At 40.2% G+C, this 59,431-nt stretch overlaps 1 protein-coding gene and 1 pseudogene across 2 annotated transcripts; one reads left to right on the top strand and one right to left on the bottom strand.

The window, feature by feature from the left end:
• Window positions 1-20,677: 20,677 nt before the first annotated feature.
• On the bottom strand, window positions 20,678-36,093 carry LOC308099682 (E3 ubiquitin-protein ligase TRIM35-like; annotated as a pseudogene). Its single transcript has 3 exons — window positions 34,687-36,093; window positions 21,202-22,102; window positions 20,678-21,056 (listed from the first exon to the last, which is right to left on the bottom strand). The product of its transcript is annotated as an E3 ubiquitin-protein ligase TRIM35-like (transcript).
• A 4,913-nt stretch (window positions 36,094-41,006) lies between these two features.
• LOC308099683 (extracellular calcium-sensing receptor-like) lies at window positions 41,007-48,017 on the top strand (the record flags this gene model as incomplete). Its single annotated transcript, XM_080448417.1, has 6 exons — window positions 41,007-41,153; window positions 42,051-42,320; window positions 43,216-43,428; window positions 44,868-45,095; window positions 45,191-45,314; window positions 47,104-48,017. The coding sequence occupies 6 exons, from the start codon at window positions 41,007-41,009 to the stop codon at window positions 48,015-48,017; spliced, it is 1,896 nt and encodes a 631-aa protein (XP_080304543.1).
• Between the last annotated feature and the right edge of the window lie 11,414 nt (window positions 48,018-59,431).

Raw genomic sequence — 59,431 nt, forward strand, 5'->3', positions numbered from 1 at the left:
GAGAGAGAGAGAGGAGAGGAGGAGAGAGAGAGAGAGGAGAGAGAGAGAGAGAGAGAGAGAGACATGGAAACGGAATAGATTGAAGAGAGAGAGAGACATGGAAACGGAATAGATTGAAGGGAGAGAGGGAGGAGAGCGAGAGAGACATGGAAACGGAATAGATTGAAGAGAGAGAGAGAGACTTGGAAACATAATAGATTGAAGAGAGATGGAAGCGGAATTGACATCTCAACCTATTGCCCATTAACAGATCGAACCCTGAACCTTCGGATTGACAAAGCTGCAACACTACCTATAGTGCTATAGCTTTGTACAGGCTGAGGTTGTCTGTTGAAGATAAAAGTGAACCAGTGAAAGCAGCCGATCTACAAGCTCAGAAACACGTTGCTATCTGAAAAGTTTTGAGATTGTAGATCGGCTATTTCAGAATGAACTATGTCATACATTGAAAAGACATACTCTCAAATATGCATTTCAGGTTATCTTTAACAATTGCACTTGCATTAATTGACACAATCATGTTGTGTGCAATGCAACTTAAATGAAGTCTGCATCAAGTGGGGCTTGAACTGGCAACCTTGAGGTTCTAAGGCACACACTTAAGCGAGAAGCCATTGACCAACAGACCTGACCTGGTGAATGAGAGAGAGAGAGAGAGAGAGAGAGAGAGAGAGAGACGGAGAGAGAGAGAGAGAGAGAGAAGAGAGAGAGAGAGAGAGAGAGAGAGAGGAGAGGAGAGAGAGAGAGAGAGAGAGAGAGAGACGAGAGAGAGAGAGAGAGAGAGAGAGAGAGAGAGAGATGACATTTTACATCCTGCCAAGTGAAAAGCAACATGTGGTTTCACAGTGTCTGAATTAAATATTAGATTGTAATGTCTTAAAAAATTGCACATGCATTATTTGATGCAGTCATGTTTTGTGCGCTGCAATTGAAAAGTGGAATGACCCACCTACAGACAGAGCAGATAGACAGACAGAGTGAGAGAAACAGACAGCTCAACCTATTGCCATTGACAGGAATCAAACTCTCAACCTTCGGACTCACAGAATGAGACACTACAAGTAGTGCTATAGCTTCATCCAGGCTGCAGTTGTCTGTTGAAGATCATACACTTTTGCCTTCTGTCATGAACCAAGCCCCTGTTTCACTAACACTAAGATCACTCGTTCACAAACCATTTACCAATAGAGAAATTGTATGTCTCCTCGAAACCGAAACCAGTGAAAGCAGCCGATCTACAAGCTCACAAAACGTTGCTATCTGAAAAGTTGTGAGATTGTAGATCGGATATTTTCACAATGAAGTACGTCATACATTGAAAAAACATACTCTCAAATAAGCATTTCATGTTATCTTTACCGTTTGCATATGTATTCATTGATACAGTCATGTTTTTTGCAATTCAACTTAAATGAGTCTGCATCAAGTGAGGCTTGAACCGGCAACCTTGCGGTCGTGAGGCACTCGCTTAAGGGAGAAGGCATTGGACCAACAGACAAGAACCTGTGAAAAAGGAGATCACACAGATGATACAGTTTCACGCAAATAGCTGAAAAATCCTGGGTTTAAGTGTTTTTCAAACTGCTCAAAATTGCAGACAATCTAAGGGCGGAGCTTACTGGTTAACGTGATACATGTGTTCCTCATGAGTCAAGGCACATGTGTAAGCAGGTTTAATGGCTGTCGGCCAAACGAGGCATGACTTTTGCCTGTTTAAAGTTTGCACTTTCAAAAAATAGCTATAGCGCCCCCCTTTGACCAATTGGAGTAAGATTGGTTTCAGTAATATTTGGAATGACCCTCAACATTAACGCAAAGTTTCAAAGAAATGTGAGTCTGCATGTATGTGTTAGGGGCAGATGAATAATTGTCATAAAACTGCAATATTCATTGGCTCATTAAAGCTTCATTTTTTCACTTATGGAAAATCTTTTGCATCAGTTTGTCGGCATAGGTCCAAAGTTCATGTGTAAAACGTTTCGTGCAGATTACTCAAAAATCCCAGGAGGAGATAGGTTTTAACTGTTTTTCATATAATTCAAAATGGTGGGAGATCTAAAGGTCAGAGGTCAAAAGTCAGAGGGTTAAAGTTGTTCATCATGAGTAGACGCATGTGTGTATTGAAGTTTTATGGCTGTAGGTCAAACAGGGCATGAGTTGTACCTGTTCAAAGTTGGCATTTTCAATTGAGTGCTATAGCGCCACCTTTTGACGAAAGATTGTGAGAATTATTTCTTGATAGTTTTTCATGACCATCTACCATATGGCCAAGTTTCGTAAAAAGCGTATGCCAAAAGTGGGAGAAGAAAAAAGAGGGGAACATTAAAACAGGTCCAGAGCTGAGAGCTCTGGCCCCGTAATAAAAGGAAATACAATTTGGGAAAAGCAGTTAGGAATCCTTACAAATTGTACTGACAAATAGCCTATCTGCCCAGTTAATTTCAAAACTGGGCAGATATTCACTGTGTGAATTTCACATGACTATACTGGGGTAAATAATGCATAAAAATGCATAAATAATGCATTTTAGGAATGAGGCCCTTGAAATTTTACAGAGCAAGTTTCACTTGTAGTTTAGTAATATTTGACCAGGAGTATCCATACTTTGACTCAAGTACTGGGGTTGAGTACTTTGTCCGCTGATGAGAGAGAGAACGTGCATGACTTGCCCTCTGTGCAATAAATATGTTTGTACATCTACCTGACTGTGTCTCTGAGTGTCAGAGGAACTGAGTGTTTTTACAACTGTCCAAGAGCAAAGTTCTTTCATTACACAGGTAGATAAATATATTGCACCTCATCTCAGACAGTTGGGATATTTGAACTCCACTCATAGAAACATTGTTAAAACAATCACAGAGAACAGTGTTGCATTGGTCTGCACATGAAATCATTACAATGGACAACAACAGGCTCTGTGCAGAGTTTTAGTTGTTGACCTGTGTTTCCTAGCAGATTTATACTGGAAACAGACATGACACCTTCATGTGTTTCCAGTTTAGATCTGCTGCTGCACTAATCAAACCAATCTATGGGAAACTGAACCGGAACTGGACAAGGGTATGCTGCTTTCGAGAAACCCGGGGCTGCAGTTATGCACAAGAGAGTGTTTTATGAAGGGATTATGATTGATTGTGTGAGTGTAAAGAAAACAATGCACAGTATGTTCAGGACAGAGAACATACAAAATAAGCAGGCGGAATAAAGTTTCTGGTTTGGGGCTGTTTGTAGGTTGACAATAAGAAAATCACAACCTCATGCTGGCCTCCTCCGATATGCAAGGATATCAAAGCATGAGAAATACACCTTGTGTATCACTTTGTTTTCAAAGGGGCGTCATCCACCTCCACAGAGACTTTGGTTCAACTGGTGTCTTGACTGTACATTCCTCATAATGGAGAGAAACCAGCAGAGGATGGTATTCTTGCCACTACACAACAGCATTTGTATTGAGCAAAACAAAAATATGAAAATATGTCGCCCTATTTTGGCTAATTTCTTCAACATCTGCACTACACACTGTATTTAGACTCATATAAGATATTTAACTTCTTATCACTTTATTACTAATGCTAAACCAAACCAACGTCTTATCATACTACTGTACACATACATGTGATCTGTCTCATCATGCAAATGTGTTGTTGGTTGAACTGTGAATTGTGAACACTTGATCCAATGCTGCAAAGCCAAGCCCGATGCAAACTGGAAAGAGCAGTGAAATGCCAATAAAATCCTAGACATCAGCCAACATTTTGTGGAAGACCTGTACACATCATCTGTGACAGTCACCTCACTGCTATCAGGCTTTATAATGAACAGATGAGGAGACAGTGGTTTAATACTTGCATTTTCTGCACATTGTGTTTGAACATTTTATGATATGTGTATGTATTGGTTGTTTAAAATGCATGCAGAATGGCTGGTCAACTGAATTTCACTCTAAAAAAAAGTAATTATATTGTATTTTTGTTTTTTAAGATTTCTTGGGGGCTTTATGCCTTTATTTAGAGAGGGATAGGGAAAGTAGGCTGACAAGAAATGGGGAGAGAGATGGGGGGAGACATGCAGCATGCATGGGAGTCGAACCCGCGACACGCTGTCAGGCTGGCATTGCAGCCTAGGGTGCCTGGACGGTCACACTACGGCCCAGGCCTGAATTTCACTCTTGAGGGATAATACAGATGAAGCTGATTTACAGAACATTCATCATGCATGTGTTAAGAGTTGATGACATCAAGAAGACCTCATCCTGAATAACATAATGTAAAATGATTAGAGTAGGTCCAGTAGGATGAAGAACATTTGCATCAGAATCTGTTTATTCGTCAACTATGTTCACATACAAGGAACTGGACTTGGTGTATTACTCTCAGACATGATAAGAGAACGGTAACAAAAAGGTAATAAGAAATAATACCTTGCTACCCTAGGTTACCAAATAAGGGCCTATTTTTCCCACACTTTTCAGAAAACGGAAAAAAACGGAATCAAAATATTTCCTAATCATTTCACACAAAAGGTTTATAACAATATATGCCCCCAATATGACTTTTGACATACAACTAGCAACTGTCAATTATGTAACATAAGAGGATTACATTTACATTGTGACTAAAAGCCTAAATTGTGACTTGCTGCAGCTTTGTGAAATTGTTTGTTTGTGTATGCCGGACTTCAGTGTTGATTGTAGTGTCAGTGTTTTGATGCTGTCTTGGACTAGTTTGCTTCATTTTAATCTTCATTTTAATCACACAACCTGTACCTTTAAAATGGTATATATATATATATATATATATATATATATATATATATATATATATATATATATATATATATATATATATATGTGTGTATTACATGTATATATATATATATATATATATATATATATATATATATATATATATATATATATATATATGTGTGTGTATTACATATTACGTGTGTGTGTGTGTGTGTGTGTGTGTGTGTGTGTGTGTGTGTGTGTGTGTGTGTGTGTGTGTGTGTGTGTGTGTGTGTGTGTGTGTGTGTGTGTGTGTGTGTGCTGGTCTATGTTTACACTGACATTATTATCAGAAAAGAAATTAATTGGCCAGTGGACTGGCAAATCGGTGTCTCAGAGCAGATTCGGATGACATCCGAGACGTCCCCTTAGAAGACATAAAACAAAAAAATAAAGCAGCAATGTTTTTGTACCCTCTGGCATACTGAAGATACATACATGTTAAACATATTTGTTTTAAAACATCAAACCAGCTCTTTTGGAAACATTACGAAAATGATCCGTGGCCGTGTCTTTGGGATCATATAGTTGATGTGATGTGGACATCCCATGAGATGACATTTAACCACTTAAAAACAATGTACTTAGTTGAGACGAGTCTCCCAGGGCTCTATAATAGGCCCACAGCTTTTTTCCCTTCTACACTGAATATCTTTGTAGAAAATAGGCTTAAGCTGGCAGATGTGCTATATTCTGAAATATGACCAGATAATGTTGTATGGTATTTTATTTCATTTTGTGTTAACCAGATGATCATGTTTTTACAACGGTATAAGAGTAAAGTTATTTTATTACACAGGTAGATACATATATTACACCTCATATCGGACAGTTAGAACATCTAAAGTCCACTCACATAAAAATGTTTAAACAAGTCAAAGAGCCATAATGTTGCTCTGGTCAAAACAAAAGTGACCATGATTGATTGTGTGAGTGTAAAGGCATACTGACACCAGATATTATTTATAAGCAGGACAAATGTAATGTCTGGTTTTGGGCTATTTGTAGGTTATGTTGACAATAATGAAATTATAAAATTACACTGGCCTCATCCTTTATGCAAGACATCACAATATGAGAACAAACACCTTGTGTATCACCTGTGGAATATGTTTTTCAAAGGGGAGTGTGGGTGATTTAGAGAGAAAACTCTCCCACCACCAGACGCTGGATCAACTGGTGTATCTGTCTTGATCATACGAACCAGCAGTGAATCATGTCCTTGTCACTACACAACATACTTTGTCATTTAACCAGCTTATATACTTACATTACATATATTATATACTATATACTGTTGGACATCAAATAGCAAAAGTAGCCAATCTACAAGTTCAACACAACACGAGCTTGTTGATCTGCTATTTTCACTGAATGCTGGCCTATCATCATATATTCAGAATTGGGATGCTAGGGTTCACGTGGTTAAATATCAAAACAAAACACATGCAAATGTGCATTTTGCAATTTCTTTATAATCTACACTAAACTCTCTTTGTATAATATGTAACTTTTTACCACTTCAGTACTAATGTTAAATCAGACCAGTGCATTTTACAGCGCATACAGTATAAAGCAAAGTCCTCTGATCCGTCTCAGACAAATGTGTCATTGTGTCATATAAAAAGACAACACTGACAGTCTGTCTTATACCTGTATAATAAACCGATAGGAAACAACACATGAAGTCAGATGACTGTCATGAAGTGAGAGAGAGAGAGAGAGAGAGAGAGAGAGAGAGAGAGAGAGAGAGAGAGAGAGAGAGAGAGAGCGCAGATGTCTATTGAACTACAGAATAAAATATTAACTTGACTTATAACATTAACCATGCAATGTTAAGCGAACATTTGTTACTCAAATCTTTGCTTCTGGGATTCTACAAATGTCTTCTAAATCCTTTTTAAATGTATTTGGCCGTGGACCCCCATCTAAAAAAAAATTTGTTCCAGGGACCAGGCGCGCTGGAAGTCATTTATTCCAAGGGGGGCTGGGGCTGGGCGGGGGACTTCACGCACGTGCGCGATTTTTTTAAACATATTTTTGCATTTATTCCACCTTTTACACCTTTTTTTCACCTTGTTCAGCAAATATTTTATTCTCCAAAGTTAAATACATCATTGTTTTAATATATATGTGTGTGTATAGACTTTAAAAATGATATGTATTTTTATTTTATTTTTTTTGCTTCCCAACACCAGGGGGGCTGCAGCCCTCATACCCCCCCCCCCTTCCCGCGCCACTGCCAGGGACCCACAGAAGTTGTAACAGTTAAAAATGTTCGCTTTAAAAAATATGTATTCAAAGATTTGCACAAATCTTCACTATTTAAAAAAAAATAGCAGATCTACAAGCGAACTAAAGCGAACTTGTATATCTGCTATTTTTAAATAGCCAAATAAATCTTAAAATGATACAGATGCGTTCCCACTTCCCGGTCTTAAAGGGTTCTGGACAAATTATATGTAGATAAGGTTTAAAATGGCTGAAGTGCTCCTTTGAATTCCTTATATACTAGATTTGCACAAATTTTCATGATAAAAAAAAATAGCCAAAGAACTACAAGATCATAGCGCGGCATCGGTGATATTGGTGAAAAAGAAGGAAAAGGATATTGTTTTTTTCCTTTGTTTTTGCCTCTGGGGGCACCACCTCCTTTTTTGTGTAGAAACAGGAACTTGTTTTGGCTCCTCCCGCTTCTTAGTCCACTTCCTCCCGGGTGCTTCTGTGTTCATTCCTATTAACAACAACGCTACATGTTTAGGGCAGTGGTGCTTGCATCGCAGAAGAGCTGTGCGGCCTCATCCTTTGTCAATACTGTCACGTGCCGTGGCCAGCACCTCATCAACACAGGTGTGTGCTCCCTCTTCTGTGTTTGCGTAGGGCAGTGGACGGTGCTGACAGATTCTGCTGTTGGCAGAATCTGTCTTGATAGAATCTGCAGCCTTTCTGGGGGAGCACTTTTAATTTTAACATTTTTTTACGTTTTATTATCAGGCACTTGACGAAGGACTGACCTAATTAATGATCTGTTACTCTGATGTTCTAGTTTGAGAAAAATAGTGGTAAAAGAATATGAACTTGAACATGGGTTACTTTTTTTTGTGTTTGTTAGTTTTTTTCTTTTTGTTTTTTGTTTTCCTTTTTACCTGATGTATACTGTGTGTCAATCTTGTGCCTTATTTGTCTTATTTTGTACTTGTCTCTGTTTTGTTTTGTCCCGATGTTGTACTTCGTGTTGTAGTCGACATGACTACCTCACTGTGGTGTCCACATGAAAAAAAAGTTTAAAAAATGTTTTTGAAATATGAACCAGCATTGTTCTTGCATTAATAATAATAAAACAAAGTTTGAAAACTTGTTTGAAATGACCACACCTGCAGGTTTCTGATCTGTCCACAGCCCTCGTCTGAGACACAGAGTGAGTAGACAGAAATGGTGCCATCTTATAATGAGCATTAGTGAGGACTCATATGAACATAGGTTGAAAGTGGGCAAAGTGCTCATTTAAGCCTCTTAACTGTAGAGAGGGTGTCTGCCTCCTAGACCAAAACTTTTAGATGGTTGGTTCCACAGGAGAGAAGCCTGATAGTTGAAGTGAAGGCTCTGCCTTTTGTTCTACTTTTGGAGATTACAGGAACCACAAGTATAGGCCTGCATTCTAGGACTGCAGCGTTCTGGTAATGGGGTACAATGAGCTCTTTTAACCCATTCAATCCGGGAAAGCATCTGTGTCTTAGAGGGGGTACCAGGGGGTCCCCAGCAAAAGCAGTTAATATAGCATCACAATCATTTTAACAACTTTAACCATTATGTTATACTTTGGCTATTCAAAAATAGCAGATCTACAATCTCATAGCGTGTCACTTCACACCAGAACTTCAGACCAATCTCACTTTTGAGCCACACCTACAAGCTCTTTGAACGTCTGATCCTCAACAGAATTGGTACCTTTGTTGACGAACACCTCATCCCTGAACAAGCAGGTTTCCGCCCTGGCAAGTCGACAACTAGCCAAGTACTCAACCTCACCCAGTACATCGAAGACGGATATGAGGAAGGGATGGTAACTGGTGTGGTGTTTGTCGACCTCTCAGCTGCCTATGACACAGTCAACCACAGACGTCTCCTCAGCAAGATCCTGGAGACCACAAGAGACACCCGTCTTACAGAGTTGATTGAAAGCATGCTTGAAAATAGGCACTTTTTCGTTGAGCTAGGAGGAAAGAAAAGCAGGTGGCGAAGACTCAGGAATGGCCTCCCACAGGGAAGTGTGCTTGCACCACTTCTCTTTAATATCTACACCAACGACCAACCAAAAAGTGCAGACACCCGCCGCTTCATCTATGCAGACGATCTTGGCATAGGTGCACAAGCCACTGATTTCAAAGTTGTGGAAGACAAACTCTCCAACGCTCTGGCAGAGCTAACACCTTACTATGAAGAGAACCACCTACGTGCAAATCCATCTAAGACACAGGTGTGTGCCTTCCACCTGAGAAACCGTGAAGCCAAGCACCAACTGAAGGTCAGCTGGTCAGGAACCTCCCTTGAACACTGTGAGCACCCAGTCTACCTAGGGGTAACCCTGGACAGATGCCTCTCTTTTAAGACCCACACTGAGAAGACCAAGTGCAAAGTGAGTGCGAGGAACAACATCATCCGCAAGCTCACTGGCACAACCTGGGGTGCTAACCCACAGACTCTGAAGTCAACCGCACTAGCCCTCTGCTACTCAGCTGCCGAGTATGCCTGCCCAGTATGGGAGCGAGCTGCCCATGCCAAGAAGTTGGATCCCGCCCTCAATGCTAGCTGCCGCCTTATCACAGGCTGCCTGAAATCAACACCTACAGACCGTCTGTACATCCTGGCAGGCATAGCCCCACCAGAGATACGACGAAATGCAGCAAGCAAGAAAGAGCGTCAACAACAGTCTACTGACCAAAGACATCCTCTCTTCGGCCATGTGCCAGCCAAAAGCCGCCTTAAATCCAGGAAAAGTTTCCTGAAGAGCGTCCCACCTCTCGGAACACCGAGCACAAGCAGTGAAAGAGTCACTCGGTGGGAAGAAAGACTTGAAAACCTCCCATCAGCAACAACAATGGAGCTAAAGGCGAGCGAGGCACTGCCCCCTGGAGCAGACACCAACTACGCAGTGTGGAAATGCCTAAACAGAATAAGATCTGGTGTTGGACGTGCAAAAGCCACTCTCGCCAAATGGGGATACCTAAATGACGGGGACGTTGCGTGTGACTGCGGCATTGAACCACAAACCATGCAGCACCTCCTGATATGCCCCCTGCTGGAGCAACCCTGCACAGCATCGGACTTGGCAGAGTTTAATGAGAAGGGACAGCAATGTGTTCAGCTGTGGCTGAACCACATCTAGCCAAGCCTTGTAACTGACTGTCTTGTGGACACGATAAGAAGAAGACTTCACACCGTGCTATGAGCTTGTAGATCTGCTATGTTTGCAAATCTTTGAATATAATATATTTTTTACTCAAATCTTTGCTTCTGGGGGTCCCTGGAACAACATATTTTGAGATAGGGGTCCGCGGCCAAATATATACCATTTTGTTTTTTTTCAGAAAACTTTTAGATTTAGAAGACATTTTTGGAATCGGCCTCAGGTCTTTAATGGGTTAAGACATTATGGTGCATGACCATTAAAGGGACTACAACATGAATTTTTACTTTTCCTTCCTCTTTGTGTGTTTTTGGTCTCCCCTACCTCTCTTCTATCCCCAAAAATACCCCAGTTTGAGCACTCAGGCTTTCACAGCATAATTTGGGTTTTATGTAAATTGGTCTCAAAACAGACCAAACTGATTTACCCCCGCACGTGACGTCACAAGCGATACAATCCCTCCCGTTTTTCAGTTCCGACATAAACCTTTTGAAAAACGTTTGAGGGACATAAACTATATGATATTAAATATTACATTATTTTTTTTTAATTCATGGTGTAGATCCTTTAAGAGCTTTGTAGACAAGGAGAAGGATTTTAAATTGTGTTCAGGATAATAGAGGGAGTCAGGGCAGAGAAGCCGTGTGGGAGAGATGTGATCTCTTTTACTAGTTCCTGTTCAAATATTATTCAAAATATTCCGCCCAAAAAAAAAAAAAAAGTTCTAAAATAGCAGATGTACAAGTTCGCAGCGCGGCACAAAGTTTGTTTATCTGCTATTTTTGAATAGCCAACATGTAAATGGATAAAGTGGTTAAAATGATTGTGATGCTGTATTAACACATCTTGCTGGGGACCTCCTGGAACCCCCTCAAGGACTTTGAGAACTTAGATCAGTGGTTCTCAGAGTGGTGTCCGGGGACCCCCAGGGGTCCTTGAGGGGGTTCCAGGGGGTCTCCGGAAAAATCTGTTAATAAAGCACCAAAATAAGGTTAACCATTTAACCCTTATATATATATACATATGAGACCTTTGCTAGTTTGCTGTACATGTAGATGTACACAATTTGATATTAATATATATAAAGTCCAATTAACTTTGGCTCCATAAAAGGTAGTTGTTGTATAGTAGGTTGTAGGAAACAAGACAAGCTACATCAGATTGATATCCCTGAAATTATAAACACTACAGTACATTTAACCACTTTCATCTTGGAATCCATATTTGCGGCATGTCAATAAGCATTTGTTTGTTTGTTTTTTGCAAAAGAATGTTTGCAAAGCTTTCAAAAGTAACACAAAATAGTAGATCTACAGGCTTGCGATGTGTTGTGAGATCGCAGAAGTGCTATTTTCGATACTCATCACACAACATATACTGTAGTAAAGGGTTAAAGCACTTTTTTTTTTCCTGCCGTGTGGAAAGGCTGGTGTCGTGTGGTTAGGGTTTAAATGGCTAAAGACTGGATAAAACCAACCTGTGAGAAGACCTGTTGTTCAAACATAAACACATGTTCAACTCAATACATTGTAGACCAACAGCAGGCTCAACATTACAAGGTTTTCAGAGTCAAGTTAATATTGCAGAAAGATCAGTGGATCATTCAAATCAACTATAAATGTAGATGCGTACTAATAAACTTTATATTGTGAGTTAACTACTGTATGAGTGTTGCTTCAGTACAGCAGTTAAATGGTGAGTTTGTCAGTGCCAGTGGGGTCAGTAATAAACTAAATATTCTATATTTTTAATCAGTGTGAGAGCTATTCAGTATTTTGTATTATTTTCACATTTATTTGTTGTTTTGTTTTGAAGAATTAGTTTGATTACAGCCGTAGTATTTCAGTTAATTTGTGTTGCAGATGCTTTTTTTAAAGGTGTTGGGCATTTTGGGAACACAGGTGGGTTTATTTAACTAATGAGAGCACAGAATCATTCAGTGTGTTCAACTTGTTTTAATATGTGACAAAAACTATCTATTAGTACAGGTAAAGGTAGGGTCATGCATTTCACACTAAACAGGTCTATTTCTATGGGTGGTCTTCAATGAGCTGGAAACAACCCACATACTCCCCTTACCATTACTCATTCAACATGTTTTCACTAAACGTCCATCAGTTTAGTTTAGTCTTATACATTTTCTGTATAAACTACTGTGACCTTATATAATAGAATGTTATGCTGTGGCGTGTCTTATAACTTTAGCTCACTGTTTAAAGACAGTTTCCTACTGTAATATACCTAAGAGTTTCTCTTCATGCATGGAGAAAGGCTCCATATTGAGGTCCTAACCTTCAAAGGTCAAATATAAAGAAAATAAAAAGAGCCAGGTCAGGACTTCAGGCTTTAACCCTCTAGAACCTGAACTATGAAGGAAAGGTCAGAAAATTCAAAATTTTTGAAAAGGGACACTTTATTGGGTCTTAAAACATTTTAGATTTTTTTTGATTTTTTTTACATTCCTTTGTATCATTTATTTGTTGTATCATATTTGATACAAGGGGTATTACAAGGGGTATTTCAAGTCGGTTTTACTGCCTCCCCCTGGCCAGCCGGGGCGCCTGATGGAGGGGAAAGGAACTGGTTGGAATAACGTGTTCCTTCCACACGCTACGTCCGACCAGGGAAACTCTCCCCTGTCAGGTGATAAGAAGGTCAGTTGGCTCTCATGCATTGAAGGAGGCATGAGCTCGGCCCTGGCCTCCCTAGAGTGGCAGAGGGAGTGTAGTGCCCAGGATTACATAGAGATTGGCACAAGTCGGTTTTAACATTACAAAAAAAAAAAAAACATTTATTTTAGACCTGTAGTATCAAATATGATACAAACACTTTTGACATCATAAAAAACAATGTGGGTTCCCATTTCCAAATAAGTTCCTTGATACCTTTTACCTTGATAAACATGCTGTGGGTTAAGTAAGGGTTAGGGGTAAGGAAGCAGGTTAGAGCTATTGGGTTATGGTTGGTTGGGGTCAGATATAAGGTCAATTGGTTCTGATTAGAGCTAAGTAGGAGTTTGCAAGAAAATGAAAAAAATTGTTTTGTGTCCTAAAGGAATATTTACGTGTCAAATTTCACATACAGTTTATCAAAATGTATTTACGTAGGTGACGTGAATTATGCCTCTGGTGGTGATGATGTACGGATGATAAACACATGTTTCTATGGAGTTGTGTGTTGACTTAGAGCAGAATCCAGTTTCATCCAACCAGCATGAAGTCACTTTGAGGACAACTCACATGCACACTACAAGCTGTTATAGGAATGAAATAAGTCCACTAGGGGGTGTAATTACACAGGATAAAACAAACAGAACAAAGCTTCTATTGCAGCTGCTGATAAGTTGGTTCTTTCCATCAAAACCAGTAGAAAATCCAACCGTTGATACCATTGATACCAGTCTGGATGTAAACACACTGACACACTGCAGGTGTAGATATAGACAGTGCAGACTAATGCTGTCACACATATATAGAGTCTACAACACCTTAGATCTGGACATCCACACTTCCAATTAAAACAATTATATATATATATACACAGTACATATATAATATAATCTCTGCCGTTGTGTTGGTTTATACATGGGATGAATTAAATGAATTTTCAAAGATGAAAACATCAATGTTACTTAATGAGTCTCTCCTGTAACCGTTCATAAATGAACTGATAAACTCAATGACATCAAAACCAGAGCACTCTGAAATCAGCAAATTCTCAAAGTATATTTCTGAACACACACAGGATAAATCAGTCATCTCCCCACACACACACACACACACACACACGCACACGCACACGCACACGCACACGCACACGCACACACACACACACACACACACACACACACACACACACACACACACTCAAGAGAAATCTCTGTCATGACATCATGTCCATCTGCTTTGGTTTGTAACATAATTATTTCCTTCTCTGCAATAAATGTGTTTGAACCATCTAACTGTGTTCCTGCAGCAAAGTCACAGAGTGGGTGGCAAATGACTTTCTACAATCATGTTTTTACAACTGTATAAGAGCTGTATAAGTTATTTCATAAATATGTTACACCTGATCTGAGAAAGTTGGAACATTCCAATCATAGAACAAAGTGTCAAAACAATCACAGAGCCATGGTGTTGCTTCATCATTACAATGGACAACAACATGTTCTGTGCATAACTGTAGTCCTGAGTTCCTCAGCTGATTTAAACTGGAAACACATACTGTATGACACCTTCATACATGTTTCAAACCAAGCTATGGGAAACTGAACAGGAATGCGGGACCACAGTTAGCCTATGCACTGAACTTATTTTATGAAGTGATGATGATTGATTATTTCAGTGTGAAGAAGACAATGAGCAAGTTCAGGGTCTGAGATGGAAAAAGAACATGAGACCAAATATTGTTTATAACCAGGAAAAATGCACTTTCTGGTTTAGGGCTTTTTTAGGTTATGTTGACAAAAGAGATAACAGCCAAGACTACATTCAATATTCTACAGGCCTACATGAGCCATTTCTTCCCCTTGTGGTCTGTAAATGTACTGCAATCAATGTTGAGATCTGTAATGACAGAGTTCTGAACTGTTCTCCCATCCAACAACAGAAACAATCATCGTTCTTTGTGGACATCAAAAATATCCTTACTTGGTATTTTCACTAACTTTTGATTGAGTTACAGTCACTGTGATTGTTGTGTGTTTGGATTTATCAAGGCCCCTAAACTTTATTCCATTCTTTAATAATGTTACAATCAAACACATCTTTGTGCAATACTTTACACAGTCATATAGAGGTCACTCTTCTCAGCACAACCTTACTAGTAAAACGATAGATACGTCCATATTATCACACATATTACTACGTGTCAAGGTAGTCCCTGAGCAAGACTTAACCCATAACTGCCCTCCCTGGTTTTAGCATAGCATATTTACATATAGCCTTGCCTAACATGGAAGCACATCACTGAATGGAAACATACATTCTATACATTTGTCTCCATATGCATAAAACTGCTCAACTTGAATTGTGTTTCCTGGTGAAGACCCAATCAATATCAATAGCATGTTTCTTCTTGACATCAAACCATCTTTATGTCTGGCTGTTCCAAGACTCCTGATGGTTTTAGCGACCTCAGCAGGGGTGGAAAGTAACTAAGTACATTTACTCAAGTACTGCACTTCAGTACAATTATGAGGTATTTTTACTGAAGTATTTCAAATTTTCTATACTTTTACTTCCACTACATTTCAGAGGCAAATATTGTACTTTTTACCCCTCTACAATAATTTGAAATGTTTAGTTACTATAGCTACGTACCTTGTATATTTTGATTATTACAAAACATACATTAATAGCGGAGCAGATAAGTGCTACGATCTTTCAATTTATGATACAAGCGTGAAAATTGGCATGAGCAGTCTCCATGGGTCACTTGACAAGAAAATTGTCCGAGGCAGTTGTAATTTCAAGATGGCGGCCATTTTTCAAGATGGCCGACACCTTAGTGTGCAGTTAAGTGATATGATGGTTTATTTGGTGATACAAGCATGAAAATTGGCATGAGCAGTCTCTGTGGGTCACTTGACAATAGGCCACCCACAGCTACTTGAAATTTCAAGATGGCGGCCATTTTTCAAGATGGCCAACACTTTAGTGGAGCAATTAAGTTATATAATGGTTTATTTGGTGATACAAGCATGAAAATTGGCATGAGCAGTCTCTGTGGGTCACTTGACAATAGGCCACCCACAGCTACTTGAAATTTCAAGATGGCGGCCATTTTTTAAGATGGCCAACACTTTAGTGGAGCAATTAAGTTATATAATGGTTTATTTGGTGATACAAGCATTACAATTGGCATGAGCAGTCTCTAAGGGTTGCTTGTCCCATACTTTTTTGCCAACAACAATGTGAATTATGCTCGTTGGCTTCCAATACACCTTCGAGACATGATGTGCATTGAGGAGCAACATCCAGAAGTTGCTGCAGAGTTCCACAAGGGGAACTTTGTAGTACATAAGTCAGACAGGGCTTTCTCTGCAGTGGCAATTGATCAGGCTCATGAATGGCTCAATGCTGTGATCAAAGGTGATGGGGGAGCAGTCGGGCTGACAGAGAACCCATCAGCACTGCGAAGATGGATGTTAGCAGGTCCAGAGGTGAGCCGTCTAGTTAAGAACTATGAAGCTGTGTCAGGAGCTAAAGATGTGAAGAAAGGTAATCATCACCATGAACAAACAGAGGCTGCTCAAAAAGCATTTTTGGAGAAAGTGAAACGACTCACATCAGTCATGAGGGAAATGGGTAACCCTTTCATGGAAGAATCAGATGATCTGCTTGTGTTGGACACAAAGGACATTGTTGATGCCAGTTCAGCTGAGCTGATAGCCGTGCATCACCAACAAGGCAGAGAACAGTTCAAGTCTTTCATGACAGATTTACAGAGCCTCGACAGTCCATGCTCTTTCTACAAGCCTATCAAGAAGAATATGGTAACTTTCTTCAAGCACAAGCCAGTTGTCAGTGGAACAAACTCCAAGATGAAGGAACTTAAGGATGACTACCAACTTTTCTCCCGACTATTCATCTCTTGCCAGAACAGGCAGTGTGACTTACAAGAGTTCTTCAATCATGAGAACCAATCAGCTCCCGCCGCTCTCAGTGATGGAGGGAAACTCTGCACGTGTACCAAATCACACCTGGCTGAGATACTACAAGCGAAAGTGACATTGCCTGAAAAAAAGCCAGAATCAGATGTTCTTATAGTGGATGGATCAGCTATGGTGAATACACTGCCACCACGTTCAAGCAAGACGTTTGATGAATATGCAATAAGTGACATACTTCCAAGAATAGAGACATACAGCCATACATACAGGCGGACGGACATCGTGTTCGATGTTTACTGGAAGTCCAGTCTGAAGTCTGAGGCAAGGTCAAAACGGGGAAAAGCAATCAGGAGGAGAGTAACAGGCACAGGCAAAACTCCGTCAAACTGGCAAAGCTTCCTACGGGATGAAAACAACAAGCAGGAATTGTTCCATTTCCTTGCTGATAAAGTTACGGAAATGAAAACAGCCAATATAGTCATTGTGACGAATGGGGAAGATGCTGTTAGCAACCAAGCTGCTAACCTGGATGCAGTAGCCCCGTGTAGTCATGAAGAGGCAGACACACGTATTTTCCTTCATGCCCAACATGCAGTGAAACAAGGACACAAATCCCTGATGATCGATGCCAATGACACAGACATTGTAATCATAGCCACTTCTGTTATGCCCTCTTTGATGCAACTTGGCCTTGAAAAAATGTGGGTGACTTTTGGCAAAGGAGAGAAGACAAGATGGATCCCAATACATGAGGTAGTTTCAGCCATAGGACCAGAGAGAACACGTGGTATCCTCTTCTTCCATGCCTTCAGTGGTTGTGACATTGTGTCATCCTTCCATGGCAAATCAAAGAAGTCTGCCTGGAACACATGGGACGTGTGTGATGAGGTGTCAAACACATTTGCAACACTCAGCGAATGTCCCTCTGCAGTGGAGGATAGTGACCTGCGAGAGATTTGTTGTGCTCATGTATGACAGGTCCAGCGATGTCACAACTGTGAACGAGGCCAGGCTTGATCTCTTTGCCAGAAAGCAAAGACATTATGACTTGATCCCACCAACTCAAGCAGCACTCAAAGAGCATGCCAAACGTGCTTCTTATGAGGCTGGATACGTGTGGGGACAGGCATTGAAGCGACATCCACAAATGCCAAGCCCATCTGACTGGGGATGGGTGGAACAGGACGAGAAGTGGAAAGTCTTCTGGACTCCACTTCCACCTATTGCGGAGAGTTGTTGGGAGTTGACCAAATGTGGGTGCACCAAGGCATGTACTGGAAGGTGTAAGTGCTTCAAATATGGACTCAGTTGCACATGCCTATGTAGTTGCCCCTGCTAGAACCTATTTGCATGTTTGTTTGCCAGAGTTTTTCCCCTTTGTCCTCTTTGTTTTCAAGTGTAGGCCTATGGCTCGGCTTCCCCTCGCCACATCGGTGCATCATGTTTTACTTTGTCACCAGTCTATTAGTGTGTAATTTTCAGTTGTTACTTTGTAACATTGCTTCCACTGCCTTCCACTGCCATACGTAACAGTGAAGCACATTTTCAGTTTAGTTCCTTACTATAGTTTGTCATGGTTCCGTGGCTACTGCCATTCAGTATTAGCCATTGCTCAATTATAATTTTGGAGCACTGTCCGTTCAGCACCACAACTGTGCTAATCAGCACCTCAACTGTGCTAATTTATTAGTCATATTTTTTGTTCCCCCATCTCTTAGTATTTATTTGACACATGTAATGGCTGTTAGTTTAAAAAAAAAAAAAGAAAAAAAAAAAATCCTCCCCTTTGACTATTACCGTGTCGTGGTAAGGGAGCTTGAGTACCTCAGTGAACCCTGAGAGCTATGCCAGTGGGAGGCAACTCCTGACAGGTTTTACCAAACTGGACAGGTCGTGGGCGAGGAGTCAGACAAAACACAGTCAAACAACCTCTCTTGACAGAGCTTTTTGAGGAACCCAATACATTTCTATGAGAAAAGGTATCATTTAAAGATCCACATGGCGGACGAAAGTCATCTTGAAATTTCAAGTGGTGGTTGTGGGGTTTCTTGTCAAATGACCTTTTGAGACGGCTCATGGCAATTTTCATGCTTGTATCACCAACTAAATGATTTAAGCTTAACTGTGGTGGTTTTTCATTTAAAAAATGGCCGCCATCTTGAAATTTAAAGTAGCTGTGGGTGGCTTATTGTCAAGTGACCCACAGAGACTGCTCATGCCAATTGTCATGCTTGTATCACCAAATGAACCATTATATAACTTTAATGCTCCACTAAAGTGTCGGCCATCTTGAAAAATGGCCGCCATCTTGAAATTTCAAGTAGCTGTGGGTGGCATATTGTCAAGTGACCCACAGAGACTGCTCATATCAATTTTCATGCTTGTATCACCAAATAAACCATTATATAACTTAATTGCTCCACTAAAGTGTTGGCCATCTTGAAAAATGGCCGCCATGTTGAAATGTCAAGTAGCTGTGGGTGGCCTATTGTCAAGTGACCCACAGAGACTATTCATGCCAATTTTCATGCTTGTATCACCAAATAAACCATCATATCACTTAACTGCCAACTAAGATGTCGGCCATCTTGAAAAATGGCCACCATCTTGAAATTACAACTGCCTCGGACAATTTTCTTGTCAAGTGACCCATGGAGACTGCTCATGCCAATTTTCACGCTTGTATCATAAATTGAAAGATTCTGCCAGAAAAAAGCATTTAGCCGCTCCGCTATAACCACTTCAGCCCTGTACTATGGCTATTTGAAAATAGCCGATCTACAAGTTCTCAATGCGCGCAATGTGCCATGCCGTGAGCTTGTAGATCTGCTATTTTTAAAATATTTTTATACATTTTATACATTAGAAATACCTCAGTTTTACTTAACATAAGTAAAAGTATTTCTGCATTGTGGTATTGATACTTCTAAGTAAAAAAAATAGAGTTCTTCCTCCACCACTGGACCTCAGTGTGCAACAGCACTGTCTCTCAGATCTATTATAATGAACTCATTGTTGTATGGATCTAATTCCTTATTGAAACTCTATAAACTTGATGCAGTGATGACTCACTATAGAGATGTTCAGCTATTATGTTCAAATGATGTACCAGACCACGTGAACATAAATATGCTGACTCGAACCCCAGCATGCCTATTCTTGGAGGAGCATTTGCCAAAAATAGCAGATCTACAAGCTCCCAACGCAACACAACGTGACACGTTGGGAGCTTGCAAATCATGGTCAATTATTTTCAGTTAATTTGGTGAATGCAAGCAAATCCAAACTCCAATCCAGTTAATTTTAAACCACAACAAACAAACAGTTTATGTCAGTCAGTCAGTCAGTCAGTCAGTCAGTCAGTCAGTCAGTGAGATTCCAGTCCAGGTGTTAGTGCTGGTAAACAGTGAGCAGAGTGGATATGAAGATGATTTGATCATAGATGACTGTCACTGATGATGAATGAACACTTTGATAAAGTATTGTCTTACTTTATACAACATAATAACCTGCCACTGCTCTCCTGAACATGAGAGTGTGTCATTATTCTCCTGCACTAATGAGAGTGTTGCTCCACTGATCCTCTCTACATAATATCTATATTCTTAGTTGACTGGAGTCTCCCAGGGGTCTGTATGTCATCCCCTCCTTTTGTCCATCTACGCCAAATAGCTGATCTACAAGCAAGCTTGGCTATTTTGGCTGAATGTTCATCCCCAGACCAGACACAGTAGGTTTCATGTGGTTAAAGTGTTGTGTAATTGGGTGTTTCTGGGGGCACACACACACACGCACGCACGCACGCACGCACGCACGCACGCACGCACGCACGCACGCACGCACGCACGCACGCACGCACGCACGCACGCAATCACTGTACACAACGCTTCCTCCCAGATGGCTCTTCTTGGCAGACTTTGATATCAGTAGTTGTGTTATCACCTGTATTTCCAACAGATATAAATGGGTAGAGTTTCTCAGTGAAAGAGTCTTTGTAAGTGTAGATATGAGTCATGTCTTCAGGGTCGTAGAAGGACACCTCCCCCCTGTCATAGTCCAGCTGTATTCTGATCCTCTAAAGATTCCTCCTCAATGGGAGGGTTTCACCAAGACCATTAGTGTACTTCCCACTTCTCTGTAATATACACCAGAATCCATAGGATGGTGAGACAAATATCTCTCCCTTCCTGTCAACAGACTCTTTAGCCAAACCTATAGTCCAGTCAGAATGATCTCCAACCTCTACCTTTCTTTTCTTTCTTTCTTTTTCCTTTATTTATTCAGGGAAAACCATTCAGAGCAATCTCTCTTTTTCAAGGACGCCCTGATAACAAACATTTGAATCACATATCAAATGTTACAACTAATTTAACAATAAAGCAAAAAAGTTCAGTTCAGCTGTGTTTTCCTGAACTGAAACTTTCTGAACCCAGAACTCTGTTATACTCAGTGTTACTCTCTGGGTTGTCAGGAAGCTGCTGCCATGTGTCTGTACGTCTCACACTGGTCAAGTCTTCAGACACACAGAGCCAGCGGGATGCTGTGTTTGGGTCCAGAATGATAGGAGTGAACTTGACCTTCTCCTTCATCTTCTCCCACACTCTGAAGGTCAGGTTTTCCACGTGTTTGGCCACGTCTATAAGAGCTCCAGAGACCAGCTGTGGTTTTGACAGTTTACACTGGTTGCGCTGTTCTGAGTGTGTTTATAACTGCTGAGAAATGACACACTGGGGTTCTGCAGCTCTTGTTCTACAGCAGAGATGCTGTGTGAGAGAGAGGAGATCTGATCCTGAATGATCTTCATCTCTCTGCTGACAATCATCCCCTTCTGCTCCTCTTCCTCCCTCAGAGCTGCCAGTCTGTTCTTCTCTTCCTCTTTCAGGAACTGGTGGATCTTTTCCAACTCTTCTTTGATCTGCTTCTCTGTGGTCACCACCTGCTTCTTGTTGTGTTGAACCGCTTCACTGTATGTTTCTTCAACCTTTTTGTATTTGTTCCTCTTGTCCTGTAGAGACTTGAGGTCAGGCTTCAGTTGGTCCTTCAGGTTATTGACTGCTTGTCCAATAGGAAGTAGTGTGTGACCAGTGGGGTGAGGAAAGTCACAGAAATGACACACAGCTCTCTGTTCTTCCTCACAGAACAGTTTAGGCTCCTCTGGATGTTCACAACACAATTCCATGGCTTCCTCCTCACATGACCCAGCTTTCTCTCTCGCAGCATAAGAGTCAGCTAGTTCCTTCAGTGTAAAGTTCATAATGATATCCTTTGATTCTTTTCTCTTACAAATGGGACAGTTCTTTGTTCATTTGTTTGGTTTGGTTTTCTTCAGTATAAAATCCTTCAATGACAAGAGTAAACATTTATATTCTCCTCAATGTCGTATAAACCTGTATTGCTGTGCATACAGCAAATCCTACAGTTTGCAATCAATAATAACATTTACTTTCAAGTTATCTTTCTCGTTAATCACCTAAACTCCTATATTCAATTGACTGTATTTGGGCTACACTAAATATCCTTGCCGAAAACAGCTGATCTAGAAACCAACAACGTGTAGCAACACTACACATTGTGAGCTTGTAGATCAGCTATTTTTGGTGAATGTTCCCTCCAGAATAGGGATGCTATAGGATCAAAGTGGTTATGGGTTACCCATTAATAATTATGTAATTATAATGAGTAGTTAATCATTGTTTTATATAAACATCATTGTAATCACGTTATAGAACTTTTATATTGTATTGTGATTCATCTTATTTATAAATTATATGTACATGATATACATACATATGTACAATTTTGAAAGCAGAGATAAACTAGAAAAAGTGCTCCTCGGAGCACAGGTCTCCGCCAGGTCAGGTAGGTTAGTGTGGACCAGCAATGTTTGGAATTCACCAATCTGGCTGGAATGTGAATAATCGGACGGATCCGTGTTGATGACTTGCGCGAGTGCATGTGTCCCCGACCCGTGTGGGCACGTGTCCCCGACCCGTGTGTCCCCATGTGTCCCCGACCCATGTGTCCCTGACACGTGCGAAAATGTTCGGTTATTGGGAGGATTTTGGGCGTTTTTTTGTTACTTTATTTCGGTTTTAGGGTTAGGGTTAGGATAAGGTTAGGGTTAGGGTTATATTATTTAATTCTTAGTTTTGCCTGATTTGACTGTTTACTTTTTTTTTTGCAAAATCGATTGGGTGGGCCAGCTTTCTATGTGGGTGGGCCACGGCCCACCCAGGCCTACCCATGGCTGCGCCCCTGATCATCAGTATTTAAAAAAAGTATTTTGTACAGTTACATCTGCATTATTGTATAATGTGAATAACACTTTGTTCATAATGTATCTTGCCTTTATATTCATATTAAACTATTGACTTGAATGATGCAAAAGTAGGCAAAACGTCAGACAAAGGATTAGGCAACAATTTTAGCCTGAGGTTTAGGCTGGCTGGGCAGGTGAGGTGAGGTCCAGGGAAGCCACAAAACCAGAGCAGACAGCAGGACAGGAATCATCTGAGTAAAAAAAACATATTACAAGGACCTGACAAGGAATGAAGAGCAGAACTTATAGAGGCTACTACAAAAGAACTGCAGCTGATGAGGATCCAAACTAGCCTCCACGCACGCACGCACGCACGCACGCACGCACGCACGCACGCACGCACGCACGCACGCACGCACGCACGCACGCACGCACGCACGCACGCACACACGCACACACACACACACACACACACACACACACACACACACACACACACACACACACACACACACACACACACACATACAGATTAGGAAGAGGTAGATGGCAGCTGATGTAACAGTTGTAGAGTTTACACCAAATGTGCCTTTTGTGAGAAGAGGTTATTCTTGAGAATGTTTAGAGCAGGGGTCCTCATCCTCAACTACAAATCTTGAAGGTCCACAAATAATTTTTTGAATAAGCCAAAGGTCCGGTCTTTTTGGCTGTGTAAAAAGATAACTTTGCTCTTACAGTAGGCATGACCATGAATGAAATACTCCTCTATATCATTATCTGATCATATTTCAGAATAGTAGAATAATAAAACACTATATTACATTGGATGAATGTGGACAGGACTTTTCATTGGAAATGAATGGAGCAAAGACCATGGCTATTGTAGTAGGAGAAAGGACAATATATCCATCCATCCATCCATCCATCCATCCATCCATCCATCCATCCATCCATCCATCTTCAACCGCTTATCCGGAATCGGGTAGTGGGGGTAACAGTTCCAGCAGAGAGCTCCAGTGCGACATTAGCTACTTCATCTTGGGGGATCGCGAGGCGTTCCAAGGCCAGCATGGAGATATAATCCCCCCATCTGGTCCTTCATGGTGTGACCTGTGGCCCGTTACATGTGAGATCAGATGTTATACATTTGCTCTTTTACAGTTCTAAAAAGAGAGGGCAACATACAAACCAGAGCAGATGGACTTGCTGTCAGAACAGAGGCTCTCTCTCTCTCTCTCTCTCTCTCTCTCTCTCTCTCTCTCTCTCTCTCTCTCTCTCTCTCTCTCTCGGCTGTCAGGATGACTGATTGTGTGTGTATCGAGGTGTACACTCACACCAAGTCCAGAGTCCAATTTGTGTGGATCCAGGCCAGGTGTGGCTGCCTCGATCAGCCATCAACCACCCTACGTTCCCTCAACGCCAAAGTGAGGCTGCATGCGGATTCTGATTCTCCCCAGCCTCACATTGTTGTTGGGGGGATGTACGGAAGCCCCCCCCCCACCACCACCACTCCCCCCCCCTGTCTGAGAGAGTCTGAATAAAAGGTGCAGAAGCACAATGTGTCATTTCTCATCAGTTATAAACACAGATTTAATTAATGCACATCATACACAAGCTAATCAATATGACAACATTCTGAAAAGGTCACGCCAAGCCATTGTTTTGTTATTTTACTCTGACTGAGTACATGATAGGTATCAGATAACCTCATATAACCTTGTATACACAATGTTGAACTCTAATGTCTTTACAGCTCTGAGGAACTATAGACTTTGACATCACAGCTCCTACTCTTACTGTTTACTTGTTATTCCAAATCTCATGACTCTTTCAATCATTACTTTATTTTTTCTGCTTTCTGCATGAAAAGTAGTTATTTATTTTGTTTGAAAAATAAGATGAATATTTAATAATCACAATACAATGTAAAACTTCTGTAATAAACCATAATTACAATGATGCGTTATAGTGTCAAGCATTAATGATTGACTACTCAGTATAATGAATTAAACACAATCTCCACCTCCCTGCCTCCTTTACAAGGTAAGAGAACTTGAACGTAGCCTCTTATCACTGTTGATCCGAGCTGTGATGCCTTTAATTGCAAGCTAAAGGCAAGTTAATATGCAAGTATTCAGGACATTGAGTGGAATATAAACGGTTTACTCTTCTCGTTTAAGGATATTTTCTATTGTGACACAAATGGTGGGAAAATTACACTTCTTGAAAACTTGAGAAGAAAACGTGACAACAGAACATTAGTGTTTTAAACAGCACTGTTTGGAGACTCACTGATCAGTGGGTTGAAGTTGGATGTGAACTGGTGAGTCTTGTTATTTAAACATACTTTGCAAACCAAAGGAAATGGCGGAGAAAACTTTCCTTGAACGTTATCTGAACTGCTCTGTGTGTTCAGAGACTTTCAGAGATCCCGTATCTCTGAGTTGTCATCACAGCTTCTGTTCCAACTGCTTGAAGAAATTCTGGGAACAAACTAAAAACAAGAACTGTCCCATTTGTAAGAGAAAAACATCAAAGGGTCTAGGTATTGACTTTAGACTGAAGGAACTAGTTGACTGTTATGTTGAGAGACAGAAAGCTGAGTCATCTGGAGAGGACGTCAAGGTGTTGTGTAGTAAACATCCAGAGGAGCCTAAACTGTTCTGTGAGGAAGAACAGAAAGCTATGTGTCATACCTGTGACTTTCCTCACCACAGTGGTCACAAGCTGCTTCCTATTGGACAAGCAGTCAATAACCTGAAGGGCCAACTGAAGCCTGACCTCAAGTCTCTACAGGACAAGCGGAACAAATACAAAAAGGTTGAACAGACATACAGTGAAGTGGTTCAACACAACAAGAAGCAGGTGGTGACCACAGAGAAGCAGATCAGAGCAGAGTTTGAAAAGATCCACCAGTTCCTGAGAGAGGAAGAGAAGGGCAGACTGGCAATTCTGAGGGAGGAAGAGGAGCAGAAGGGGATGATTATCAGCAGAGAGATGAAGATCATTCAGGAGCAGATCTCTTCTCTCTCAGACAGCATCTCTGCTGTAGAACAAGAGCTGCAGAAACCCAATATGTCATTTCTCAGCAGTTATAAACACAGTCAGACCAGCGCCAGAGTCCAGTGTAAACTGTCAGAACCACAGCTGGTCTCAGGAGTGCTGGTAGACGTGGCCAAACACGTGGAAAACCTGACCTTCAGAGTGTGGGAGAAGATGAAGGAGAGAGTCAAGTTCACTCCGGTCATTCTGGACCCAAACACAGCAAACCGCGCTCTCTGTCTGTCTGAAGACCTGACCCGTGTGAGACGTACAGGCACAAAGCAGCAGCTTCCTGACAACCCAGAGAGGAACACTAAGTATGCCACTGTTCTGGGTACAGAGGGCTTCAGTTCAGGAAAACACAGCTGGGAGGTTGAGGTTGGAGACCACCCTAAATGGACTATAGGTTTGGCTAAAGAGTCTATTGACAGGAAAGATGAGGCACCTATCTCACCATCACATGGATACTGGTGTTTATTGACCAGGAGTGGGATATACAGTAATGGGCATGGACAAACTATAACATTGAAGAGGAATCCTCAGACGATCAGAATCCAGCTGGACTATGACAGGGGTGAGGTGTCCTTCTACGACCCTGAAGACATGACTCACATCTACACTCATAAAGACACTTTCCCGGAGAAACTCTACCCTTATTTCGGTATTGGAAAGGCTGGGGACGCTGAAACCGTTGATATCAAAGTCTGTCAAGTAGAGATGTCTCTCTCTGTGAAGATATAGTGGTGTCACTATGTGTGTGTGTGTGTGTGTGTGTGTGTGTGTGTGTGTGTGTGTGTGTGTGTGTGTGTGTGTGTGTGTGTGTGTGTGTTACACAACACTTATGTGTGTGTGTTACACAACACTTTAACCACATGAAACCAGCGTCTCTGTTCTGGGGGTGAGCATTCAGCAAAAATAGCCGATCTTCAAGCTCATAAAGTGTCACAGTTTTGAGCCTGTAGATCGGCTATTATTGGTGAAGAGATTTGGGGCCCTATTCTCGAGCACTTTCCCCCCCCCCTAAACCACGCTAAATACTGATAATGGAGCTGCGCCGCCCCAATATGTTATTCTAGCACCTGCTCTACCCGTCACCATTATGCCGACGCCGTTATTTGCGCGTGGAGGTGTGCCTGTGGGCGTGTTGTTGCTACAGTATATCCCCCACATTGACATTCTCAACCCACACATGGGTACGGCTTGGGGAGGGGGGATAGTGGATTCTAAAAGCACCCGCCGGTTTATAAAACCACCCGCCAAGTGCACACAGACACTGCAATGGCTTTGTGCGTTGGACCATGAGCCGTGTTGCCAGCCTTGGCGAGAAATAAGCAACCGCAGGTCTATGAAAACAAAAAGAAGCAACTATAAGGCCACATGAGCACTTCAAACTACTAACTAGAGCTTTCATATCCCCTAAATATTTCAGCCTGGCTCGACTAATAATTGACAAATTAGGCCCAGCCCAGCCCGTCAGTCATTTTTCTAAAGAAGCTTAATTGCTGCATGCAGCCTTTTTTCTCATTACATCTTGGTAATTCGTTAAGAACAGGAGTCCTTCCACCCTATTCCAACAGTCTATATTTTATTTAAAAAACTGCTTGGAGCAAATAGGGCTATATAAATATATACACTGCCCACTACACTACACTGGGGGGGGAGCGTTTCACTGTTTCAGCCCAGCCCTGCACATGAACTCTGCAGCCGCACTGAGGCCCCTGCTGGAAAGCATCCCAGCCCAAACATTAACGTAACTAATAATTGGGCCACGCGACCCTGAAATGACCGTAATAATCCTAAAACGGGAACGAAAATATTTGATTAAAATTTTTTTTTTTTTTTTTTTTTTTTTACGTTGGCCCAGCGGCCCACTGGCCCAGCGGCCCACCGGGCATTTGCCCGGTACGCCAAATGGCCAGTCCGCCGCTGAATGTTACCTTCTACTGCCCGCTGCCTGTGCTCTCATTTGAAGAAATAATCCAACATTTACTTTGAGGTGAAAAAGACATGAAGAAAGCTTTTCAATCGCAATAGTCTGAAGATCCATTCTATATGTCATGTTATGGTTTAAACTTTAAAGCGGGCTCTGCCGTCGTGACAACTGACAGTCAAGACTTGATTGATTGATTTGACCTACTTTTGCGCTGCTGCACTCAGTGCGCTGGTGATTAATTAGCCTATTTGCCAGCAGCTGTGTAAGAATATAACTATTTTAAATGGCTTTCATATACTGTTGGGGATCTGAGTAATATGACAAGTTGCTTATTGTGAACACAATACGCTACATATTAATTAATATATGAATTTATTTGGATTTAAAAAAAACGTCGACCCCGCCCAGCCGGTGCCGACGGGCCGGGTCGGGTCCCGTTGGGTTTGGGCTAAAATCTTAAGCACTTACATTTTTTATAAGATGATCGGATCATCTGTGATTTTCGTTTTGGCTGCTGTCTCGTTAAACCCAGCGGCGGGTGAATATTATATTATGTATATTATATTATTATTATATTCCCCACGTAAATGCTACGTTCATGTTTACTGCATCAATCTTTTCAGGCCATCAATCCCCCAAAATAACCATATTTGAACTGGGGACCCCCCCATTTTGTTTGACTCGGTTCCACAGATAAATATTGTGAAAATAGCAGATCTACAAGCTCGCCAGGCGTTGGGTGCTCCATTGTGGTCTCGACCCACAGGTTGAGAACCACTGCATTAAAAGCTCCAAGCAAGTTACATGTCTAGTATGTTGTTGACCACGTAATGTAATGTTTTTGGTTTAGTGTTAGGCTACTCCGTGGCGCGCGCACGCCTCATGCGCCTCATTGTTTATGATGCCCAAAATAACAGATCTGTAAGCTGGCGACACGACATGATGCAGCGCGTTGATAGCTTGTATGTCTGTTATTTTGGGTAGGTAGGCGACGCACATACGCATCGCAGCAATGTATCTGGGTTTGAGAGGCTATGATTAATGTAAACTTAAAGTGATGCTCTGTTCGGGATTACTGAACAAAGGTGGATGATGAAAGATAACGGGACAATATGGATGTAAGTTAACTTTAACTGCGTCACTTCAGAGGAAACTATGGAGCTACTACAGAGATGTTTACACACCCCTGGAATCCATTAGAATGGTGGAAATAGAACAATAACAGCCAACTGTCCAATTTATTATACCCATGTGCTACTGTATGTCTGTGTACCACCGCCCAGCCCTGTGGTCGACCAGCTGGAGGTCCATGGGTGCCTGTATGAGCGTTGTCGCACTCGCAACATGATGTAATTAATTATTTGGGAGCAGTGTGTACCAATCGTATAACTATTTTAAATGGCTTTCATATACTATTCCGGATCTGACTAATACAACAAGTTGCTTATTGTGAACACAATAGGCTACAAATTAATATAAAAATGTATTTGGATAAAATTAAATAAAAGAAGGAAAACAAGCCCAATGTGGCTTATAATAATCAGACCAGGCAACAGTGCAGACAGGGAGATAGGCTAGAGTATATATTGGATCGGGATGACGGCTAGCGCAGTCTTCTCTTAAAGGCAATGGCACCTGGCACACTGATTGGTTTGATTTGTGTAACGCCCAAACCACACCTATGCATAATGTAACGGGTAGCTCAGGTGTTTGGCGGGTGAGGGGGGTGCCACAGAATACCGAATTTTGCGGGAAAATCTTAAATTGCAGATTACACACATCTTTGGGTTTGAATAGACAGCTTTGACAAAAAATACTTCTTCTAAATGAAATAAAGGCTGACACATGAACATAAAATAAACAGTTGTGGCAGCTTCATTGCTTGTAAGGACAAAATATGAACTGTATATGTTTAATATGTAACAGGTGATTTATTGATCATATCAGAACACATTTATTGAATTTAGTGAAACACATGAGAGAACAGAACAATATATGCAGTCAGATAACTATAGGATTAATGTTATTACACAGAAGAAACCAAAACAGACCAAAGCAAAGGTAAAATAGAGAAAGTGATGTGCAGAAGAAATTGGCGAATAAGGTGAGAAACAGCAGGATGAGGAAAAGAGTGAAAGAAAAGAGGCTAGCTCAGTGTTGTCAACACAGCTGCTAGTATCCATTTGATAGAGAAAGCATGTCATGTAGACAGACAAATTCTGCTAAATATATATATTTTTGTTTAACCAAATGGGTTCCCATATTGCTAATAAACTGACTGGAGGTCAGTAGAGACTTTGAAATATGTTCAAAGTCTATATGTGTTCTCTCTATAAAGTATCCTCTGACTAATACGCTGATTGGAGATCAGTAGAACTAACATTGACTTAAAGAGACCTGGGGAGACAAATATTGTACTTTTGATTCCACTAAATACTTCTAGGAAGGCTGTAAAGTAACTTGTGAATTTGATAGGTAACCAAATATGGCATAACACTGCACCGTGTCCACAAACTACAGGGGAGTGCTAAGCCAAGACCTGTACATAAACTGTGAAGAAGAAACTGAGGTAGCTGGCAAGAGCTTTGGGTCCTAACAAAAAAATGTAAACAATGTGTGGCATAGTGCACAACAAGTCAGTGCATTAATTATGTGGTTTCAGAGTTACAAGGTTCTGTAAAACAATACAGCAATGCTTTGATATTAAAACATAACATCTTGAGTATAAAGCCTGTACTTTAACTCAAATACAGTTTTTGACTGAGTAGCCTTCACTTGTAGTTGAGTAATATTTGACCAGGAGTATCTATACTTTAACTGAAGTACAGGGTTGAGTACTTTGTCCACCGCTGATGACTGAACATGTGTTTCAATGGAGTTGTGTGTTGACTTCAGTAGAACAGAACGTGTTTCATCCAAACAGCATGACGTCACTTTGAGGACAACTCACACATTACAAGCTGTTTTTTTAAATGCAGTGCGTTTCAGTCCACTTGGTGGCGCTATCACACAGGAGAAAACACAGAATGAAGCTTTTATTGCAGCTGTTGATAAGTTTGTTCTTTCCATCAAAACAGTAGAAAGCACCAACCTCCCCAGTGTTCATGCACACTGTTTAATTTGTATTTGCTTGTTGTTATCTATGTTTCATTTCTGTCCACATGTTAATCTACTAATTGGTTAGAATTTTGTTTTCATTTGATTGCAGTGATTCAGTGTCTGTTCTGACTATAATAGACAGTAATAGTTTCTGTCTGATCACAGTATTTACATGAATGACTTTGGAATTTTGTATGATTTCTTTATACATTTGCAGACATAATATTGTACTTGCTTGAATATGTAGATTATTGATGCTACTGTGGAGCAGCTCGCATTAGACCGTGTTCTTCTTTATGTCCCCCCCCTTGTGTTCCTTGCCCAGCTGCGAGCTGTTGGCCTAAACACTGTTGGGTATTTAATGGACTTAATATGTTTGGCCTGGGGCGGTTTTATAACCTTATGTTACGACGCAGTGTGGCCCTGTGTTTGCTGTCCGTGTTCTGGGTCACTGTTTAATTCCCTCTATGCGAGGTGTACCTGAGTTGCTTCTTTTGCCAAGTAAAGTATTATTATTTCTACAACTCCTCTGTCCGCCTCCTGCTATTGGGTTCCCTCCGTGTTCCCCAGTGTGCACCGTGACACTTTAAACTACCCCACTAACACACATTCTAATGCCCCTTCTTCTATGAACTACCACACTAATTAGTGTGGTAGGGTCAATAGAATGTATGTTAACACACATTCTATTGACCCTTCTTCTATAAACTACCACACTAACCCACATTCTAATGACCCTTCTATAAATTACCACACCAGCACACATTCTAAGGCCCCTTCTTCTATAAACTACAACACCTACAGACACACATTGTAATGACCCTTCTTGAGGTGATTGCGGCTGAATTTTTAGAACCACACAAAGCTTAGAATTAACCGGTAGCTCATGGTAGAATGTATACCATGTGAAGGCTTAGTCCTTCCTACAGCTGGTCCTAAGGTGTGTGAGTTACTGTTTGAATAAAAAACTATGTTTAACAATAAAACTTTTTGTTTTGATTGCATTTCAATGCTCACGTTTTTAGGTGTTTGTGCAATATAGCTCTACAAGCAAATACGTGGACTCATGGGATACAGGAAGAGTGGGCACTAAGGAAGAGTGGGCACCTCGATGTGAAATTGGCTATTTTGTCCAAAATGTCATCTGAACTTTTTTTCTATGCCCAAAAGTTTTGTAGCAATTTGTTGCAATTGTAGAAATATTAGACCTTAATTGCAAAATGTTCAAGCCTGTTCTAATCATGCATACTTTACTTAATCAAGTTTTCCAAAACCTTTTCCCCCCCAAATATTTAATTGTTTAACATTGATAAGCTCACTCTTCCTTTGTGCCCACTCTACTTGTTACCAACTCATGTGGTTGCAGTAAAGATATAAAACAAATAAATGTACTTATACTTTTGAATACTTTAGTTTTTTTTAAAGCATATTATCTAGTACTTTAAGTTAAAAAATATGACTGAGCAGCTTTCACTTTCACTAGTTTTGACCAGGAGTAGGCTACCTATAGGTGACTCAAGTAGCCTACTAGATTGAGTACTTTTTCTACTACAGATTTTGAACATATGTTTCTATGGAGTTGTGTGTTGACTTCAGTAGAAAAGAACGTGTTTCATCCAACCAGCATGACGTCACTTTGAGGACAACTCACACGCTACAAGTTGTTGTAGGAATCAATGCAATGACTTGCAGTCCACTTGGGGGCGCTATGCAAGTGCGCTAATATCACACAGGAAAAAACAAACAGTATGAAAGCATCTATTGCAGCTTCGGATAAGTTGGTTCTTTCCATCAAAACAAGTAGAAAGTCAAACTGTTGATACCAGGCTGGATGTAAACACACTGACACATTTATTACTGTAAATATAATTCATTTTATATAATTTGTCAGTGCAGTGGTCTACTTTACACCAGCTGTTGTAACAGGTCTCTTTAGGTCAAAGCTAGTATTACTGACCTCCAGTCAGTTTATTAGTCAGAGGATACATGGCACGTTTTCTCAAATCTCTATCAAATAAAAAGAATACTAGCAGCTTCTCTTTGTAGCTTTCTTTCCCTCTTTTCCTCATCCCTCAGTTTCTAGCCTTATTCACTAATTTCTCCTAAACATCACTCTATTTTACCTTATGATTGTGGTTAATATGTTATCAATGAAATTACATTTAAATATCAAACAGAACCTATTTTGTCTTTTCAACTGAAAAGCAGCAACCATTTTTTTTGTTTCTTTGTGTAAGCAGAATGAATCAATGACATCTAATATTATCCTTGTGTGTTAGGCTTTATAATTATCATTTTAGATCAATTTACTTTTTAGATCAAGTTATTTTGTCAAAGTGGTCTATTCAATCACAAAGATGTCTGTAAATGTCAAACCAAATGTAATCCAAGCCTGATAACAAATACAACATAAAACTGTATAGTCTCCACTGTACAACCCACATGTAATGTACAACATAATAAAGAGGACATAATATTCTCACCTCCTGTCGTGAATCTGATTTACAATATTGGAATTTTATATTACTTTTAATCATTATTTAAATATGAATTCCTATTGAATGTAAATATTTCATTTTGAACACAAAGCTGGACAAGAAGAACAAGAATCTAGAATCTTGCATGACTTTTATTAAAATGTTTATAAACCATAACACAAATCAAAGTGTATCATTAGTTGTCCGGCAGTAAATGTAAACAACACATAAAAAGCTACTAATTCAATCTGCAACAATACTCTTCACATAATATGGATTTGATCAATTTCACCACACTCAGTTTAGACTCCTCCAGAAACAAGTAGGAAAGACAATTAGTGACTACGCACTAACTTCTGTCACAACATGTTTATGAAACAAGAACTTCTTAAAAACTTAAGCCTGATTTTCAAACATAAATGGTGAAAATAGCTGATCTACAAGTTCACAATGCGGTGATTTAAATACCTTCACCAAAACACCCCAAATACCAGTCCTAAAGTCCACAAAACAAAAAAAATTATCCAACTCTAAATTCAACCAAGGGATTTTGCTCTGTTTTTTTTGTTAAGGCAAATTTAGTTTCTCAAAGGAAAAAAAGTGAATCATTATCAATTAATTTTAGTTATGCAAGCAAATCCAGACTCCACTCCAGTTCATTTTAAAACACAACAAGCAAACCGTTTATGACACTTACACAATCAATAAATCAGTCAGTCAGTCCAGTCCAGTTAGTTTGAGAATCATGTCCAGGTGTTTGCTGCTGGTAAACACTGAGCACTGATGATCTGATGATAGGACGGCTGTTAATGATGATGAATGAATAGTTTGACAAACTTACTGCTAACTGCTCTCTTTACCACTGCGCCACAGAGGGCCCAATCTCTATTATTCTTAGTTGACTGGAGTCTCAGAAGTGTACATTTAATCCCCTCCTTTTGTCCCTCTACAGCAAATATCTTCACCAAAATTAACTTGTAGATCTGCTATTTGTTTGTCTGTTCGTCTCCAGAATAGGGATGATAAGTTTCATGTCGTTAAAGTATTGTGTAGTCCGGGAGCTGATTTACAGAGAGACATGTCTCTGCTTGGGAGACTTTGATAGCAATGGTCTCAGCATCACCAGCTTTTCCAATAGAGAAATAAGGGTAGAGTTTCTCAGTAAAAGTATCTTTATGAGTGTAGATGTGAGTCATGTCTTCAGGGTCGTAGAAGGACACGTCACCCATGTCATAGTCCAGCTGGACTCTGATCCTCCGAGGATTCCTATTCAATATTATAGTTTGTCCATGCCCATTACTGTATATCCCACTCCTGGTCAATAAACACCAGTATCCATGTGATGGTGAGATAGGTGCCTCATCTTTCCTGTCAATAGACTCTTTAGCCAAACCTATAGTCCATTTAGGGTGGTCTCCAACCTCAACCTCCCAGCTGTGTTTTCCTGAACTGAAACCCTGTGAACCCAGAACAGTGGCATACTTAGTGAACCTCTCTGGGTTGTCAGGAAGCTGCTGCTTTGTGTCTGTACGTCTCACACGGCTCAGGTCTTCAGACAGACGGAGAGCACGGTTTGCTGTGTTTGGGTCCAGAATGACAGGAGTGAATTTGACCATCTCCTTCATCTTCTCCCACACTTTGAAAGTCAAGTTTTCCACATGTTTGGCCACGTCTATCAGCGCTCTTGGGAGCAGCTGTGGTTCTGACAGTTTACACTGGACTCTGGCGCTGGTCTGAATGTGTTCATAACTGCTGAGAAATGACACATTGTGTTTCTGCAGCTCTTGTTCTACAGCAGAGATGCTGTCTGAGAGAGAAGAGATCTGCTCCTGAATGATTTTCATCTCTCTGCTGACGATCATCCCCTTCAGCTCCTCTTCCTCCCTCAGAGCTGCCAGTCTGCCCTTCTCTTCCTCTCTCAGGAACTGGTGGATCTTTTCAAACTCTGCTCTGATCTGCCTCTCTTTGGCCAACACCTGCTTCTTGTTATGTTGAACCACTTCACTGTATGTCTGTTCAACCTCTTTGTATTTGTTCCTCTTGTCCTGTAGAGACTTGAGGTCAGGCTTCAGTTGGTCCTTCAGGTTATTGACTGCTTGTCCTATAGGAAGCAGCTTGTGACCACTGTGGTGAGGAAAGTCACAGATATGACACACAGCTCTCTGTTCTTCCTCACAGAACAATTTAGGCTCCTCTGGATGTTTACTACACAACACATTGACTTCTTCTCCAGATAACTCAGCTTTCGGTCTCTCAACATAACAGTCCGCTAGTTCCTTCAGTCTAAAGTCTATTCCTGGGATCTTTGATGCTTTTCTCTTACAAATGGGACAGTTCTTGTTTTTAGTTTCTTCCCAGAATTTCTTCAAGCAGTTGGAACAGAAGCTGTGATGACAGCTCAGAGATACGGGATCTCTGAAAGTCTCTGAACACACATGGCAGTTCAGATAACTTTCAAGGAAAGTTTTCTCTGCCATGACTTTCTTTGGTTTGCAAAGTATGTTAAAATGACAGGACTCACCAATTCACATCCAACTTCAACCCACTGATCAGTGAGTCTCCAAACAGTGCTGTAGAAAACACAAATGTTCTGTTGTCACGTTTTCTTCTCAAGTTTTCAAGAAGTGTAATCTTTCCACCATTTGCGCCACAATAAAAAAAAAATCCTGAAATGACAATATTAAACCGTTTATATTCCACTTAAATCTGTATCTTACAGCTTGCAATTAAAGGCATCACAGCTCCGATCAACAGTGATAAGAAATACTTACTTTGGTCTCTTACCTTGTAAAGAAGTTAATTATTATATCCTTCTGGCTGACAGGCAGGGAGGCGGAGATTATTTTTAATTCATCATACTGTCATCAATGCTTGATACTATAACACATCATTGCAATTATGGTTTTACATAGTATTGTGATTATTATATATTCATCTTATTTTTTTAACAAAATAACTACTTTCCATGCAGAAAGCAGGAAAAGAAAGTAATGATAGAAAGAGTTATGGGATTATGGGATTTGGAATAACAAGTAAACAGTAAGAGTAGGAGGTGTGATGTCAAAGTCTATAGTTCCTCAGAGCTGTAAAGACATTAAGAGTTCAACATTCTGTATACAAGGTCATATGAGGCTATCTGATACCTGTCATGTACTCAGTCAGAGTAAAATAACAAAACAATGGCTTGGAGTGACCTTTTCAGAATGTTGTCATATTGATTAGCTTGTATATGATTTGTATTTATTCAATCTGTGTTTGTAACTGCAGATAAATGACATGTTTCTGCAGCTTTTGTTCAGACTGTCTGAGAGGGGGGGGGCTCTATTCTGACAGTACGTTGGATGGATGGATGGATGGATGGATGGATGGATGGATGGATGGATGGATGGATGGATGGATGGATGGATGGATGGATGGCTGGATGGATGGAGAGGGAAAATATTGTCCTTTTTCCTACTACAATAACCATGGTCTTTCCTCCATTCATTTCCAATGAAAAGTCCTGTCCACATTAATGTAATATCTCTGCTATCCAGCAGGAACCAGCTAACTCGAAAATGAACATTTAATGTTCATTTTGCAGGAAAAAAACAAAACAAAAAACAACACACAGACGTAAAGGGTGTTCAATAGCACTGATGTATAACCAGAGAGTTACTCTCTGTTCAAAAACAAGAGTAAAGCCCAAGGCATCTTCAACTCACCAGTTGTGTCCCAAATGACAGTCCCTTAGCTGATTGATGTCATCTGCCAGGCAGACAGAGAGACACGCACGCACGCACGCACGCACACCTTAGAGGCCATTTAAACATTACAATAACACCAATTAAATATCACATGGGTCAATGCCTCGCTAAATCAGCTCTTCTGATTCAACTGTTTATTTGACAAAATTGTCAAAGTGTATGAGTTTAATACCTTTAATATGTTCCCTAAAATTATGTGACATGTAGAGTTCACAGTAAATATCTGTATAACACACAAACACACATTTACTGCATGTGTTTTCACTTACACAGTAATTTGTCATTTAATAATAATGTATTAGTCTCAAAAATAATTATCCAAAAATGGCAGATGTACACAAAAAATCTAAACCAAAACATTTAACGGGAAACTTTAACAGGATAAAGTTTCCTGTTGAGTGGGGAAAAAACAGCGTAGGCCTACCAAGTAGGCCTACTTTTACTAAATATAGATGATTTAAGAAGTGGTTAAAATCAGTCCATTTAAAACATGTCTGTGCATTCAGGTTATTGTATGTAAGGTGATTCAAACGTTTGTAATATTAATTCATATGTACATTGATTATAGTTTTATTGATAAGCAGAGCACCACTAAAGTGGATGAGGAGAACAACATACAGAAGTACCCTATCTTATGACGGCAAGGCTCAATGGTCAAGGTTCAAGTTCAAGTGCTCAGCTTGCTGGTCGAGGTGCAGAGAGAAGAGAGAGAGAGTAGTGAACAGAACAGTGTGTACGAGTGTGTGCGTGTGTTACAATAGCTCTCTCGTTCCATTCACGTGACGTTGGTGCAATGTGATTAAAATAATAAAATTTATGTTGAACAAGTGGGCTCAGGTTACGAATGTTCTATCTCTCAGGGTCTTTTAAACCCCATGGATTTGTTATGAGATGAGGACGTGCTTCCATGGGCCGTACGAGATACATAGTGAGGAATACAAGAACTCTCGCCCCAAAACACGATTGCCCCGGGTCAAAGCCGGCGACCTCGGAACGGTCGCCACCAGGTATTCCAAAACGTAACTTCAGTAAAACTATGTCTAAACCTAACCGCATTCCTAACCTTATCCTCCGTAAAACGAATACAAGAATACAAGAACCGCTGGGGTGAGCGGTCCGTGAAAAACATGTGTTGTGGGGCGAGCGTTCCGGTTACCGTAGAGAGGTGCAACCACCTCAGGATCACTCTAACTTGAGTACAGATCCACATATTATGTCCGATTCAGAAGCCCAGGACCAGGAAGGTTTGCCTAAAATGATCGATTCCTCATCAAAAGGGTCTAAGGACCTAAACGCCTGTCAGACCTTTCAGAGGTAACCAGAAGACTCACCCCAAAAGACGCTCGCCCCCATGTTTCTCTGCCGACCACACGCTGGGGCATTTTTTGTATTCTTGTATTTGTTTTACTGAGGATAACGTTAGAAATACGTTTAGGGTTAGGCATAGTTTTACTGAGATTAAGTTTAGGAATGGGGTTAGGTTTTGGCACCGTTTTACTGAGGTTAAGGTTAGGAATAAGGTTAGGTTCAGGCATAGTTTACTGAGGTTACGTTTAGGAACACCAGGTAGACACCGTTCCGAGGTCACCGGATTTGCGCCCGGGGCGACTGTGTTTTGGGGCAAGCGTTTTGGTATTCCCTTTTCTTCTTCTCCTTCAATAAATGTGCTCCTGTACTGTGCAGTTTGGCAGTGTGCGTATGCGGCCATATTCTTTTATTATTGATGTGCACTTGTTCGCCTACGCACCTGCTCTTAAGTTTTTACTATTGGTGTGCGAAAGTTTTTCCTCAACAGTATATGCAGTAGCCCAAAAGTCATGTGCTTGCAAAAACAAATAGAACTCCAAAAATGTAATTAAGAACAGAACTCAAGTAAATGTACTTAGTTACTGTCCGTCACTGGTTGTGGATGAGAGGCCCAATCTGGGGCCTGGCTGTGATTTTATATTTTCATGTATTGTTAATGTATGTTAAGCCCTGCCTCTACTTCTGTCTCTGAGAAATGGGTGTTGTAAGGGATTACGCAATGCCTTAGGTGGCACAGGGATTACGTAATGTAATAAGGTGGAACAGGGATTACGTAATGCCATGAGGTGGAAAAGGGATTACATAATGCCATAAAGTGGCGCAGGGGATGGCACAGCCCTGTGTATAAAACGTACCAACTGGACAATGGATTTAGACAAGGGAGGGGGGGCGTTAGACATTCAGTCATGAGGGTTTCTCTACACATACACCTGTTTTCACACTTGACATTGTTCTCTTCCTTCTCTCCTTTGTCTTCCTCTTCTTGCGAGTTACAGGCACAGTTTAATCTCAACAGATTGTACAAGACTGGAGATGTGCTTCTGGGTGGTTTGTTTCCCTTCCACGTCACCTCTGTGTTCCCTGAGCAGTCTTTTACCTCCAAGCAACAGGAGCCCACTTGCTATCAGTGAGTATCACAACTAGCAAGCAAGAGAACGGTGACCTTGCTTTGATAGATAGAACCAGGATTAGTTGATTTGTATATTTCTTCAAATGTACACATAGTCGCTGTCGGGTGGAAACCTTGTATGTTACTTTTCATGGGGAGAAAAAAAAGAAAAGAAAATAACCTGTGTTTCGATGGATCAAATGCAGTTAGTATTTTGTCACAAGCTCTTTCTAATACTTTTCATTAGTTCAATATGTATATAAGCCAGAGACACACTTAAAGGAGAATTTTGGACTAAAGTTTTCTTACCTTTTCTATGACGTTATGATATCTTAGGATGAATGGTACAGTAGAAAATTTTCATAACTCCACCCCTGAGCCGCCACAGCTTAAAAGGTGCGCGGATAGGCCTTAGGTTAGATCACATATTTTAATAGCTTTTTTTATTAAATTTTTTGGTGAGATCTGACGTTCATAGTGACAGAACATTGTCCCAAAAAAAAAATAAAAAAATAAAAAAACAGAAGTCTCGCTAGACGAGATTGAAATCTCGAGATTTCAATCTCGTCTAGCGAGAATTCTGTTTTTTTTTTTTTTTTTTTTTTTGGTTGCATAGTGTTCTGTCACTATGAACGTCAGATCTAAAATTAAAAATTAAAAAAAAAAGCTATTAAAATATGTGATCTAACCTAAGGCCTATCCGCGCACCTTTTAAGCTGTGGCGGCTCAGGGGTGGAGTAATGAAATTTTTCTACTGTACCATTCATCCTAAGATATCATAACGTCATAGAAAAGCTAAGAAAACTTTAGTCCAAAATTCCCCTTTAACCACGTTCACTTTCACTTGAATATTTTCTTTAAAAAAATTGCTAAACTAGTCGATCCACAAGCTCACAAGGCGTTGTGGTGCAATGTCTTGTGAGCTTGTGGATCGGCTAGTTTGCTACGTTTGTGTGACCCTGTAGTAAGACAAAGTAAGGCATTGATTTATTAAACAAAAACATAAAACCTTTCAATATGGAGATACATGGTTTCTGACAGCAATGATATTCAACATTACAGTGTCATTTTGTGTGTTAGTTTTAGCATTGAAGTGTTCAGATATGCGCAGACCATGGCTTTTGCCATCAATGAGATCAACAGAAACCCCAGCCTGCTGCCCAATGTGACTCTGGGGTACAGTATCTATGATACCTGTCTCACGCTTGGAGTTGCATTCCGTGCAGTGATGTCACTGATCAGTGGGAGAGAGGAGCAGTTTACACTGGATGAGAGCTGTGTCGGGTCTCCTCCAGTGATCGGAATTGTGGGTCCTACTACCTCTAAAAGTTCTGTTGCCATCTCTAGAATGTTAGGTTTGTACAGAGTGCCCATGGTAAGTTTCCTACTTGAAAAAGCTTGTGTCTACATATTTCAACTTTTAAATTGTATTTTCTTTTCTTTTCTTTCTCTTTTTAAATGAATGCCCTATTTCATCATACTACAGCGTTAGACCAAAGTAGCAAAAATAGCCAATCAACAAGGTCACAACGCATCAAAGTGTGACACGTTGTAAGCTTGTCGGTCTGCTATTTTTTGTTTGTTTGTTTTAAGTCAAAATGGAAAGGTTGTGTAGGTTTTGTAAGGTTTTCAACCGATAGAGATGACAGATGACAGAGATTACTGCTTATGAAAAAGCCAATATCCATGTATCTTAGTAAAATGTGTAGCCTAGTAATTAATTAGGGGTTAGAACGTGATTTTTGTGTTGCTGTCCATGGTGCTGAAGAATACACAGATGTATGCATTCTGCATTGTGATCATAGGGTAGAGTGTTTGTGTTAAAATAGCACATTGTGATCCACTTGCTTTCTGGAATGAGATTCCAAAGGGCAAAGGCAGTCACTGCTGGTTTGAAGCTAAATACAACTTATATTTCACCCCTTTTCCTTTTTTGGCAAATGTTCCATCACGCAAAGATTTGCCGGCCCCCCCTGAAGTAGACCCACTGTTGAACACCCATGATCTAGTACATTACAGAACAGATGTTTTGTGCTTTGTTTTTGTTTTTTCAGATAAGTTACTTTGCTGCTTGCTCCTGTCTCAGTGACCTGACTCAGTTCCCATCCTTCTTTAGAACAATACCAAGTTTCGTCTTCCAGGTGCACACACAATAGACACAATAGACAATAGAGAATGTTTGTATCTAGTAGTTCATGTTCCACACACTGATTTACCCACCATGTGAATAATCTAACCTAAACACTTATCCCTCCATTCTTTAACCAATCAGGTGCGAGCTATACTCCAGACTATGAGGTGGTTTGAGTGGACCTGGGTAGGACTGTTGTTTAGTGATGATGATGGAGGCCGTGATGCTGCCTTATTAATCCAGTCTGGTCTGGACCAGTCTGGTCTGGGTTGTGTGGCTTATTCAGAGCCTCTGCCCTTTAACAATGACCTGGTTAAACTCCAGAGGATTGTCACTGTGATGAAGACGTCCACAGCTCTTGTGGTCATTGTGTTTGGATATGGGAGATATATACATAATGTCATAGAGGAGGTTTGTGTTATTATGATAAATGTAAATTTAGGGATTCATAATCCGATGGAATCTATCATGAGAATATATTGAAGTAAAGACATCTCTTCATCTATGAATACATAAGTGAGCATATATATATATATATATATATATATATATATATATATATATATATATATATATATATATATATATATATATAAATAAAGCCTATAAATAAAGCCTGCAACGATACATGTATTCGTATTGAACTGTTCGATACGAGGGTCTAGGTTCGGTACGCGCTACGAACGGAACGATATCAATATACTTTTCTTTTTTTTTATCAACGTCCGACGATGCGCCCTGTGCTCAACCTTACTAGTCTCAATGGATCTGCGCTCAACTATGCAACCTAGACCAACCTTGAGTTGCCTGCTCCTCCCCTCCGCTCCCCCCACATAGAGTAAACAAAAAAAACAAGTCACGCCGAAAGAGAAGACACGCTGAATGCTACGCTAAGATAACCTCTTGCAATAATGGCTAATGCCACAGAGAGACCAGAAATAAAAGACCCTCCACTATCCAGCAGATCTGGCGTTTGGAGCCACTTTGGGGTTTGGTATAGCTCCATTAGAGAGACTGATTTATTCTATATGGACCTGTTTTTGTTTAATAGCTGCTAAGAATGTACCCCAGAAGATGGGTGAGGTAGCCTATAGCTCCATCAGAGAGACTGATTTATTTTATATGGACCTGTTTTTGTGTAATATGTTGCTAAGAATACACCCGAGACGATGGGTGAGGTATTAGCTCAGTCATATATATATATATATATATATATATATATATATATATATATATATATATATATATATATATGTATTTATTTGTTTTTACTTCTTTTTTATCTTCTCTTCCTAACACACAACAGGTGGTAAAGCAGAATGTGACAGGTCTGCAATGGATCTTACCTGCCACTTCGGCTTGGTGGGGAGACCCAGGTCTCCAAGCTCCTCACTACCTGCCCTACCTGAGAGGCACCCTGGGTTTTGCCATTCGTCATGGAGAGATACCAGGTCTCAAGGACCTCTTGCTAAAAATACATCCTGACAATGACCCTGTCAATGGCCATGAGGATAACATAGTGAGTATTCCGTTTAATTTTGCATTTAAGCTTTTATTTCTTGTTATTTTATTTATGCTTATTTCTTCATTGTTGTTTCTTCAGGTAAAGCAGTTTTGGGAGCACACATTTCAGTGTAAATTTGCACCCCTTCCGTCAGAGTGGGTGGATGCTGGTGGAAGGGTGTGTACTGGACAAGAGGACCTAGCAGAAACTACCCTGTTGGATATGTCTGACCTCAGTGGAGACTATAATGTGTACAAGGCTGTGTATGCTCTGGCCCATGCCTTGCATGACATGTTGCAATGTGTGCCAGGAAGAGGGCCTTTCAGTGGGCACAGCTGTGCCAGTTTGCAGACAATACAGCCATGGCAGGTGGGATATTAATTCACAGTATACCTGTTTCTATTTGGATTCAAATTCAGAATAATAATGAAAATATAAATATCACATTGGTGAAAAACAAGAGAAATTGACATATAGTAGCATCTTTCATGTATCATATGACCAGCACAGTGTTGTGTAGACATGCCCTCGTCCGTGGTCGAAGAGGCCGATTTCTGAAGGTGGTCTGTACAGGTGGTAATTATTATGTTCTTCTGAAGGTGGTCTGTATAGGTCGTAATTATATGTTCTTCTGAAGGTGGTCTGTATAGGTGGTAATTATGTTCTTCTGAAGGTGGTCTGTATAGGGGGCAAGAGTTAATATACTGTATGTTCGCCATTCTGCTTAGACTCACTGCACTCGCATGCTGCACTGTCTGCCAAGCCCCACTTCTTCATAGATGATTTGAAGCAGCCGACCCCAGTATATAGTAGCTTCAGCAGGGTCCGTTCTGTCCATCCTTTGACACCATCTAACAGGTCCCAGATGTAGCATGGATTCGTGTGGGACCTGCTGTCTCAGACTTCTGCTTCCAAGATGCTCCATCCATGTGTGAACATAAGGTTCTCATGGATAGAATGGAGCATCTTTTGTGCCGTCTTATTGTAGGGATCCAATCAGGAGAACCCCACACATATCTCATTTCAGCTTGTGTTCCATTTCCAATTCTGTCTGCTAATTCACTTATTCACCCTGATTGGATGAAAAAAATATCCCGAGCAGAAAATGTACACTTTAACAAAAGAAAAACACTTACAGCACATTTTATGTGCTGTAAGTCTACCATTAAATCTAAAAAATGTCAATGCCCCCCCCCCCCAAAACACACACACACACACACACACACACACACACACACACACACACACACACACACACACACACACACACACACACACACACACACACACACACACAAACCATTCAGTTAATGTTGTGTTGTACTGCAATACTGCAATGGTGTAGTTAATACAACAGTTCCTGTCAATGTAACCATAGCATTATAGTGTATATTACATACAGTAGATCTTTTAAGTATCTTGCTCTTCATGATTCTGCTCATCACCATTTCTAGATTCTCTATTACCTGGAAAAGGTCAACTTCACCACATCTGTTGGTGATCGTGTATCATTTGATGAGAAGGGTGATGTTTTACCAGTCTTTGATATATTGAACTGGGCGTGGCTTCCTGATGGAAGCACAAATATTCATAACGTAGGTGTGGTCAGGAAGTCAGCCTCCGGATATGAAGAATTCATCCTTGATGAAGACAGAATCTCCTGGAACTTTGAATCCAAAAAGGTAATTTCAGCTTTCTAAAATAACTCATGTGGAGCTCATGGTGTGAATGTAATTGAGTTTAGACTGTAACTGATCGTTGTTACTTTCCTCTGTAGCCTCCTCGGTCAGTGTGCAGTGTGAGCTGTTCCGCTGGAACTCGTGTGGCCAGAAGGAAAGGAGAATCCGTCTGCTGCTTTGACTGCATTGCTTGTTCTGAGGGAGAGATCAGCAATGAGACTGGTAGGTTTACATTACTAGTCCATACCCGGGGTTGTTTAAAAACTAAAACTAAATCCAGACTTTTATTTTTGCTTATTCTCCCCAAGTTAGTCGTCATTCCAAATCATTCCTCCCCACACACATTTTGTGTGTTGTCACTGCTGTTGTCTCCTACTGACTCCCCTGCCAGTGTGGAGCCCCCACCGGGAGGACATAGAGCCTTCGTCCAACTCCTCCCAACACTCCCTGCTGACAGGTGCTGCCCCAGCCTAATTAAATGCAGCCTGGATACTTGCCACTGTCACTACAGATCCACAGCCCGTGGCAAAAACACTGACAACTTAAATTTGGAAAAAGTTAAATAAATCGTCTTAAATCATTTTCAGATCGATATACCCACTTAGGAGAAAAATGCATGACAACGGCCATGTGTAATGTGGTATAAACCGGTGTACATCACCTTTTTGGTCTAGATCTTAGGGGAGCACTTGGAGATGTTGCTTGGTGCTCACCCTAACATTTTGCTGAATATTTAGCAAATTCATTGGTCTTCATGACCAAATAGAAGACTGTAAGCATTTCAGTGCTGATTTAGAGCACATATACTGTAACATAGTTAAACGCAACAGAGCCATATATACAGCATGAATAATTGTTGTGCATTTAAAAGCAATGAATCTGTTAAGATAACTATTTGACGGCAGACTGCTTATTTTAATTGACGACAATCTATCAGACTGCAGAGGAGGTCGGAATTATGAACGGACCCCGTGTGTATGTAGGAGTACAGTTCTGAGCACAACGCTACATGTGTCTGTTGCGCACATCTAGTTGTTGCTGGTGCAATACAAACTAAATACAGCAACGTTTCTTTAGGCAGCATGACATAATTAACCACTCACCTATGCTGCGGAGGTTCAAAGGGAACGCACCAAAGTGTATTCCATGTGCGATCTTGTTTACTTTCGACCAGCGTCATAATGGCTTGGTTTCAACTAAAATCTGATTTGCTCAAAAATGGCGGATTTCAAAATAAGAGCCACTGTAATATGATTAGTCAACACTGGTTTTATTTTTAAGTCTGCGTACAGGAAGTAGATTGAGTAAATTAGACGTACGTGACACCAGAGCTAGTAACTGACACTATAAATAAATAGAAGCAAAGACACCCAAAGTTCTTCTTGTGGTGAGGCAGACTGTAAGGAGGAAATACTGAGGTCTTCAGGTGAAAAAAATAAATAGATTTCTTTTACGGACAAAATGGGCCCCTCCTGCATACTTTGAAAGCCAATCATCGTCAATTGGAATGGAATCCAAAATATCAGACAGATACATCTTGATCACATGACTACAGAGATATAGTGTACCAATTTAGAAAAGAATTGGTAGGAGTACTAGCAAAAAGTGTTTTGCAAAAAAACTGCAACTTTTCAGGTGGAAATGGGCGCGGCATATTATACCTACCGTTCCAGATGTATTGGCCAAAAGGTGAATGTGCCTATTATAGCGCCACCATGAGGCCGATTTGAAAAATGTAGGGTGGCATTTCTCCCTTGGTCTAGTGGGAAAATTTCATAGAATAAACAGGTTACATTTTGGAAATTGTTGTGGAAGTCCAGCTCTATCGGTAAACTCACTGAGGATATAAATGGATGAGGACGGACAAGACAGACAGACATACATAATGAAGGACAGAGGTTTTTACATTCATAGTAGGATAAAGAAGGATTATAGTAGGATAGTAGCATACAACACAGATTATCTTTGGGACAATACATATCTGTCTCTTTAAACTTTCTGTTTTTGTTAGACTCTACAGAGTGCACCAGTTGTCCAGAGGACTTCTGGTCAAGTCCCCAGCGTGACAAATGTGTCCCTAAGAGCATGGAGTTCCTCTCCTACCATGAGGGCCTGGGTATCTCCTTGACAGCCATCTCATTGCTAGGCACACTTATCTGTGCCATTGTCCTGGGAATCTTCATCTATCATCGAGACACACCCATGGTACGCGCCAACAACTCAGAACTCAGCTTTCAACTTTTGTTGTCACTCAAACTGTGTTTCTTGTGCTCACTTCTGTTCATTGGCCGTCCCAGGCTCTGGACTTGTCAGCTGAGGCATGCAGTATTTGGGATCAGCTTTGTGCTGTGTGTCTCGTGTATCCTGGTAAAGACTATGGTGGTGTTGGCTGTGTTCAAGGCCTCAAAGCCTGGAGGTGCAGACATTATGAAGTTTTTCGGTGCTATACAGCAGAGAGGAACAGTTCTGGCTCTTACTACCATCCAGGCAACAATCTGCACAGCCTGGCTTGTGTCTTCCTCACCAACTCCTCATAAGAACACACAATACCACAGTGATAAGATAGTCTATGAGTGTGAAGTGGGATCAATAGTTGGTTTTGCCGTGTTACTTGGTTATATTGGTTTACTGGCACTCCTCAGTTTCATCCTAGCATTCATGGCAAGGAACCTTCCAGACAACTTCAATGAAGCCAAGTTAATTACTTTCAGCATGTTGATCTTCTGTGCCGTGTGGATAGCCTTCATCCCAGCATATATCAGCTCTCCAGGCAAATATGCAGATGTAGTGGAGGTATTTGCTATTTTAGCATCTAGTTTTGGGCTTTTGGTGGCACTGTTTGGACCAAAGTGTTATATAATCCTTTTGAAACCCGAGAAAAACACTAAGAAGGCCATCATGGGTCATGGTGCCACCAAGACGTAGAAGCAGAAATTCAATTTATAAAAGTGTATTTTATAACGATACGTTTATATGGTTATATCTGATTGCTGATCACCTCGTTAGGAATTGATTGGGTTGTCACTAAATCCGGTCGGAAATCCAAACATCTATTATCTAATTTATCATGAAAAAAAGCAATTATTAATTCTCTGTGGGTCAAAGTAGGTATTTAAAAGGCAAATTATGCATAGGTTTAAAATGGTCAAATGTACCCTTTAGCTGTTATCTTTGGCATAATGTTTTAAGGCTTCTGGTTTCATTGGGTTAAAGCTGCTTTGTGTGATGTCATGGTCAATAGACTTGAAAACAACATTTTCATAGGTGCTGGCCCAACTCTAAGCTCCCGTGTTGCTCACCCCTCCAAAAGTCTTGCTTCCCACAATGATAGGCTATTCAGTGCAGGAAAAACACTTAATTGTGAAATGATCATTTACTCTAATAGGTAACAATGTCATCAACTTCATTCATGGATACTCCTTTCCAGTGTGACAGAAAGCAGACACTGATAATGTGTAAACAGCTTCTCATATTAAAGGGATAGTTCACCCAACAAAAACAATATATTTTTCTATAGATTAGTCACCCCATGGAGACTTGTATTCATGGATATTTTTTTTGTTTTTGTCACATTCCTAAGCCAATAATTTGATGACCAGCAGACCGGTAGGCAGCGGTTCCGGTAGGAGAGACAGAGGAGACTCTTTGTGTCTCCTTCCTATCAAATTATTGGCTTATGAATGCAGCACAAACTAAAACATATCCATGAATTAAAATCTCCATGGGGTGACTAATTGACAGAAAAAAAGTCATGTTGGGGTGAACTATCTCTTTAACTCATTTGCAAGTTATTTGCTTTTTTCAATCGTAACCAGTGGGACCAATCATAGGTCCTTGTACAGAGACCATGCAGGCCTATATTAACTCTTTGACTGCCAGAGTATTTTCATAAAGTACTCCCCCAGTGCCAGCAATTTTCGTGTTTTTTTATTTTTATATTTTGAATTTTTCTCATGAAAATAATTTAAGGACACATAATGTAAAGACCCAGCACAAATCCGCCACTAGAGCGCAGCACATGACAGCTTGATCCATGTCGTTGGGTCTCTCTCACCCTTCTTCATAGATTAGACAAGGAAAAACGGATGTGACGTCCCCCCCATTGTTTTGATCGGCGAAAATTACGTTGTGATATACGACGGCGATGACTGATCGTCACCCAGACCATAGATTATAGAAGAGAACCGTTCCGTTTGTCCGTTATACCGTGTGAAAACCCGTTTATTTACCTATTTTGGACGAAAATGACTGGGGAAAAGAATCAAAAACCGGAAACGGAATCCAGGTCATGGAACCGGATGCAGATGTCCGTGAAGTAAGTGGAACTCGAGAATAACATTGAATATTAAGCAGCATAGCGCAATCAGAGATTAAACAATGAACGCGCGTCCAGCGCGTCGAGCGCGTCAACGGCCAACTGGACAAAGTAGCACTTGACGCGTTATCGCGTCGTCCGCAGTCAAAGAGTTAATTCATAATTATTCATTCAGGTTCAGGATAGTGCTGCTACCAAGACTTCTCATAAACTTAAACCCAGGATTTTTTAGCTATTTGCGTGAAACGATATCATCTGTCTGACCTCCTTTTTCACTGAATCAGGTCTGTTGGTCCAATGGTTTCTCGCTTAAGCGACTGCCTGACAACCTCAAGGTCGCTGGTTCAAGGCTCACTTCATGCAGACTTCATTTAAAGTGCAATGCAAACAACATGACTGTATCAATGAATTCATGTGCAATTGATAAAGATAACATGAAATGCTTATTTGAGAGTATGTTTTTTCAATGTATGACATACTTCATTGTGAAAATAGCCGATCTACAATCTCACAACTTTTCAGATAGCAACAAGAGTATTTTTTGTCAATGTATGACATACTTCATCGTGAAAATAGCTGATCTACAATATCACAACTTTTCAAATAGCAACGAGAGTATTTTCTTTCAATGTATGACATACTTCATTGTGAAAATAGCCGATCTACAATCTCACAACTTTTCACGTTTTGTGAGCTTGTATCGGCTACTTTTACTGGTTTCTGTTCTGAGGAGACGTACAATTTCGGTAGATGGTTAGGGAACCAGTGATCTAGAGTAGTTAGCAAAACAGAGGCTTGGTCCATCAGGGACGGAAAGACATATATATCAACAGACACTACCAAGGCTGTCATATCTCTAGCTCAATGAGAAGAAAGGCAGCCTATGAGTGCGGAGGTCACTGGTTCCATCCCTGTTCCGACGATGTGTTGATGTGATCATGATTTGGCATTCGTAGTATTTCTTGAAGTTAGGGGTAGGCATAGTTTTACTGAGGTTAGGGTTAGTGAGGATTTAAAATGCTCATTTGTTAATTGCATGGTCTTCTTTCTCTCAAGTTCAGTCTTCCATGTTTCTATGGCTTATTGTGCATATTACTTATCATTGCTTCTTTCTTTCTTCTCTCTGCATTCGCTGGCCCCGTATTATCGCTACTTTTGACCTCTGACCTTTAGATTTCCCACCATTTTGAATTATATGAAAAACATACATTGGCTCATAACTTCTGCATTTTTTCACTTATGGAAAATCCGCTACTAACGTTTTGTCGGCAGAGGTCCAAAGTTCATGTGTAAAGAATTTCGCAATTTTGGAAATTACTCAAAAATCCCAGGAGGAGATTGATTTTAACTATTGCAGTTTTATGAAAATTATTCATCTGCCCCTAACACACACATGCAGACTCACATTTCTTTGAAACGTTGCAGTAATGTAGAGGGTCATTCCAAATATCACTGAAACCAATCTCACTCCAATTGGCCAAAGGGGGGCGCTATAGCATTTTTTTTAACATGCAAACTTTAAACAGGCAAAAGTCATGCCTCGTTTGGCCGAAAGTCGTGAAACATGCTTACACTTGTGCCTTGACTCATGACGAACACATCTATCGCTTTGATCAGTAAGTTCCGCCCTTAGATTGTCCGCAATTTTGAGCAGTTTGAAAAACACTTAAACCCAGGATTTTTCAGCTATTTGCGTGAAACTGTATCATCTGTATGAGCTGCTTTTTCACCAGTTCAGGTCTGTCGGTCCAATGGTTTCTCGCTTAAACGTCTGCCTGACAACCGCAACGTCCCCAGTTCAAGGCTCACTTCATGCAGACTTCATTTAAAGTGCAATGCAAACAACATGACTGTATCAATGAATTCATGTGCAATTGATAAAGATAACATGAAATGCTTATTTGAGAGTATGTTTTTTCAATGTATGACATACTTCATTGTGAAAATAGCCGATCTACAATCAGTGCTGCTTTAGACTCCACAGGGGCCCTAAGCATGATACGGGACACAAGCATGTGTCCTTCGCGCGCGCGATTTTTTTTCGCAGCCTGAGCCTGAGCTGGTTGTATCAGATGCAGGCAGTGGAACTTTGGTTTTACTTGTAGTGGCTGTAGTAGCTGGCTCTACATCACTAAAATCTGACTCTGAGCTGCTTGTATCTGATACTTGCTGTGTTGTAGCTCCTTTAGTCAGAAACTTAAGCATAGCACCTGAAAATTAGAGAGCTCATCTTAATTTCAGAACTCATTAGAGGTTCAAACTGTTCAAGATTTCCTGTGATATCTGATCTAATAATAAAAGATAGATAGATAGATAGATAGATAGATAGATAGATAGATAGATAGATAGATAGATAGATAGATAGATAGATAGATAGATAGATAGATAGATAGATAGATAGATGGATAGATAGATGGATAGATGGACAGATATATAGACAGACAGACAGACAGACAGACAGACAGACACATAGACAGACAGATAGACAGATAGATAGATATAGATAATGTTGTGCATCCATATATTTCCCAGTATGCCCAAAATGTTTTGATATTTCATCAATAGCTATTTAGTCAATGTCATTGTATAACTTTCCATTTTGCATCAGTGCATTCAACTTTCAACTAAACCTTGCTTGGGTCTGCCTGCTAGTGTTAAAAAAGAAAAGAAAAGGTTATGATATTGTCATGTTTTGGTCAAAGTTGTTCTGTTATTTTGTGTATTTTTGGGCGGTGAAACCGCCCCTATAAGTGAGATTTGGAAAAATGTACATTTTCCTGCGCTGTGATCTGGGCCCAGGAAATTTGTAGAATTATCCTGCGCTGTGACTGGCCAATCACAATCTATTCAGGACTGTGATTGGCCAGTGTCACATGACACATGTGCATAGCCCTATATAAGCAACCATAACTTGAAAAAAACCATAAATTGGTTTTTTTCAAGTTATGGTTTTGTCCATCATAAAGAGTGTTTCAATAAATGTATTTATTTTTACTTTGTATATTGTACATCGGAATATGACTTTCATAAAGACTGTTTCAATAAATATATTTATAGTTATTTAGTTATATAGTTATTTATTTTTTGTACATCATTGGTTGACTCCTTTCAGTATTGTAGTTAGCTAGGAATACACCGCCCACTTCACACAGGGTGTGATTTTTCTTTTCTGTGTTCACTTGCACTTCACTTTACTATGCACCACCCCAACTATAAATATAATTTCCTCCCTGCTGATAATATCTTCTAAGTTTTAGTTTGGTAAATATATCATGAAATGATTTCAGGATATATTTGCCAAACTAAAACTTAGAAGATGAAATGGCAGGTATACAGACAGTGCTGCTGCTTTTACCCTCAGTAAGGCAGACCCAGAGGCACCACGTTATATGAGAGAGATATCAGATTACAAAACAAACGACAGCAGGAGGAGCAGAAGCAGCATGGCTTGCTGGCTCACACAGTACAACACTTAACAACAACAACAACAACAACCACCACATTGCCACTGCAACTTAGCAGACTATAGCTGACAGACTGTTCTAACCCGACAAAGGCAATTGCACGCTGGCTACAAACACAGCAACAACAGCATGGCTCACTGGCTTCACAGTGCAGCACATAACAACAACAACAACCACATTATTGCAATTGCAAGACAAGTAAACTGTTACAGTTGTATTTATGAGTCCGGAGGTCACTGGTTCGATCCCTGTCCCCGACAATGTGTTGAGGTGATCGTGATTTGGCATTCTTAGGCTTACGCATAGTATTTCTTGAGGTTAGGGGTAGGCATAGTTTTACTGAAGTTATGGTTAGTGAGGGTTTAAAATGCTCATTTGTTAATTGCATTCTCTCAAGTTCAGTCTTCTATGTTTCTATGGCTTATTGTGCATATTGCTTATCATTGCTTCTTTCTTTTTTCTTCCTAAATTCACTGGTCCCGTATTATTGCTGCTTGCAGCTATATTTTTATTTCAAATGCATTTAGTTATACTTATGCTATGAACTTAAATACTAAATAATATAATTTTAATGCTAGTCATTAAGCTACTATAATATAGACTGAAGTAATTAAAGCGGGTCATGTTTGCATGTTTGGAATTGTAACAGCTGAAATCAATAATATATCAGTATTCCAATATTAACCTGCAGGGATTTATTGAAGGTGTGGGCCGCATGTGGCCCCTGGGCTGCCAGTTGCCCATGTATGCCTTGAGTATACAGTGTCACACAAAAGTAGCCGCTCACAACCAGTGATGGAAGATGTACTCACATGTTTTACTTAAGTAAAAGTATCAATACTGCAATGTAGACATACTCTGTTAAGTAGAAGTCCTGTATTACAAATGTACTTGAGTAAAAGTATAAAATGTATCGGCATGAAAATATACTTAAAGTACCAAAAGTAAAAGTAGCCTACTCATTGTGCAGAATGTCCCATTTCACATGTTCAAAATGTATAAAACGATATGAAACTAGATGCGACGCATTGTGAGCTTGTAGATCTGCTATTTTCAAATGGACGAAATATATATATGGCTTAAGTGGTTAATGTATGTATTGTAATAATAATCAAAATCTACAAAGTAACTAGTAACTAAAGTTTTCATATACTTGTAGTGGAGTAAAAGTACAATATTTTCCTCTGAGATGTAGTGGGGTAGAAGTAAAAGTATTGAAATTTGTAAATACTGAAATTAAAAGACTTACTTCTGTCAGATAACTCACGAATAGATTGAACCAATATTACAGACCAAATATATGAAACAATATTATAGAATGAGAATACAAGAGTGGATGTAATATATTTTATTTTGGCGTTCAGGCTCTGCTACATTTTTCTCCCTGCTCAGCATAATTAAGACAACCATCATTAACCTTTAAGAGCAGGGAGATATATATACATAACAGCCCCCCATGGGGAACAGAACCAATAGCAGAGCCCACTGGTGGTGCTGGGGTGGTGGTGGGAGTAAACGCTGCATGACAACACCTATGAAACACAAAGCAGACAGAACACAGATGAAGGTGAGCTTAAATAACCCGCCCGATTGGTCAGCTCACTGCCACGTCAGAGTATGACGTACTGTATGGGTCTGCATGACGCTGTAAACAGCCCCATAGAATCTCTCTCGAGTGTATGCTGCCAGAACTAACTCGCAGGCTATGTATAATTTCTGTCAGATAACTCACGAATAGATTGAACCAATATTACAGACCAAATATATGAAACAATATTATAGAATGAGAATACAAGAGTGGATGTAATAATATTTTATTTTGGCGTTCAGGCTCTGCTACATTTTTCTCCCTGCTCAGCATAATTAAGACAACCATCATTAACCTTTAAGAGCAGGGAGATATATATACATATAACCCCCAACACTGCGGAACCAAGAACGCCCTACGGTGAACGCTCACCGATTCATCCAAGCAGATATCCCACTTGACTCCTGATGGAGACAGTGACGAAATTGCAGCTAGCAATTCTGGATCATGCTAGGATATTCTAACATTATGTGAACTTCTATGTGGAAACTATGTGTGGGGTGAAACCTCAAACCCATACCAATTGACCTAGCTGATATCCCATCCTTTCCCCCAAAACAGCGAAGACCAGCGTCTGGGATCAGCGAGGACATACTAACTTTATGTGAACTAAAGGCCTTAGCTGCCATGGCATGGCAGCACTTAACCATTCCCCTAATAACACATAGAGGAATATCCTATCTGATGGTAGAAACTATGTGAGTGGTGATTACCTCAAACCAATTGACCAAGCCGATATCCCATCTTTTCCCCCAACACACCGAGACAAGCGTCTGGGATCGACTAGGACATACTAACTTTATGTGAACTAAAAGGCCTTAGCTGCCATATGGTATGGCAGCACTTAACCATTCCTCTAATTCCACATAGAGGAATACACTACTTAAACTTAACATGACTAAGTGTTAATGCAACCGTGATGCAAGCTCAGAGTTGATGCCCCCGACCGCATCACCGTGATGCCCCCAACCACATCAACTCTTATGCTACCCAACCGCATCAGCCGTATGATGCCACCCAACCGCATCAACCATGATGCGATTTAAAAAAAAAAAAATTAAATTATTATTATTATTATTAATTATTTATTTTCTCAAATCCATGAGTTCAACAGACCACCTGTTGATTCCTGAACTTCAGGAGTCCTAAACGGTGTCCTAAAGCGATGTCCACCGGCGTGCAGTGCCGCACCGCGAGTAGGATCGAAGAGGACATCTATATATATATATATATATATATATATATATATATATATATATATATATATATATATATATATATTTTAAGAAATCTGAAATCAGTACCCGTGCACCATGCACCACGACCCAAACATGAGCAACCCAACCGCATCAGCCATGATGCCCATTAACCGCATCAACCATGATGCCTTGAGTTTGAGTAACCAGCTGAACTCTCTAGTGCCAACTAAAGAAACATTTTAAACCTAACATGACTTTGAGGTTACGCTACACCTTAACTTCACCCAGCGACCACCAGATATGCATGGTAATAACAGAACTACCATTTACATTTAGCAATTACAACACTTGTATTCATTACATCCTGAGCCAACAAACTCCCCATTTGATCGAACATGGCACTAAGGACCATTTTAATCAGAACGGTTGAACTGTGCACCAACTGAAAATATGCAGAAAGTTGAGATTTGTTCTGCTGAATTAAAGCTTAAACTGAAGATGGGACATGACCTGTTGAACAAATGAGCCACAGATAAAACATAATGCTGCTTTGTGTGAGAACAGACTAAGATCTGTGTGTTAACAGCAAAGATCTATGACTGCCACATCTAACCACAGATTGACTTTCTAATTAACAGAATACTGAAGCAGCTTCCAATGAGAGACTTAAGATAAATCATAAATGTCCTTCCATAGAAATGCAACATCGAATGATGGATGCATGTCTAGCTCTTGATATACGCTCAGATTAGACTCCACATAGATGAAAGCAGTGGATATGGACTTGGCTAGCAGAACCAACATATTTAATCTGAATCCAGTACTCCCTTTCCATACATGCTTATAAAATTGCAACCTTGCTTACAAGACTGCAAGGAGAACCACAGCCTGTGTCAATACCGAGAATGATAAAACACCCTTTAAAGGACATACCAATTGGAGTAAACTAAAATGTTTGCCTCCTGAGATGATTTAATTAACGACCATAACATTCATCAAGTTCAATAACTTCATAACAAAACGTCAAGTTTGAGCGGTTCAAGATCTTAAACCTTAAAAAAAAACTCAACCAAGGTACTTGGTTTACTGACTAATTAATTTTAACATGGCCAGCTCCACATAACCTGGACGGAGATGACAGCTATTAAATTGATGCAAATCGGAGACTGCCATTACAGTCTATCGCAACAACAGTCCTTCCCTAATGCACACTCTACTATTTAATGATTTGTTAGGCCGACCCATTAAACAAGCAGTGTTAGGTTCCCAGCCACATTGACAACCCCGATTATTCTGCTGCAATACTTACTTCTGAAAGCTTGTCGCACATAACATGTCAACATCACTTGTCAACCGCTTTTCATAGTATGCATTACATCCGGGGAACTGGAACATACGTCGTTTCCAAGACAAAACCAACTTAGCAGTGTTTATATCCATCTCATATCACCATGACCATTTAAACGGGCTGCCATTTGCTAAAGAATCAAATGAAACAGATGGGTTCCTTTCAGTGTTCAAAGACTACTTAAGAAAGTTACTGCAGCCTACCATCCTCATATCCAAGGTGTGTGCCGCAAAATGAGAATCACCTTTTACTCATCCCGACCTTTAAAACAAGTATAGCTTAGCAATACGAGAGCATAGGCAACAGTAGAATGCAACCAGTACATTGAACCAGCACTGCAAGCCAACACAATAACCTATTATTACTTGCTTGATTTGAAATTAATTCACTTAATTATTATATTAAACAGCCTACTTTACCGCCACCACAAAATAGAGGCAATTGAACTACTACAATTAATTGACAACCTCCGATGCAATTCAGCCTACTCTGCAAAATAGATATCAGAAGACATAGGTTTACACAAATGATAAATAGCTATAACCACCATCGGGCACATGAAAATAAATCAACCCCACACCTACTAGCTGCAACATAAATAGATTAACATGATATGACCAGTCTGCACAACTATAGACTACTTTGATTATAAAATGTTTTATATATCTATATATATATATGTATTATCCAAGGTGTATTCAGCAATGTAAATCACCTTTAACTAATCCTGACTTTTAAAGCAAATTAAGCTTAATTAGCTTTGCAATACAAGAGCATAGGCAACGTAGAATGCAACAAGTACATCTAACCAGCATTGCGAGCCAACTGTAACACAATATAAAGCCTAATATAACTTACATGATTGCAGATAATTACTTCATCATTATATTTTAAAAGCCTACCTCCACAAAATCTTAGCACAATTAACTGGCTACAATTATTTGACAACATCCAAGCCATTTAGCCTACTCTGCAAGTTAGATAGCAGAGAACGTAGCTACATCAAATGAAAATAGCTGTAGCCACCATCAGTACATGAAGATAAAATCAGCCCTACTCATACTGGCTGCAACATTAAAATATTTACACAATATAATGACCAATCTGCACAACTATAGACTACTTTAATCATAACATTTTAAGAGCACCATAATGACCAATCTGCAATTATAGTTTCTTTACAGTATATTTAAGAACATCCATTGATTGAATATTGTTTGAAATCATGAACCAGACCAACTAACTGAGTACTTCCTAACGGAGATACTTGCTATAATTGCTGCTTTACTCAAGTGAAATCTGCCTACTCCTGTATCACTAAAGTGACAAGAAAATACTACATTTCCCAGACTGCACCAAAAAGTTCAACCAGTGACGTCATAGTCAGACAGCGTGTATTGCGGAATGCGGAAGCGAAGCTCGCCGCTTTATACCATAGAATTAATCATTTAATCCATTCCGCCCAGAAGCCATACCAGAACATTATATAGATTGATAAAATTATTTTCAATTAAAGCTTCTGGTAGTAACGGTAGCAGCGCAGCAAGAAGCAACCTTACTTAAGCTTCACGATAAAACAGCTGATATCCTTGAACCCCTCAGATCTGCTATTATGTGATATTTTTGAGTAGGCCAAGGAAGTACCGCCATGTATGTTTTATTTTGTTTCATGTTTTTGGGAATATTTCACTTATACTGGAGGTGAAAGGGTTTGGATTTGGATGAAACCTTGCTCAAATTTGTAGTCATAGATCATAGAAGCATCATTGGCCACATGAAGTCAGATATCCACATGAAGCCACACGATCATCTGAATCAGAATTTCAACTTTATTGTCTCTTCACAGTCTACAGGTATAAAAAGTGGGTGAAATTTGTTTTTGTGCAAGCTCGTTTTTGTTACTTTCAAAAAGAAAAAAGAAAAAGAAGGGGAGTTAATCAGACAGTTAAAGAAAAACATGTCAAAGAGAGGCAAAAATCTAAAAATATCTTCGTATATACACCAGCAGGTACTATATGTATATGAGGTTTAACATAAGGTGAGAGGTAATCTCTCAAGGCAGATTCTGGTGAAAATTATTTTTTTCCCTTTTTTTATACTGAATGCGTTCTTGGGTTCGAGGTGGCGACACATTCAGTACTGTAGGTTGACATTAACAGCAGGTATGTGCATGAGACTTAGAAATAAGGTGCAAAAAGAGTATCAATGCATTGTCAGGTTCACATAGGATGGTAGACCGACCACATACAGTGCTGTATAGGTCGAGAGATGCAGTCGTTTCTTGAGAAATGACGTGCGCTAAAGGCCTGTTACTGTAAGAAGTCAGAACGTTACCCTCTGAAGACTGAGGGGGTTTCTAGAGGAAGCTGTGTGTGTGTGTGTGTGTGTGTGTGTGTCAGTGAACTGTGAAGTCAGTGCACCTGTT

The sequence above is a fragment of the Gymnoscopelus braueri genome (genome assembly GCF_963280865.1).
Source record: "Gymnoscopelus braueri genome assembly, chromosome: 13".
NCBI classification, from domain to species: domain Eukaryota; kingdom Metazoa; phylum Chordata; class Actinopteri; order Myctophiformes; family Myctophidae; genus Gymnoscopelus; species Gymnoscopelus braueri.